We start from the raw sequence: 72,089 nt of genomic DNA, 5'->3' as shown, positions 1-72,089 counted from the left end.
TTTGATGATGACCATGGCAACGATGATGTTGATCTATACACTGTTGCTCTTGGTTTCCGGCTGCTAAGACAACATGGATATAATGTTTCATGTGGTAGGTGTAAACAAATTAACTTAATTAGTTAATTTGAGTTACTATTAAAACTTTCATAATTCTTTTGTCCCTATTTTCTGAAAATCATGCAGCCATATTCAACAATTTCAAAGATGAAAGTAGTAACTTCAAGGAAAGCTTGATTGATGACATGTCTGGTATGCTAAGCTTTTATGAAGCAACACATCTGAGGGTGCATGGAGAAGACATATTAGAAAAGGCTCTTGTATTCACCACCACTCACCTTGAGTCAGCAGCAACCCGTGTAAGCAATCCACAGGCTACACAAATTACTCAAGCCCTAGAGAGACCTCTGCGAAAAAGTCTAGAGAGATTATCTGCACGACGTTACATTTCGATCTACCAAGAAGAAGCTTCACATAATGAATCTCTTCTGAAACTTGCAAAGTTAGACTTCAATCTTGTCCAGCCTTTGCACAAAAAGGAGCTCCAAGAGATCACTAGGTAATTAAGCTGATCTTATTAGTTTGCAAGATGGCACCAAATATATATATATATATATATATATATATATATATATATATATATATACACACACACACACATACACACACACATAACTTTCGAATTCGAAGTAATTAATAGTTAAGTCATATGTTTAGGTGGTGGAGAGCACTAGACTTTGAAAGGAAGCTGCCATTTGCAAGAGATAGGATGGTAGAGTTGTACTTTTGGATCGTCGGAGTGTATTTTGAACCCCAGTACTCTGTTGGGAGAAAAATTATGACACAAGTGAGTGTCTTGCTGACAATATTGGATGATATCTACGACGCATTTGGTACATTTGAAGAGCTCGTAATCTTTACTGAAGCGATTGACAGGTTTGAGATATTTAAATAATAACTATTTGTTAAAAATAATTAAAAACTGCTACTTTATTCCAATGATTACGATGATAATTATGCTAGCGCTTCAGGTGGGATGTCAATTGCATTGATGAACTCCCGGAATATATGCAAACATTTTATCTTGCACTTTTAAATCTCTACAATGATATTGAGGCAGAGATGGCGAAGGAAGGAAGATCATACCGAGTTCCATATGCAATACAAGCTGTATGTAGTACATAAACATATGCAGAACTTTCCTTTTAAACTTTTTTTCTTCCTAGTAAATTAACATAGCCTTGGCTCGTCAGATGAAAGATCAAGCTCGATCCTATTTTAATGAGGCCCGATGGTTGCACGAGGGACGAGTTCCAAGCATGGAGGAGTATATGCGTGTTGCAACAGTTTCAATTAGTTACACCTTTCTTACAACCATATCTTTACTTGGCATGGGAGATGTTGTGACAAAGGAAGCATTTGAGTGGTTGTTCACTGACCCCAAAATTGTTAGAGCTGCAAATACCATTTTTAGGCTCATGGATGACATTGTTTCCACAGACGTACGTATAATTTATTAGCTTGTGATTATTTCAAAGCAGTAAGATCCTAAGACAAATTAATTTTGTATTTAATTTTTGCAGTTTGAGAAAGAGAGAGGGCATGCTGCTTCTAGTGTTGACTGCTACATGAAACAATATGGGGTGTCAGTGCAAGAGACGGTTGATGTTTTTCAGAAGCAAATTATGGATTTGTGGAAGGATATAAACGAGGAGTTCCTTAGACCAACTTTTGTGCCAATGTCTGTTCTTATGCGCGTTCTCAATTTAACAAGAGTAACTGATCTTCTTTACAAAGGGGAAGATGGATTCACACGTGTGGGAAAGGTGACGAGAGATAGTATTACTTCAATCTGTATCGATCCAGTGCCATTATGAGTTGGTTTGGTTGTTGTTAGAATATTGATATTTTATAATGTCCTGTTGAATAAGATGACCTATGTACTTTTTTATTTTGAACGAAAGATCAACTCTTAAAGCCTAAGACGGGCACAACAAGAATAAGGCCAATAAAAGCCCAAATAAAAAGCATAAATTGTTGGTGTGAGTCAGTAGTTTGATTACGAATATTATTATTATTATTATATTCCCTAAATTTATTAGAGTCACTAACTACTACTTGTACTACAAGAGATGTGAGTATATATATTACCTCCAAGATGGAGAAGAATATATAGAAGATTATTGGAACCCTAGAATTACTTCAACGTGTCTCTAAACCCTAACCCTTGTTGCCGACTTTGAGTTCTTATTGGCTGGAAAAACAGCAACCTGCAGTAAAACCAAAGGTGATCTCGAAACAAGAGAATCACCTTGAACCTAAATCCTAGGAACCTAACCGCATCAGTAAAACCGAAGATGATCTCGAAACAAGAGGATCATCCTGAACCTAATCCTAGAAACGTAACCGCATCAGTAAAACCGAAGATGATCTCGAAACAAGAGGATCATCCTGAACCTAATCCTAGAAACGTAACCGCATAACTACACCACCGTTTCCTTTTTCAATGGAGAAAGCCATGCAACAATTTCTGCCGTGGGGTCAACCATTGGGCTTGCTGTGCTGACATACAGCGTGGGCTGTTTTGGGCTTGCGGAGCCTGGAGCCCACACTCCAAGCAAACTGAAGGCTGGTGCGATGGTGCCAATATTGTCAGCAGACTGGGCATGGGCCCGCTGGGTTCTTCAGCCATTATTGATGGCGTTGGTAGAAGACTGGGCATGGGTCCGCTTAGTCCACCAGCAATACTCAATGATGATATACAATCGGACCGAGAAAATCTAGGTCCGCAGCTTTCATTGAATTTGATTTCGTCCAAGAACAACGGCTTACTTGTTCCGTCACTCTCTAGTCATTTGTTATTTGTGGGACATGTCATTGAGCAATTAGACTCTGTTGTATTTCCGTCTTACTGTTTACTTCAAAATATCCGAACTGAGGCAATCATTTAGGCATGGTACTAAGCAAAGGATGTTGTACTATGTTGATGATGTTGTATAAGGAAGTGTACATCAAGTTCAAGGTTGTAACACTAAAAGGTTTAAGACCGTTTAGTTGTGGCATCGTCGGTTAGCTCATGCCTCTTTTGGTTATTTACGAAAATTACTTTTAGTAATATTTCAAATTCTTCATTGAAGTGTAATGTTTGCACATTAGCTAAAGGTCATCAAGCTTCTTATTCTCCAAGTTTAAATCAAAGAACAATTTCGTTTGAGTTAATTCATTATGATGTGTGGGGGCCATCTCTGGTTACTACTTAGCATGATCTGCGTTGGTTTCTAACATTTGTTGACAATTGCAATAGAATAACATGGTTGTAACTCGTGAAAAATAAAAGCGATGTGGTTGACATCTTTAAAAAATTATATCACATGGTCAATACTCAATATTCAATCCTTGTTAAAGTGCTTTGGTTAGACAACGGTGGTGAGTATCTTAAACAAGATTTTTCTTAGTTTTTTTTTTACAGAAAAGGGCATTCTTCAAGAAACTACGTGTCCTCAAACCCCACAGCAAAATGGAGTTGCCAAACGAAAAAATAGGCATATTTGAGATTACCCTTGCTCTTCCTATTGGTAGCTATGTGCTTAAGACATATTGGGCTGATGCAGTCACCTATGTTATTGACAGAGCCGGTTTTTAAAGGGTGTGACAGGTTCCATTGCACAGGGCCCCAAAAATAGTTTTTTATTTAATATAATACTACATAAAATAATACTATATGAAAATAATATATAAAAATATTAATCAAATAAAAAAATATATATATAAAAATCCGATGGGGCCAACAACCATCAGACACCTGCCCTAAAAATAATTTTTTATAAAATAATATTGTATGAAAATAATATATAAAAATACTAATCAAATCAATATATATATATATATATATATCTGATGGTTTATTCCAATCAGTGCTGCTGATTCCCATCACTGTCGTTGCTTCCTACTTTTCCTCTCTCACACTAAATCCCATCGCTGCTCCTCTTTTTTATTCTTTCACACCACAGTTCCAGATGTCAGAATCCCCCGTCGCCAATATCTAGTCTACTTTACTTCTCTCTTCCCATTGTTCTTTTTCCCACAAATTATTAAACCCTAATTTATAAGTTCATGAAATTGAAGAGAAACTTCCAAATCATGAAGACAATTCAACTGATCAGAATGATGTAGACTTCAATTAAAGTAAGATATTTACTAATTTAAGTATATTGACTTGGAGTTTGAAGGTTTGGGTATTTCTCATTTATAATAAAAAAAATTTCTTTTGTACTTTTCAGGGTAAAATCAAGAGGAGAGCAGTCACAAAAAATCACTAGATGCACATGTATTGCGGACTATTAGGTTTCATTGTTCATACTTACTATAATTTTATTATGATCTTGTTTGAGATATAAAAAATGGCACCTACTAGAAAATATTCATCTGGCTTGAAGCGTCAAAGAAAAAGAAAAGTTGAACAATTGGCTCAGAGCTATTGATAGGTTCTTTCTGTACATTTAATAATATTTAGAATAGATGGTTAGTGAGTTTTAAAGTTTATTTCGATATTGTTTTTTAGCATCAATACATTGTTTAATTTTTTTTAAAATGTCTTATAAGAAGGGTCTCTTTTATGAATTTTGCACAGGGCCCCCGAAATCTCAGAAATGGCCTTAGCTATTGATCTCATTAATCGAAGCCATCGCATGTTCTCTCTTTTAGAACACCCTTGGTCGTGTTGTCTGATCATGCTTTCCTCCCCTCCACTCTCCATCTTGAACCTTGGGTTTTTGGTTGTGCGGCATATGTCCATCTTCACAAAACTCAAAGAAGCAAGCTTGATCCATGTGCGGTGAGGTGTGTGTTCCTTGGCTTTAGTCCTCAACAGAAAGGATATTGATGTTATCATCCATCCACTTAACATATGTATGTCATCATGTATATTACCTTCTCTGAAGATGAATTATTTTTTCTTCCTGCCATACTCCTTAAGGAGAGACAAACTTAATTAAAGATTATGGCAGATTTGGTATGATGGAGATAGTACCACATGCTGACTCCGATCCACCTACAAAACGTGCTAACCCAAGTGGCTTGACTAATCAAATGGAAAAAGGTGGGCTGACTGACCAAACTGGCCTAAGTGAGCTGACTAACCATTGAGACAACGTAGAAGACAACACAAGTGATGATGCATGTGCTGGAAAAAATGGGTCGCAAGACAGCTTAAGTGGGTGAAATGGATTCTCTTTTAATTATGAACAAGCCAGCATCAAAAGCTTATCTGGGCGTGATGATTATGCTGCACATGGCAGCGTTTAAAGCCCATTTAGCTGTAATGATGATGCTACACATGGCAATGGTGAAGGTGCACCTGGGCGTGAAGATGGCTTAATTAAGACCACGACAAGTAGGACGTTTGATGTTGCCAGCCCACGTGGGCCTTTCCCTAGTCATGTTGGAATTGAGACAACAAAATGCGGTGGGCCTCCTGATGATGATGACCTCATTGAACCCACAACAAGTAGGTTGGTTGATACAGTCAGCCTACTTGGATTTCTCCCTGCTTGACACGCCCCAATCCCCATCGGGATGGCCACGTGCTGGCCGACAACGCAAGCTATTTAATGAATGCATATGCTAAGAACATGTAAACATGCATAAACATTTTGCGTGTAACTACGCAAAGTAATATTCAAATATAAGTCTTACAAAATACAATAATAATATTCAACTGCCAACAATGAGTATAATGATAATGCATGACATGTTCAGAGTATACAACTAATCCAGAGTACAAGTGGAAGGTAAAGTAGAAAGGTGCTATTAAAATGAATGTCAAGCAGAGATAAAGGCAAGATATCACTAGTAGGGGAATGCCTCGTAGCTCAGATTGTAAGCCTCGTTCCTATGTCCTGAGGGAGCGCAAAACAAACATGAGTGGATCAAGTTGATATATATATATATATATATATATATATATATATATATATATATAATATTGAAATAGTTAATCAACATACTAACCCCCAAAGTTTATGAAAGCTCAATAGTATAATATGTAATAGGTTTTCCGAAAATGCTAGCATGCCATAAAACCTTTCATGAAACATATATCGTATAGTGTGCTAGCTAATGGTATCATATATAAGTATCTTTCGGCCGTAGCCATCTACCAATGCCCAACCAAAGCCAATATAAGTATCATTGCCCGTAGGTAGAATAATGACCACTAGATACGCACAAAACATTGAATATACTCTTTCCAAACATAAGTACATATATCTCAAAATCATCTTCATAGCCAGTGGCGGAGCCAGGATTTCGGATTAGGAGGGGCCTCTCACAAATATTAAAAAAAATTAAATCGATAGTAGTTACAAAACTGTTAACCAAAACATCATAGTATGTATATGAAAAGTAACCAAAATTCAAAATAACATAGCATTGATAATATTACATATTCCCAATAATTAAAATAATTGTCCTCGACGAGTTTTCATATTTTGAAACCGTTGCATGATAGCCTCGTCCTCTATACTATTAAAAATATCCTTTTCAATATAAGCAACCAAACAATCGTTCATCCACAAATCACCCATTCGATTGCGTAGGGTGTTCTTAACAATATTCATAGCAGAAAAGACTCGCTCTACACTTGCTGTTGCAACCGGTAAGATGAGTGCCAGTGTCAAAAGCAAGTACACTAACGGATAAGTATGATCTTTCTTGGTTCCAACCATCTTTTGTGCAAGATCACTAATTCCTTTCAAATCTGCAAACTCACTATTAGAGGTCATGTCCCAAATATAATTCTCAAGCTGTTCTTTGAGTAACTCAAGATCGTGCTCTGAAAAATCACTTGGATAAAATTGGGCAAGACGCATCAATTTTTCTTTGTCAAAGGCAGAGAAAGAATTACTTGGACTTAAACATGCCACACAAAGAAGTAGTTCAGTATTCTTCTCAGTAAATCGATCATTTAACTCAGTGAGTTGTTTATCTATGACATCGGTGAATAAATCAACCCGATAATGGTGCACGTTTGTGATGGGATGAGCTTTTCGGTTTGGTCGCTCTCCACTCGTAAAAATATCATCCATGCTAGGAATTTTAATACAATTCTTGTCACAAAAGGATGAAACTTCATCAAATAAGGATTCCCAACCACTTTCTCGCATCCTTTGCAATCTTCCTTTGCATATATTGACCAAGTTCATTGCATTCACAATATCTTGATCCTTCTTTTGCAATGCCTGCGATAAATCGTTTGTGATCCCCAAAACCTTTTTCATCAAGTGTAGACCAAAAATAAAGTTGAAAGATTGAATAAAAGTCAATAGAACCTTTGCTTCAAATTTTTGTTCAGAACTTGTTCCATCTTTTCTTACAATCTCAAGCACTTCTATCGTTGATGAGAACATGTGAGCCAAGCTGATTAAACAATTATAGTGAGAGCTCCATCGCGTGTCACTAGCCCGCTTAAGAGTAGTTTCTTGATTCAAACCTTGTCCACTTGAAAGCTCGTTATTTTCTAGTGCTTCCAAAACTACATGAGCATGTTTCTCTCTAAGAATATCACGACGCTTAGAAGATGCCACCACAATATTCACCACAGAAGAAACCATAGTAAAGAGATCTCCAATTTCAGAATTTTTTTTTGCCACTGCTACTAGAGCTAATTGAAGTTGATGAGCAAAACAATGAACATAAAAGGCAGACTCATTCTCATTTAAAATTAGTGCTTTAAGGCCATTGAACTCACCTTGCATATTACTTGCCCCATCATAGCCTTGCCCACGCAATTTTGATATGCTCAATCCATGTCTAGAAAAGAAATCATCAATGGCTAACTTGAGTGAGGAAGCTTTAGTATCTGCAACATGCTCAATACCTACAAAGCGCTCTATCACATGACCTTTATCCACAAAGCGCAATACAATGGCCATTTTCTCCTTTGAAGACTTGTCTCGTGATTCATCAACAAGAATGGAAAATAAAGAATCATTAATATCACTAGTGATTGCACTGATGATTTCATATGAAATAGCACTTGAGATGTCCTTCTGAATATCAGGTGATGTCAATTTCAAATTTTCAGGAGCATTTTCTAGCGTGACAGCCTTTATACCCTCATTATAATGACGTAGCCACCGTAGAATTTCAAGAAAGTTTCCTTGGTTGAGTGAATTTTCAGATTCATCATGCCCACGAAATGGAAGACCTTGTTGTAAGAGAATTCTACTAACACCAACTGATGCACCTAATCGAGTTCGATAATCAATTCGATCTTGGTCAGTTTGTTTTGAGATAACTGTTTCAATATGTTGTTTTTGGTTTAATAAGGCTTCACAGTTTCTCCAAGCATTATTATGAGAACTATTAGGTCCTCCAACATGAATTTCTAGTTTCTTCTTGCACTTCCAATTCTTGAATCCGACTCCAACAAAAGTATCCCCACCAGATTGATCTCCAATATCAGGTTTGAAGAGATAACAACATAAACAATAGGCAGCATCCTGTGATGTGCTATACTCCAACCAATTAGGAAATTGAGTAAATCAAGCAGGATTGAACCTTCTAGGCTTTGTCCCAAAATTTGTGTAGGGAAATGCATGGGTTTTTGGTTGACAAGGTTTATTTTGGAGATAGGCTCTTCGAACTTGGTCTCGAACATTAGGATGATAACTCAAAATCGGTCTACGCAATCCAGGATCATACTGGAGAGTTTCCGAGTTAATTTCCATAGAATCCACACAAGTTTGTTTTGAACTACTTTCATTGTTCTTTGGACTCTTTGGAGACGGTTCTAATATCTCAGGTTGTGTTTTTCTTTTGAAATATCTTTCCATAACTGAAAAGTAAAAAAACATAGATTTACTAACTTTAAATTAAAAGAAATATGAACATATATGCTAATTTTACAAACTCAAACAAATTAGGCAATAGTTAAGAGAAATTGCAAGACATCAATTTAATCATAATTTATAAACAAAAAATTGTAACAGGAATTGAGAGTAAAATACATACTTTGGGTTGTTGACCAATTAACTAAACTTCAATGTCTTTTTTATGGAATGATGGAATAATTGAATTCTTTAATCTGCAAAAAAAATATTATTTGTTAAATTAATTTACAATTGTAGATGACAACATATATGAATTAGCAAATTATAAAAAAAAAATTAAAAATGACAACTATGAAGATTCGAAGTTCATACTCTTGAGGATCATGGAAATTGAAGACTGATAGATTGATAGACTGGTTGAAGACTGTGACATGCTAGATGAGAGAAGCAGTGTTAAGAAGGAGAGAGCTACGGGAGGGAGAAACGAAGAAGAAGAAGAGAGAGATCAGAAAACATAAAAAAAAATAAACAAGGTGGGCCCCACGGGCTCACCAATTAAGGCTTTAAAACAATTTTAAAATATAAAAGAGGGTAGGGGTGTTTCAAGTGTTCTGACTATTTTTTCAAACTAGCAGCAGAGCAACAGTCGGCTAGAATTAGAGAATAATAAAATACTAATTTTTAGTATTGGGAAAATGAATGGAAGATGAAGTGTTGGAAGTTGGAATAGGTTATAGGTAGGCTTTAGGGTTATTTAAAGAGGGCCGGATATTCTTAAAATATTTAAAGAGGGCCGGATAGTTTGTCTAGGAAATATGAATGATTTAACTGAAAATAATAAAATAATAAGTAGTACTAATTTTTAGTTATAAACAAAAGTAGGATGGGCCTAGGACTACTGTGGTCCTATGGTCCCTCCGCCCCTGTTCATAGCATATAGTCATCCATCATATATACTATAAAGAAGTGTAAAGAAAACATGTTCATAAATAATATATAGTCATCCATCATATATACTACAAAGAACATAATTTCGATAAAATATGATATTCCAAAATATTCTCAGTAAGCATGATAATCATATAATGTAAATCCAATTTACTTATAAAACGTTTCATAAAACGTAACCATTAAATCATGATTTTCATGTATGCATTTCTACTATTAAAACATGCATTTTAGAAGGGGTCTACTCACATATACTGAAGGAAATCTTTGTGAAAACTAGTTCATTTAAGCAACATCTATGCATGCAATTAACAATTAAAAGGCAGAATCATGCTTATATGCACCCAAAAACAAAATTTTACCCATAAAATTCAAGGCCTAATACTTGTCGTGAACCAAGACTCAACTCAAATATTAAGGGAAAGAGTTGAGAAACTTTTATACCTTTGAAGCACCTATTTGCCTAGCAAAGGATATTCACCCATGTGAGGGCCTTCTTTCCTTAGTCTTCTTGCTCCTTGACTCCATGGATGTGGATAGAGAAACATTGCTTCTTGGCTCCATGACTTCTTGGATGGATGAAGGAATCGATTCTCCAAGTTCCCAAAATAGGGAACCTCTAAGTCTCCACACCAAGGAGAGCATTGAGGAAGAGATGAGTGATCTAGAGGACGAATGATTGCTAGTTATTTTCCTCTAGGGTGGCCGGCCTCCTAAGAGAAGAGAGAGCTTTGTGTACTCATATTTTCTCTCTAGAAAACCTTTATGAACTTTTGGCTATAAATTCCTTTATATAGTCACTTCACTTAAGTGACAAAAAGAACCAAAACCCATTCATTTACAATATGGCCGGCCTTCTAAAGGCTTTGGGCTGTTTGGTCCCTTTTGAGTCCTTAGTCATTAAGTTGTTATACAACTTAAGTTAATGGGCTTGACGATTCTAAGCCCAATAGGCCTTGAGATCGAATAATTACTCAAAGCTAAAACGAACTTATTCATTTGATTAATTAACATATTAATTAATCATGGCCATAAATAATTAAACCTTTTAATTATCCTTACTCATCTCCATTGTTTCTTTAATATTTACCTTACACGGTGTACAATCCATTAGGTTCCTTTTAGCGAGGCAGTGGGCGATTAGAACTTTTCAAATTGATTGTGAATTGAAACATACTTTCAATTCTCCCTTTAGTGATTATACACCTTTAGGGATTCCACAAACCATGAGTGACACCTAACAGTATATCATGGCTACCCAAGCTAATCAGAAGAGGTGGAAAACCTATTCAGTTTAGGATTACAATGCAATACGGTTTTTCCCTAATACAATACTCTTGACCACATTGTTTGGTTTGATAGTTTATTCATGTCTACTATCCAATGTGATTCTTTTACTTGTATGATTACCTTGAATGTGATTTGGAACAACTTCCTAAATCATGAACCAGAACCAACAAACACCCACGCGCAAGCTCACGCACAACTAGGTTGCTGGGCTGGACCAGATTTGGGCTAAGGTTCTTGGGCTTGGATTCGGTGGCTTGGGCTTCACCACTGGGCTGGGTTTTAAGGCCCAAAGCCCTGGGTCAAATGGGTTTTAGGTCAAAGGGCCTAGGCTTGAAAGCTCGGCCCAAAGGTTATAGGGTTTAAGGTTTAACGGGCCAAAGCCCTTATGTTTTTAGACCAAGGGTTTAGCGGGCCAATAGCCTAAATTAGCATGGCCCCAAGGGTCTGTCTCTTTGGGTCTGGGCTTGAAGGTCATTTCTTTGCTGAGGAAAGAAAGTCGGAGTCTTCTGAGCTCCGGTCATCATTAACACTCACCCTTAGGCCATAAACTAGGTACCAAAATGAAGCTAGAGACAAAATTGAGTGATTAGGTACCTTTGATTCGTCATGGGGTGGCCGAAATTTGGACTTGAACACCACAGGTTCTTGGGTGTCCTTTGGGTGCCCTAGAGCTTAACAACGAAAAAGAAAAAAAGGGGGAGGGTTCTCACGAGGGTGACGGTGGTGGTGGTGAGGTCATTAGGGTGATGGTGCCTTGGTGTGCGTGTATGGGTAGATCGGGAAGGGAAAATGCGAGAGAAAGATCTGTGAGACAGAGAAAAATGTGTGAGCTGAGAAAGGGAGAGGGTTAACTCGTGGGAAGGAGAGAAAGATAAGGGATGGGTTAGAGGGCTGCCACGTGGCAACTAAAGAGAGTTAGATAATCTAGAAAGGAGATATGGATTGGGTAGGAAGTAAGGGGCAATTTCGTAATTTCATAAATTGTTAAACAAAAATAAAATTACAAATTATTTGGGGGTGGGGTTTCACACTGCTTCTGCAACCTACCCAAATGGGCTATTTCATACTTTTGCCACTTGACCAAATAGGTCCATTGCTGCTTCCCCGAGTAACATCTCAAATGACAAGTCCTATCACACTCTTCCAATACCAGTCGATGATTCAATGGATATCCTTGAGGTAAGTACTCAATCAGAAATTAGTAAACCACTCTATATGTTACCTCCTAGACAAAATCAAGGAAATTCGCCATAAAGGTACTCTCTAGAAGAGAAGGTACAATACTCTATTGCAAACTATGTCTCCACCCATCGACTCTAGCTAAAATACCGTGCGCTTGTTGAACAAATAGACACTATCAAAATACCTACCAGAGTGGAAGAAGCCTTGAATGATCCGAAATGGATAGAGGCAATAAGTACAAGGTGAGGATTGTACCTAAAGGGTACACACAAACCTTTGGTGTTGACTATTAGGAAATGTTAGCTCCAGTTTGATATGAAAAATGCACTTCTGCATGAGGATTTAGAGGAAAAAGTCTAAATGGATTTTCCACCAGGATATGGCATTGCAAACTCTAGTGGGAAAGTGGGCAAACTTCAAAAGGTGTTGTATGGTCTTAAGTAGTCACCTAGAGCATGGTTTGGGAGATTCACTTCAGCTATGAAAAAGTATGGATATTGATAGAGGAACTCAGATCATCCTTTAGTTATAAAGCGCAGGGATGGTAAAGTTACTTTGCTCATTATATGTGTGGATGATATAATTACAGGTGATGATATGAAGAAAATTGAACAACTACAGGGGTACTCGGCCTTCGACTTCGAGATGAAAGATCTAAGGGGACTTAAGTACTTCCTAGGTATTCAAGTTGTTAGGTCTCGAGAATGGATCTACTTGTCACAATGTAAGTATGTGGTAGACTAGTTATCTGAGACTGCTATGCTAGCATGTAAACAGACGGATACTCTAATTGTACAGAATCATCATCTTGCAATTTATCAAGATCAAGTCCCGACAAATGAAGAAAAGTATTAAAGGTTAGTGGGAAGATTGATTTACTTGTCGCTTACATGACCTAATATTGCCTATGCGGTAAATGTGGTATGTCAGTTCATGCATGCACCTAGTTAGGATCATATACTGACGGTAATGTGGATTCTCAATTACTTGAAAATGGCTCCTAGAAAAGGGTTAATGTATAGAAAGCATAGGCACATGAAGGTGAAAGGATATACCGATGCAGACTAAGCTAGAAATATTATTGATTGGCGATCTACATGAGGATACTTTATGTTTGTTGCTAGTAATCCTATGACCTGGAGAAGTGAAAAGCAAAATGTGGTGGTAAGGTCTTCGACCGAGGGTAAGTATAGAGGAATGACACATGGTATTTTTGAGCTCATATGGCTTCAGATTCTACTCACTGAGGTAGGGTTCAAACCAAAAAGGTCTATGCTATTGTACTATGAAAATCAAGCAGCATAAAAGATTGCTAACAATCTGATGCAGCATGATAAGACCAAACATGTTGAGGTGGATAGACATTTCATAAATGAAAAGCTAGATGTTAAGTTGGTTGACATTTTGTTTATGAAGATAGAAGAACAATTGGCAGATATTCTAACTCATGATATTTCTACGAGAAGATTTCAAGACTCACTTGACAAGTTAGGGTTAGGCGATATCTATGCACCAACTTGAGGGGGAATGTTGGTGTGAGTCCTAGTTTGGTTAGGAATATAATTACTATTATTGTATTTCCTAAATTGATTAGAAGTCATCAACTATTACTTGTACTACAAGAGATGTGAGTATATATATTACCTCTAAGATGGAGAAGAATATATAGAAGAATATTGGAGCTCTAGAATTAATTTTGACTTAAAGTACAATGGACAGTGATGACGATACAAACTAGGAAACATGAAAGTCTACCTAGAACCAGATAAAAGCTATTAGTCTACCTAGAACCAGATAAAAGCTATTAACACTCTAAATGGTGACCAAAAGAAGGGGAGGCTAATAGAACTTAGCTATTTGATCGCATGAAAATAATTACTCGATATTAGAATAATTAGGCTTGGCATGAGAGCTTGAGGTGCAAAATGGTGTGCCTTAGGTGGTAGTCGGGAAGTGGGGAGGGCCAACATTTAGGGGCCTATGTGAGATCCTAAGAGTATTTTTTATTTTTATTTAATTATATATATATATATATATATATATATATATATATATTATAAGTTATAAGTATATGTGTAAAATTTAGAACTCTTTTTGTTGATTTTGTATCATATTTTATGCCTATAACTTTTGTTGGACCTTTTATTCTCATTAAATAAATGAAAGGTTGGGTCTTATATTCCTAGTTTTAATAGAATTTCCACCTGCTTAAAATAAAAGGCCCTAACCAAAGCTTGTTAAAGCTGCTAAGCTAATGTCGTCGTCAGCCATCTCGGTAATTACAGAGCCATAACTTCTCTTCTACAACTCTCTCGTCTTGTAGACTATCGACCACTCCTCTTCGATTACATCTAGAGGGCGATGATGGAATCAGCGAGACGCAGACTTCTTTCTTTGTGAGTCGTGAGTTGTGAGTCTCGTGATAGATTGTTTTTTCCCAAGTTGCCGCGGCCGCCCAATGTCCACCTTACACCGCATATTACCCTTGTTGATTTCATAAACGATATCAGGTTAATCACGATGAAGCACCACCCCCTAGAGCCTAGGCGGCTGCGTAGACCACTTTTCAGAACACTAGTCAAGATAGAGATTTCCAGCTGAGAGAAAAATGTTTTTCTCCTTGGTTTCCATTCCAGCATTGCTCTGCACTTAACTCACTTTCATAGAGGGATAAAGCTTTCTATTATTTCCAATAGTCAAAAAGTGAGATGATAGATATTATTGTTTCCATTAGACCAAAATTTTTTTTGTTGTTCCAAGAAGTTCATACAGGTTGTGGTTTGTTGTAATAAGGCTAAATAGCCAAAATGGTCATTGAGATTTGCATAACTCTTCGCTTTGGTTCCTAACATTTCAAATCGATAAAAGTGGTCCCTGAGATTGTCCACCATCCATCATTTTGGTCCTTCCGTTAAAAACTCCGTTAAGTGTCCCGGAGGTCTTGACCGGAAGTTTGGACAATTTTCACAGCTTCGTAACTCAATCGTTTCTTAACCAAATTCGACCCATAATATATCAAAATGAAGATAGGAAAGTGTAGAATAAGATTATACCATTTGGAAGCCCAATGGCTGCCGAAGATGGCGAGAAAATAGCCTCAAAGTTGACTGATCCGAGAGAAAACTGGAAAACTAGCCGGAAATTGGGTAAACTTTAAACTTTCATAACTTCTTCAATAATCAACAAAATCAAGTGATTCAAAAACAAAAATCATACTTCTTGATGAGACGAACAGAATGGTACCTTTTTCGATAGCTAACATGCTGTAATTTGGCCGGAAAATGGCTCGAAAGTGGCTATCTTGGTCTCGAGTTAGCCACTTTCGAGCAATGTTCCGGCTAAACCACGACTATTTATACGTCTAAAAATGTACCATTCTCTTCATCTCATCGAGAATTATGATTTTAGTTTTTGAATCACTTGATTTCGTTGAGTATTGAAGAAGTTATGAACATTTAAAGTTTACCCAATTTGTGGCGAGTTTTCCAGTTTTCCCTCGAACCAGTCAACTTTGAGGCCGGCTATCTGTGGCAGTCATTGGGCTTCCAAATAGGTATACTCTTATTCTACACTTTCCTATCTTCATTTTGATATATTATGGGTAGAATTTGGTTAAGAAACGATTGAGTTACGAAGCTTTGAAAATTGCTCCAACTTCTGGCCAAGAGCTCCGGGACACTTAACAGAGCTTTTAAAGGAATGACCAAAATGATGGATGGTGGACAATCTCAGGGACCACTTTTATTGATTTGAAATGTTAGGGACCAAAGTGATGAGTTATGCAAATCTCAGGGACCATTTTGGCTATTTAGTCGTTGTAATAACCTATGGATAAATGGGTGCATCAGAAATAGCTTATTTCCAACTGATAAAACAAGGATTGGAATTTTCTTATGCCTTATAAGTAAACAAGGATGCTTGATTAGCCTCACTGGGAAACATGTTTTGATGTAGGAATAAATTCACTGGAAGATGTGTCTTGGTGCAGGAATAGAGGTCCACGGTAGACATGTCTTGATGAACTTCTAGACTATATACAGACATTTTATCATGCACTTATGAATCTTTCAATTTATGAGCAGAGGACTAAACATCTTCTTCTCGAAAGATAATGGCAATGAATCATAACCAACACCAAAACTCGCAAAGTCATTCACGTTTGTTGGATGTTTTGCTATGTGAGGAGGAGAAATGGGAGGTGGATGACGATGATCAAGGAGAAGTAGTGGAACAAGAAGTGTGGTGAGAGATACAACATTGGTGCCAGTGGGAAAAATCCAAAATGTCCAAAAGTGGGCGGAAAATGATCAATTTTGCCGATAAAGCCGGCGGGTGCCTAAAGCTTCCCAGCGTCAATTTGCAACCTAGGGTGGTCCAACGGGGTCAAGTCTAGTCGGGATTTACTCCTGGGATGATGGGCTTCAAGTTCCAAGTGGAGGAATCGACCATCGCTTTGCCGATTCATCGAAAAAATAATAAGGGTGGCCGGAGAACGATGGTTAATCAAGGTGGTTCTTGGGTGGGTTTTGTAGAGGGAGGTGAGATCTTCAAGATGGTGGTGGTGGCATTGAAAAATGAAACTAGAGTTGGCCAGAATCGGCATCGGAATGTCATGGGTTGCGGTGGGTCACTTGGGTTGGGTTTCTGGGCTTTTGGGTACAGTTTCCCGAAATGGAAACCTCCAAGAATCTAGGTATCCACTTGTGGAAATTTATGGTAAGGTCTAAATAACCAAAATATCCCCCACTTTAAACGTTTCTAACTTCTTCGTTATAATTTGAAATTGAGATCCGTTTGCGCCTATGCGCTCGTGGAATTGAACTCTACCTAACTAACTTAAGAGTTGACCGAAAAGGTTGAGAAAATTTGAAATAACTAAAGTACCCCTCACTTTGCTTTTCTCAAATCGGAGAATTAACGAACTAACTTCAATTAAATCTCCAATATACGTTTAAAAAGAAATAAAATACTAATTTTGGGGACGGGATATCACAAGTTGGGTGAGGATTGGGCCCCACGCCTGCCACGTCATCACTTAATAGCGAAATTGATAGAAAATTTAACGGAGGTTTGACATTGCAATGAATTTATAAGTTAAGGTATGACACTGCAATGTTTAAAACATTAGGTATGAGATTGTGGTTCAACCCATAGTTGAGGTAGTTTTGTGTAATTTACCCCTTTTTTTCTATAAGAAAGCAGGCCACATGATAAGAGTTGCCCAAAATACAAAACTTGGCTTGCCAAGCAAGAAACAAAGAAAGGTAACAAAGTTTTTGTGTGTTTTGAGTCTAATTCAGTTGACATACCTAGTAATGCATGGTGGCTTGACTTTGGCTCTTCTATTCATGTCAATGAATTCATTGCAGGGCTTCACAATAAAGAGAATACCAAATAAAGATGAAGTGAAAGTCTCGATGGGTAATGGAAGAAAGGTTGAAGTCAAAGCTTTCGGGACTGTTAGACTTAAGTTAGACTTTGGTTTTTTATTTGGATTTAGAAAATGTTTCTTATGTACCTTTCATGAAAAAGGAGGTTAGTTTTAGTTTCAAAACTTGTTTTGTTAGGGTATTATTTTACTTTAAATAATATTGGCTTCAACATTTTTTTTTTTTATAATTCTTCTCATATTGGCGCTGGTTTTATGAGTAATGGTATGTTTTTAATTTAAACTATATGTCGATAATGTAGTCTTTAATGTTGAAAAGAATCCCTCAAAACCCCTTTAATTATCTCACCTTTGGCACAAAAGGCTCGGCCATATTTCTAAAACATGGATGGATCTTTTAATCAAAAATGACATTTTACCACCCTTAAACTTCAATGATTTCCAAATTTGCATAGAATGCATTAAGGGAAAAATGACTAATTCAAGAAAGGAAGGATCAACCAAAAGCAAACAACTTCTAGAGATCATTCATACATACATTTGTGGTCCATTTCCTACAAAAACAATTGATGGGAACAAGTATTTTATAACCTTTATAGACGATTTTTCTCGTTTTGTTTTATATACTTGATCTCTAAGAAGTCAGAAGCTTTTGAAGTTTTTAAATTTTTTAAAATTGAAGTTGAAAGCCAATTGGAAAGAAAGATCAAAGTTGTTAGGTGTGATAGAGAAGGTGAGTATTATGGCAAACAAAGTGAAACTGGCAGACAACCAGAACCATTTGCATTGTATCTTCAAAGTCATGGCATCGTAGCACAGTACAAGACCCTTGGGACACCTAAGTAAAATAGGGTCTTAGAAAGAAGAAATAGGACGATGATGGACATGGTTAGAAGTATGATGTGCAAGGTTGATTTACCATTATTTATGTGAGGAAAGGCAATCAAAACTACCAACTATATTGTTAATCAAGTACCTAAAAACCCTTTTCGAACTTTGGACATACATGTAAAAAACCTAGTCTAAATCGCTTACATGTTTGGGGATGAAAAGCCGAAGCCAAGATTTATAACCCTAATGGCAAGAAACTTGATCCCAAGACACTCTCTTGTTACTTCATGGGATATATTGAGAGATCTAACGGGTTTCGATTCTATTGCCTTAATCACAACATGAAGATTGTTGAAACTAGAAAGGCAGTATTCTTGGAGTTACGGATGGATATTGATTCAAGTATTAGAACTGATGATTTTGTTTTTGAAGAAGAGGGAGAAATAGGGAATGGAGAAGAAAATGAAATGGATCATCATCAGCCTACAACAGCAGTGGTTGAGATCACTGATCTAAGCAAAGAATGTGACACTGATGATGATCGAGCCATGAACTTAGGAAATGAAATTGAATCATCAACCCATGGAGAGTAACTAGGGGTGGAAAAAAATCCCGAAAATCCCGAACCGAACCGAAAAAAATCCCGATCCCAAACCAAAAATTTCTCAAACCGAAATTCTCAAAAATTTCAGGATGCTATCCCGAACCGATCTTGAAATTTCGGTACAGGATTCGGGATTGGCTTCTCGATATTTCGGAAATCCCATACCAAACCGAAAATATATAATATTAATTATTATATATATATATATATTTATACATATACATTATATATATTATTCTTTTATAATTGATGCTAGTGGTTTCTAATTCATGCTCCGCAACCTGGAATGCCCTACACCTTGCATATTTTTCATGTTCTGTTTGATATCCATTTGGATTTTATTATTGTTGCTGTCATGGCTGATGATTTTAGAAGGCTTGATTCTTTTGTCTCTCTACAGATTGCAAAAAGTGTTTAATTAATTTGAATTTTGACTCTGATAAAAACAGTCAGGCATGCCAGTTTTAGATTAAATGGTAGTGTGAATGAAATGTCATTCCTAGTTCATGAATGTGTTCTTGAATTATATATTTGAACAACAATTCATAATTCCATATTTCAATTTGGGATTCCCGATTTGTCCTGAAATCCTGAAAATATTTCGGGATTCCCGAAAATTTGGTTTGGGATTGGTCTTTAAATTCCCTTCCCAAAAAATTTCGGTTTGGAATTCGGGATACTAATTTCCCTAAGAGTAACAACCAAGAGTGGGTACAGCAAATATTGAACCAGCAGTCGTAGTCGAGAATGATCAGCAAGGAAAACAAGAAGCTGAAGCAATAAAGAATATTTCGTTCCCTGGAGAAAGTCAACTAGGGTAGAAAATCAGCACACTCAGGTGACTTCGTGTATATGGCAGAAATAGAATTAATATGTCAAAGTTCGATGATCCAGAGAACTAAAAAGAAGCTTTTCGAGTATAAAGGCAGACAAGTGGATTGAAGCTATGAAAAGTGAGCTTTCTTCATTGGAGTAAAATGAAGTATGAAGTCTTGTAGAGCCGAGAGAATGAGTCAAACCAATAGGTTGTAAGTGGGTATTTAAAACCAAAAGGAACTCAAGGGGTAATGTAGAAAGACACAAGGCAAGACTGGTGGCCAAGGGGTTTACTCAAAGAGAGGAAATTGATTATAAAGAAACATTTAGTCCTGTATCTGCTAAGGATGCTTTCAGAGTTGTAATGGCAATGGTGGCTCATTATAACTTGTTTTTACATCAAATGGATGTAAAGACAACTTCCTTGAATGGTGAATTGGAAGAGGATATCTACATGGTGCAACTTCAAAGAGGAAGGGAGAGAAAATAGGATTTGCAAGTTGAAGATATCCATTTATGGATTGAAACAGGCATCCAGGCATGGTACTTGAAGTTTCATTGTGTTGTCAAGGAACATGGCTTCACAGAAAATCCATTTGATGTTTGTATATATTTGAAAATCTATAGGAGCAACTTATGATACTTTATGTGGATGATATACTGCTAGCATCCAATTGCTCAAGTCTTTTGGATGATACCAAGTCTTTCTTGCAAAGTAACTTTGAAATGAAGGATCTAGGTGAAGCATCGTATTTTTTGGGGTTGAGCTCAAACGAGATAGAGAAAGGGGAATGTTGGGACTGTCTCAAAAGCGCTATATAGAAAAAGGTGTTAAAGACGTTCAATATGACCATGTGGGACCACTGAGATGCCAATATCAAAGGGTGACAAGTTAAACAAAAGCCAATGTCCCAAGAGTGCTATAGAGAAGGATAACATGAAAGAGATACCATATACTTCGTTAATGGGGAGTCTAATTTGTGCACAAGTTTGTACAAGGCCGAATCTTACATTCACAATTAGTGTCCATGGAAGTCTTCAATCCAATGCAGGTGAAGCACATTGGAATGTAGGAAAAAGAGTTTTAAGATACCTCCAAAGAACCAAAGACCACATGTTGGTTTATAAAACGGCTAATAGTTTGATTTTGGAGGTAGTGATGTTGATTTTGCTCGGTGTCCAGATGACCTAAAGTCAACATTGGGTTATGTTTTTACAATGGGAGGAGGAGTAGTATCATGGAGGAGTGTCAAGGAAGACATATTTGCAGCCTCAACAATGGTAGCTGAATACCTGTTATGCTGTGAGACAGTTAATCAAGCTATATGGTTAAAGAATTTTATCATAGGACTTATAGTGGTGGATTTGATTGAAAGGCCTATTCAGATATTTTGTGATAACAATGCAGCAATATTTTTCTTCAAGAACAGCAAGGGGTCTACTGCAACAAGTAAGTTGGAGATCAAATATCTTATTGCTCAAGAGAAGGTGATGGCAGGGTTAGTTAAATTTAACTATTTGGAAACTGGTTTGATGGTTGCAGATCCCCGGAAGAAACCAATTCCATTTGTAGTCTTCAAGAAGCATGTTGCAAAAATGGGTTATGTTACCAGACTTTGATGCTGTGGAATTGTGGGAGCTATAATATTTTGCATGTTATGTCCTCTTCTAGACAGCTTTGTTTTATGTATTGAGATACTGTTATTGAATTTTCTTAACTACTGTTGGTTGATTAAGTTTTCCCTAAAGGTTTACAATAATAGTTATGATGATATACATTGTATATATCAGGATGACAATTTAACTTCTTGTTTTAAGAATGCAACGAAAGGGCTTAGAAATGAAGCAAGAAGAAAGACTTGAACTCAGGATCTTGTTGAGCTCAGGATTCTTGTTAAATGTGTAATAGTACATGTTCATTCACATTTATGTATAGTTCATATCATAATGGGGTTTCATGGATGTGATTATGGGGATGGTATTCATAAGGATTGAATATAAATCCTTTTAGTTCTCTCTGAATAGTCAATAATGACAAAAACTTGAACTCAGGATCTTGTTGAGCTCAAACTTGTGGCCATTTAAGTATGATCACAAATATGGAGATAACGTGATAAACAAGTGTTAGCCCTAGTGGGAGAATGTAAGACTTAAGAAAGCTGCACACTTATTTCACGTGTGTTAGAAGCTTGTGATCATAGAGATTTGAGTATAACAGTGTTTGTAAGCTATTAGAGTGTGTGTACATTTAGGTTTCGTAGCTTCGACACTCCTGATAAACATATATATTGATATATGTACTTACTGATATAAACACTTGGGTAAAGTAGTGATAAGGTTGAGTTTGATAAGGATTGGTATTATGGGAAATCGTCTTACTGATCACCACTGCATGCAGTATAAATAAAAGGTCCCTGCACTCTCAGTTGATAAGCAATATAAGTGCCTCATGCCCCATAGAACTGAGTAGTTGCATTCAGAGATTGGCAAGTAGCAGAAGACTCTTAACTTCAACCCTAGCAAGCATGGTTTTTTCAGGTCAGTGATTAATTTTTTGGTTTAGTGATCAAGTTATGTGTTAAACTAATCTTACAGGTCGGGCTTAGGGCCACATGAAATTCATCCAAAATTCATTCAAATATCTTGTCAAGTACGCGTAAATGCATAAGTACAAAATTTTGAGGCTCAGACTTGTACCCTTGGAGGAACACTCCATTTCTTAAACGGCTCGTACCATTGTGAAAGCAGGTGCAAATTGGATTTGCCCAATAGTGTAATTATCCGCAACCAAATAACTGAACAAGAGAGAGAGCACAACCATTGTGAAAACAAACAGGTGATTACAGTGATGATCTCGTATCTGGATGTCGTCGCATAAGAAATAACAAATCCGCTTCCTTTGTCTGTCTTGGCAATCTGTGACTCCCAACGGTGAGTTGTCAAACCCCAAGTTTCTACTTTTTACTCTCTTTTGAAATTTCAGAATCAGTTGAGCTCAAATCTGAAAAAAAAAAATTGAGCCAAAATGCTCAAGTCTCTTTAGTTTAGTAGAGGCAGTAAAACTATAGATCCTTGAGTTGATTTTCATCTACCTGAACAGATATCAATGACTGGCATAGTGGCACAAATATGTGGCACGACAAGCACAGCAAAATTTGTTCCAGAAGAAACCAGGAGGAGGTATGAAAATTTCTTTTTCTTTCACATTGTTTTTGGAGAACGGATAAGATAATTACACTAAATTCATCTAAAATATGGAGAATGCGGAACACATTGTTCTCGAGCCAACTTGGTTAAACTTGGATCTGCTAGTAAAGATCATAGTTCATTACTAGCTAGTTAATTATGGTTCCCTCACTTTCTATTTCTGATGAATGAAACCACAAGGTCTTCCCAAATTATCTTATCCCTATGGGGTCTTTTCGGTTGTTGGTATATGGTCTTATCGTTATGATTATGAACCACAGAGATCTTTTCCTTCTGCTTCTAATCTTTTGCTTGAATCAAATCAGTAGTCAAGGAGCTCAAGAATAAATTTTTTATGGGTGGTCTTTGTTTTTCGTTTATGATCAGTGCTTATTTGTTCCATCTGTTATTAACAATTTCCCTTGCAGTTGACAGCAGTACACCTTTGCAGTCTGTCCTTGGTGGAACGACAATGGTTTCATGATGGAAAATTTGAACTCGGTTTCTTTAGTCTAGGTAGTTCTAAGAACCATTACTTACGCCTCACGCTAGTACAAAAGTAAGTAAACAACCTGATCTGCTCCTTTGCCCCTTGTTCGCATCTTGTTCTCCCGCATGAAAGCTTTGGAACAGCAGCTAGACTCTTACAAGCAGCAAGTAAGTAAACCACCTTCTCCTGTCTCCGAAACTTCTATGAACAGGGCTTTGAACTATAGCAAATAGCCCATTGGTTGAGCTTTGCTCTATGCTGGCTTAACTGTTCCTATGCCTGCGCGAACAGGAAAGCCTAACGAGCAAATAAACCAGTAGCCCAATCCACTTGTTGCCTGCCTCCTTTCGCACCTCGCTTACGTGTCTACTTAGTTAGCATCCCAAATCCGCGTACCCCTGCTTCCTTTAACAGAATTTGGTTCAAAAATGTCCCAGTTAGAAATATTGTTTGGGTTGCAAACAGATGCAAACCCAACAATGATTCTTAAACACCACAGGCAATCTTGTGCTCTTGTGTAAGAATAAGAGTGTTTTTTGGTCAACGATCTTAATTAATGAGGTCCAAAGTGCAACGGTGGAGCTCTTAGACTCTGAGAATTTGGTACTTAGAGATGCGAAAGATGGAAATTCAGAAACCTATTTGTGGCAAAGCTTTGACTATCCTGGACCCATCCCCAGGAGATTTTACTTATGGAATTGAAACGAAACTTCAAGCATATCCTGAGGCATATATCTGAATGGAAGTACAAAATTCTTTTGCACCAGCACATGCAATGGACAGACAATCTTTGGTCCACCCAAAGGTCCTAAACCTTGTTATAGTTTCAAATTTGTCTACAATGACGACAAAGTTTACATCGCATACAAACCTAAGATTGACTCTACAATCTTAAGAGTGAACCAAACAACCAGTTTAAAGGGTTTTTCATCAAGACCTACAGAATTGTGTGGTCATTATGGCTTCTGTAGAGCCAATGGAAATTGTACCTGTGAAGATCCGGTCTGCCAATGTATACAAGGATTCAGCCCCAAGTCTCAAGAAAATTGGAATTTGATGGCCTGGTCTCTAGGTTGCGTTAGCAATAAACCACTAAGCTGCCACGAATGAGATAATGATGAGTTTCTCAAATTTTTTGCTTGAAATTGCCAGATACTACAAATTTTTGGGTGGAAAAAGGTATGAATCTCAAGGAATGCAGAGCCAAATGCTGGAAAAACGGTTCCTGTACTGCTTATACAAGCTCATATATCAAGGGAGGAGGTAGTGGCTGTGCCATCTGGTTTGTTGATCTAATAGATATCTGTTGGAACCCCCATTTGTCCCACATCGGACAGCGGGAGAAGAGAAGAGTACTTTATATAGAATTACCCCACTGTAACTAACACCAAGATTTTTTGTGATACAACCCCACACTTGAGGATTGTGCAGGTGGTTAAGTGGGCACAGTATCGGTGTTGTTGGAGTGGACCCTCGACCCGTCGACCTGAAAAATTCCACAATATCAGATAGGTTCCTGTTGCTGGGAAGGAAACATATATCTGAATGTCAGCTGCTGAATTAGGTATTGACCTATACAAAATGAGCTTCTCGTTCATACTTTTATAATGTCACTTGTAGTCCAACTATTGCTTTTCAACATGTTTCAGTAAGAAGTTCGTTTTGTTTCTCGCAAAGCTGAACTGGCCCTGCTGTTTTTTTTTTTTTTTTTTTTTTTATTGCTTGCTTCATCTTAAAATTGTCTGCTTTATTTGATCTGTCAACAACAAAGGAAAAAACAACAGAAGAGTGAAGATAGCAATTATAAGTTGCTCTTGGCATAGCAATAGTATTTTCAGGAGTACTATTAGTTGGCTATTTCATTCGCCGAAGAAAGAGAAAAAAATAAAGGTATCACATCTTACCCTGACCATCATTCAAGTATTTGTCAATGTTTTTTGTGTTTGGATATGCATTTTTGAGACCATCATTCAAGTATTTGTCAATGTTTTTTGTGTTTGGATATGCATTTTTGAGAGAACGGGATTATAAGTTTTATCGAGTTTAATTGGGTGGAACTGTACATGTAATCTATCTGCACATATAAGTTTTAGTTTGGTTATTACATCTAGGCTCTAGCTACAGGAACCCCATCACGGAAATAAGGGAAAGAAATCAGGACAATGAAGGGACACCAAGAGGGGACATGGAGCTCCCACTCTTTGACCCGATGACAACAGCTAGCGCCACGTATAGCTTTTTCAAGAGATAAAAGCTTGGTTGGTTTAAAATAATTTCATGGAATCATATACAGGTCATTAAGTGATTTGGATTGAAATTAAAACTATGTGGAATTCCGCGGTCTCGTCTATCTCTATCAGGATTCAAAGCTAGGGATTATTCATAGAGATCTCAAAGCAAGTAATGCTGTAGAAATATATAATTAGAGAAGGAACACAATAAGTATAGAACAATAATATTGATGAAAGTCACTATATTCCATTGCTCAAAAACAGGTATAAATATACAAGAGCTAGAGAGTCCTCCAAGGACTGTATATCATCTAATACAAGTCCTATCATGATTACAAAACGTAAAGATAATCATGCAGTCTACAACTAAGTTGAAGTCGGAGAGGACTCTATGCTAACACCCCCCCCCACCCGCAAACTGGGCATCCCAGGATGAACAAGTTTGGACCGTAGCAAGATATGGCACGCTTTGAGCAACCCTTTCGTCAACAAGTCTGCAGGTTGATCAACAGAGGGGAGGAAGCGAACCTGGTGGCTACCGAGAGCAACCTTTTCACGTACAAAATGATAGTCAAGTTCGATGTGACGGGTGCGAGCATGGAAAACAGGGTTGGCAGCCATGTACGTCGTACTGAGATTATCACAGTGAAGGTAGATAGGGAACGGAGTGGTAACACCAAGCTCATGGAGCAAGTAGATGAGCCAGGTGGTCTCGGCACATGCATGAGATAAGGCCCGATATTAAGATTCGGCGCTGGAACGCAAGACAGTTGGTTGTTTCTTGGAACACCAAGACACCAAGTTTGCTCCATGATAGATCAGGTAACCGGTGGTGGAGCGGCGTGTATCAACACACCCAGCCCAGTCCGCGTCGGAAAATGCGGAGAGGCAAGAGGAGGTAGGTTGTGGGCGGAGTAATAAACCTTGATCAAGGGTGCCTTTGACGTAACGTAAAATGTGTTTGACGGCCAGCAAGTGAGTCGAAAGGGGGTTGCTCATGTATTGAGCAACATTATTGACAGCAAAGGAGATGTCCGGACGGGTTATGGTGAGGTATTGCAGGCAGCCCACTAACATTCGATACTCAGTGGGGGATGATAAGGGCACACCATCATGTGCAGATAAGGACAGTTTGGCAGCAACAGGAGTGGAACACGGCTTACACTCCAACATATTGGCTTTGTTTAATAAATCGTAAGCATATTTGGCCTGAGTGAGGTGCATGCCGAGGGCACTGGTGCTGACTTGAAGACCCAAGAAATAATGAAAAGGTCCGAGATCCTTTAATTCAAAGACATGGCCTAATGCTGTGATAAAATGTTGCAATAAAGAGGGGTTGTTACCAGTCAGGACAATGTCATCAACATATAATAATAACCACATACGAGAAGAACCAGTGTGATAAACGAAGAGGGAGCTGTCGGCTTTACTTTGAAGAAATCCATAGTGAAAAAGATAAGAGCTAAAGCGGTGGAACCAGGCTCGGGGAGCCTGCTTAAGACCATAAAGCGCCTTGGTGAGACGACAAACATGATTGGGCCGCTGGGGATCAACGAAGCCTGGGGGTTGAGACATATACACCTCCTCCTGTAAGTGACCATGCAAGAAGGCATTCTTGACGTCGAGTTGACGAACTGACCAACGGTTGGAAACAGCAAGACTAAGAATAGTGCGTATAGTTGCTGGTTTGACGACAAGGCTAAAAGTTTCAGCATAGTCAATGCCCGGTTGTTGATGAAAGCCCTTGGCCACCAAGCGGGTTTTGTATCGTTCGATGTTTCCATCAGTGTTGCGTTTGATGCGGTAAACCCATTTACAACCGACTTTGTTTTGGGTGGGAGAGGGTGGAACCAGAACCCAAGTGTTGTTCTTAAGAAGAGCATTAATTTCTTCGGTCATGGCAGCCCGCCATTCGGGTTTGCGAGTAGCCTGTGTAAAACAGGTAGGTTCATCAGCAAGAAGCGAAACGGAAAGAGCATGAGGGAGAGGATACCGAATGGAGCCATCATTCCAAGTATTGGGTTTCCGTGTGCCGGCTTTAGACCTGGTGATCATGGGATGGGAGAGAGGCACATGTGGTTGGGGCTGTGACGGGGCAGTAAGAGGCGGCGATGGAGACTGGGCTGCAGGCGGTGGAAGGCTGGGCCCAGTCTCGGGGAGTGTGGACGGACCTGCAGAAAGATGAGAGCCCACGGGGGTAATAGTGGCAGGAACGGGCAGGGGGCTACGTGGCGAGGGAGCAACAATGGGATGAATGTCAAGTTCCACATATGCAGGTGGTTGGTGGCCGAGAGGATTAGCAAAGGGGAAAGCCTCTTCGTTGAACACGACATGATGAGAAATATAGACGTGACCAGTGGCACGATCAAGGCACCTGTAACCTTTATGAGTAGCACTGTAACCCACAAAAACACACTCAATAGAACGAGGCATTAGTTTATCGTGAACATAGCCCAAGGTATGGAAAACATATACATCCAAAGGTACGTAAATGGGAGTAAATAGGTGGTCGACCAAAAAGAAGAGTGTAAGGAGTGGACCAATGAAGGGTAGATGTGGGAAGAAGATTGATGAGGTGGACAGAGGTGAGCGCAGCTTCAACCCACAAGGTGAGCGGGGCAAAAGCTGTGGCAAGCAGGGTGCGAGTCATATCAGCGATATGACGATGCTTGCGCTCAGCAAGTCCATTTTGTTGAGGTGTGTGTGGGCAAGAAAGACAGTGCTGGATACCTAACTGGCGAAGAAAAACAGAGAATGAGTGATTAACATACTCAATGCCGCCATCACTTTGGAAATATTTAATGGAAGCGTGAAAAAGGTTTTTAGCCATTGCAACAAATGTTTGAAAATGGGTGAAAACTTCAGACTTATGTTTCATGGGGTATATCCAAGAATAGCGAGAATAATCATCAGTGAACAAAACATAATAACAAAAACCAGAAGTGGAGGTAGTAGTGGACATCCAAACATCAGAATGTATAATAAAAAATGAAGAAGTAGCCCTTGTATTATTCAATTGAAAAGGAAGTTGTGTGGACTTGCCTAAAGCACAACTTGTACAAAAATGCTTAGAAGAAAATGACTGAGAGCCTAAACTAGAACTAAGACGAGATAAAACCGAGGACGAAGGATGACCGAGACGTTGGTGCCAGAGTATGGAGGATGACGCAGCAAGGGCTTGGGGTGAGGGAAGCGACAATGGATAAAGGCCATCTCTACATGGGCCCTGAAACAATAAGGAACCAGTGCGTAAATCATATATACGATAAAAAGAGGGAAAGAAACAAATAGCAATAGCAACATTGTTATCATGGGTAAAGCGAGCAACAGACAAAAGGTTTTTATGGAGAGACGGAACAAGAAAAACATGATGAAGAGTAAATGGAATAGAGTTGAAAGAAATAGGAATAGTACCAGTGGATGTAATATGAAGAGAATCACCATTACCCAATTGAACTGAATTAGGACCATGATGAGGTTGAGGGTGGAGAAGGGCGTTGGGATCGCCCGTCATGTGGTGGGTAGCGCCGATGTCGGGAAACCAAGTATTGGGATCCTGATAGTAAGCCACCTGAGAGCCTGCAAAAGGAGGAAAGGAATCTGGGCCTCCATAGCGATGAGGACAGTGGGTAGCGTTGTGCTGGGAGGTGGAGCAAGTGGGGCACCATGGCCCAGGACCCAATAAGCCTGAGGTGGGACGGCCGGAGAAACCACGCGGGTCGGGCCAATGAGGAGGAGCAGGCGGCCTAGTCCACGATTGTTGGGAATGAATATTAGATCCATTCCAAGGTTGGGAATTGCAGGAGTGCTGATTGCGGCTAGGACGCCAGCCGTGTTGCTGACCACCGGAGTTGCGTTGGGAACGATTGGACCAAGTACCACTGCGATTACCAGAAGGCTGAGAGGAAGCACGAGGCTGCTGGGTTGTGATGAGTGCAGTCGGGGTAGCGGCGGGAGTTGGGGAAGGGCGAGGGTTTTGAAGATCAAAGGCTTCAATTTTGGAGCTGAGCTCTTCAAAGGTAGGGAGAGGAGTGACATTGATGATGGCAGTTGTGAGAGTAAGATAGTCAGAACCAAGGCCACGAAGAACGGCAGTAATGAAGTCATCGAGGTCGACGGGACGACCGATGGCTGCAAGTTTTTCAGGAGGGATTTTGCATGTTGGAGGTATTCATTAACAGGCTTAGAACCTTTAGAGAGATCAAGAAGCTGGTAACGGAGGGCAGCGGAGTTGGTGACAGAGCCGTGAGCAAAACGTCTTTGGAGACATGCCCAGACAACTTGGGCTGAGTCATGGCCAACAGTGAGAGCAAGAACAGGCTCTGTCAAGGTGGCGGTGATGTAGCTGACAACCAGTTGATCTTGTTGGTACCATTGGGTGAAAGCAGGGTTGGGTTAAAGGGAAACAGTGACCGTCGAAGAGCTCTCAGAGTTAGAGGCAACAATGGTAGGGCTGGCAGGGACGGTGAGGGTGGTCGCTGGGGGTGGGTAAGAGCCATCAACAAACTTCCATAGATCGTGGCCAATAAGAAAGGGCTTGATTTGGCGAAGCCAGGTAAGATAGTTAGAATCATTGAGCTTGAGAAATTGCACCACAGCAGGGCCGAGAAGCAGGGAGGAAGAAGACATAAGGAAAAGCAGGATCGAAGAAGGTGGTTAAGCCAAAGAAAGGGATGATACCATGTAGAAATATATAATCAGAGAAGGAACACAATAAGTATAGAACAATAATATTGATGAAAGTCACTATATTCCATTGCTCAGAAACAGGTATAAATATACAAGAGCTGGAGAGTCCTACAAGGACTGTATATCATCTAATACAAGTCCTATCATGATTACAAAACATAAAGATAATCATGCAGTCTACAACTAAGTTGAAGTCGGAGAGGTATCTATGCTAACAAATGCTTTACTTGATAATGAAATAAATCCGAGAATTTGACTTTGGTTTAGCTAGATTATTGACTAAAGGAGATCAGACTACAACAAATACATACAAAGTAGTTGGCATGTAATAAGTTTGCCGTATAGTATTTCCCCCGACCAACTACTAGTCCTCGTCAATTGTTTATTTTGTTCTCACTCCTCTATGATGTCACTACTTTCTACAACAGCAACATTACCCCCCCCCCAGGGAATATGTTATTTTGGGGGGGGGGGGGAATTTTCTATGAAATCCGATGTCTTTAGCTTTGGTATTTTGGTAATGGAGATCATTACTGGAATGAAAAATAAAGGATTCTCCAATCCAAGCAACAACGGTAACCTTTTTGAACACGTAAGTATCATGAATTTTTCGCTCTTATTGGAACAGTAATTGACGAAGGATTTTGATTTGTTTCGGGTATGGAGATTGTGGAATGAAGGGAATTCTTTAGAACTGATTGATGCATGCTTAGGAAGCTCGGGCACACTATCCGGAAGTGTTGCGTTGCATCCACATTGGTCTCTTATGTGCGCAACATCATCCTGACGATAGGCCAAGCACGGCGTCTGTGGTTATAAAGTTGGGAAGTGAGACTGCTTTGGCTCAGCCGAAACAACCCGGTTTCTTCATGGAAAAGGAATCACATTGAGCAGGTCCTAATTCAGGTTAACAGTCAGCTTCAACCAATGAATTATCGATCCTGCTTTTGGAGGCTCGATAGGGATCATTTTATTCATCTCAGACTACATCTATAAGCATTCGTATCAGACATTTGTTCAAAATAAATTTTGAGAACAAAGCAGACAAAGGTCTATGAAAGCATATATTTATGAATCATTTGGTGTAAAAATGCTTAATATTCCAACGTTTTGCAATAGGGCCTTCTGGGCTAATGCTTGTTGAACAAGTAAATGACACTTAAAACGGCCCAATCCATTGAGCAGTTGAAAACAATTGGTTTTATACTTTTACATACACAAACACTTAAAATGATCGGATTAGACAATAAATTAAAGGTTATTTAGTGAAACCTCAACTTTATCTTTTTCAATATATTCCACATCGAGAAAAGAATGGATCTTGCATATACTTATAAGTAATGGGCCATTCCCATATTCCCAATTAGTTTTATGGTGGAATCTCAACTTTGTTCGAAAAAGAGAGCACAACATTGTGGAAACATAGATTACTCATTGCGGAACAAAAATCAATTGCCACCAAGTTTACTAGTGAAACGTCAATTAATAAAGAGTAAATTGTAGCTATGGTCCCTGAACTTTACTCAAATTGGAGCAATGGTCCTTCAACTAAAAATCCATTACCATTGGTCCTTCAACTCATTAAAACATGCAGCTATGGTCCCTCAACTAAAAATCCATTACCTTTGGTCCCTTAACTTTAATTCAATTGGAGAAATGGTCCCTTAACTTTATCCCAATTGTAGCTATGGTCCTTCAAACATAACTCGTTTTGACAAAATTTTTTAAGTAGTTGACAAAAATGACCATAATTACACACTTTGATGAGTTGAGGGACCCTAATTAAATAAATGGTTATTCCAACATAACATATTTTGACAAAATTTTGAAGAAATTAATGAAAATGACTATAGCTACATATTTTGATAAGTTGAGGGACCAATGGTAATGGATTTTTAGTTGAGGGACTATTGCTCCAATTTGAGTAAAGTTCAGGGACCATTGCTACAATTTACTCATTAATAAATGCACCACATGGATCCCATTTTATACATTCTATTTTCAATAACATCTATGCAATAGGCAGCAGCAAACCAAATATTATAAGGTTGTACTATCTACATGCCTATTTTTATCGATTTTTATAACTCAAAGCTTCTTCCATCACTTGAAACTAATGTGGTTCCATCAACGATAGATTGCGAGGGTGTAACGTTGTGTACAAAATAAACATCAACCTGGTACAGTGTTAAGGATAAGATTAAAAATGATTCTTGTGTTTGATACAAGTCAAAGATAAGACCCGTGGAAGTTTTGTTCCCGACCTACCACCAGTTTCATACAAGTCAAAGATAAGATTAAAAAGGATTCTTGTGGTTGATCATTTGAGAGAAGGCCAAATACCAAACAACTGCGACAAATTGACACACAGTTAATAAGACCCTTGTGTTTTCTCTCTTTAGTCTTCTGGAAGGCCAAAAGTCCGCACGGCTACCCTCTGTTGACTGGTATGCACGTCATCTTTATGAAAACCAGGGCAAGTGTTGATCTTTCCGGTTTCTGCTATGTTCTTGTGGTTGATCATTTGAGAGAAGGCCAAATACCAACAACTGCGAAAAATTGACACACACAGTTAATAAGACCCTTGTGTTTTCTCTCTTTAGTCTTCTGGAAGGCCAAAAGTCCGCACGGCTACCCTCTGTTGTCTGGTATGCACGTCATCTTTATGAAAACCAGGGCAAGTGTTGATCTTTCCGGTTTCTGCTATGTTGACGAAGAATAAGCAATTGAGCATTATCTGTCGTATGCATTTGGATGGAAAATGACCGAATCACAACAGTCTTTTTTTTTTCTGATTATATCTTTAACTTGAAGAATACGATTACCATTAGGCATTGAGCTCAAAGACCAAAGTAATTCAATGGGCGGTTTTGGTTTTCTGCTCATCTGTACTAATTTGCTCCTTCTGCTGCCCACAATTTCCTTTGCAGTTGACAGCATTGGTCCATCGCAGTCTATTCGTGATGGCACGACCTTGGTTGCAAAAGGTGGAAGCTTTGAGCTTGGTTTCTTCAGTCCGGGTAGCTCCAAGAATCGTTACTTGGGAATTTGGTATAAGAACATCCCGGTCCAAACTGTTGTTTGGGTGGCAAACAGATGCAACCCCATTAATGATTCTTCCGGCATGTTGATGATAAACGGAAAAGGGGATCTTGTGCTGCTGGGTCAGAATAAGAGTGTAGTTTGGTCAACGAGCTTAGTTGAACAGCCCAAAAGTGCAACGGTAGAGCTCTTAGATTCCGGGAATTTGGTACTAAGAGATGCAGGGGCAGGAATCTATTTATGGCAAAGCTTTGACTATCCATCTGATACGTTGTTACCAGGAATGAAGTTGGGATGGGACTCGAGGACGGATCTAAATCGTAATTTATCAGCATGGAAAAACTCAGAAGACCCATGTCCGGGAGATTTCATTTGGAAAAACTCAGGACAGCTCGAAATGGAACGTCATATATACCCCGAGGCATATTTTCTTAAAGGCACTGTAAAATACTATCGTTCTGGCCCATGGAATGGCCTAAGATTTAGTGGTGCACCAGAATTAATGCCTAATCCACTTTATAGTTTCAACTTTGTGTATAATGACGATGAAGTGTATTACATGTACACCCTTCTAGATAAGTCTGTAATCTCAAGATTGGTTATGAACCAAACCACGAGTACGCGTGATCGCTTGAGATGGATTGAAGCGGAAAAAACTTGGAGGGCATATTCAACGGTACCCAGGGACATGTGTGATCATTATGGCCTCTGTGGAGCCAACGGAAATTGTCTCATTGGTGAGAATCCAGTCTGCCAATGTCTAAAAGGATTCAAGCCTAAGTCTCAAGAAAGATGGAACTTGACGGACTGGTCTCTAGGATGTGAGCACAAGAAGCCCCTGAGTTGCCAGGAAAAGCATAAGGATGGGTTTATCAAATTTTCCGGCTTGAAATTGCCAGAAACTACACATTCGTGGGTGAACAAAAGTATAAATCTGAAGGAATGCAGAGCGAAATGCTTGAACAACTGTTCCTGTATGGCTTATACAAGCTCGGATATAAGAGGAGGTACTGGCTGCGCCATCTGGTATGGTGATCTAATAGATATCAGGCAGTTTCCAGCTTCTGGACAGGATCTATATGTTCGAATGCCAGCTTCAGAGTTAGGTAAGAAACTTCGTAACATGAGTTACTTTTATCTTCTTTTTTTCTTTAAATAATTCATTGGCTGCAATTTTAATTTATCTTTATTGCATCTCACAATCATGATGAAGAAAATGATGATAAAGCGAAGAAAGCAATTATAGTTGGAGTTCTCGCAGGAGTAGTGTTTGCTGGAATGCTGTTACTTGGATATTATTATTACCTTCACCGAAGAAAGACAGAATTAAAAGGTACCTTGACACTCTTTGCAAATCATTTGTGAACGCTGTTTGATTTTACTTGAATGAGTATTTGAAAGAAGGGAAGTTAGATTTCTATGGTGTTTCATTTGCGTAGAAGGGATATGGTTAAACTAGTAAATATTTCATCTTCATAGTGCCTATATGAGCTTCAGTTTGCTTACTCTTACATGTAAGCGGATATCTAAATATTCACGGATGTTCGATTGTTATTGGATGAGTTTAATTTGGTTAGAAGAGATATGGTTAAACTAGTACATATTCCATCGGCATATGTAAGTTTTAGTTTGATAAGACATACTTATATGCTATAGCTAGCTAAAATTGATCCCATTTCAACTAAATCAGGGAAAACTGAAACAAGAGAAAGGGATCGGAACAATGAAGGGGAACCAGAGGGGGAACTGGAGCTTCCGGTCTTTGACCTGACCACAATAGCGAGTGCCACCAATAACTTTTCAAGTGATAACAAGCTCGGAGAAGGTGGCTTTGGACCTGTTTACAAGGTAAATTTTTTATTTTGTTCATAGTAAGGGCCAAATGAAAAAAGAATTACTTCATCCCAAGTTTCTCAATTTCGAAATTCGGTGAATTTCCAGGGGACGCTAGCAGATGGACAGGAAATTGCTGTGAAGAGGCTTTCGACAAGTTCTGGCCAAGGATTGAGTGAGTTCATGAATGAAGTCGTACTGATTGCCAAGCTCCAGCACCGAAATCTTGTAAAGCTTCTTGGATGCTGTGTTCAAGGAGAAGAGAAAATGCTGATTTATGAATACATGCCCAACAGAGGCCTTGATTCCTTTATTTTTGGTTTGTATCTTCGAAACCTTATAAGTTTATTATTTTTAATAGCTCTAGCCTCTATAATAATTTCATAAATAGGTTTTGGAGCATTTTTTTATATAGAAATAAAGTTCGATTTTTGTTAAACTGCCAGATAAAACCAGAGAAGAACAAGTCCTAGATTGGCCTACACGCTTCAACATTATATGCGGAATTGCTCGCGGTCTGCTCTACCTCCATCAAGATTCCAGGCTAAGGATTATTCATAGAGATCTCAAAGCAAGTAACGTTTTACTTGATAGTGAAATGAATCCAAAAATTTCAGACTTTGGCTTGGCTAAAACCTTGGTTGGAGGAGATCAGGCTGGTGGAAATACAAAGAAAGTTGTTGGAACATAGTAAGTTTGTATTACCCTATTTCTATGATCAACTTTCACCAATGGTTTATTTTGTTCTTACTTCTATACGATGTTTGTACTTTCCACAGCGGTTACATGGCACCTGAATATGCGGTCGATGGACTATTTTCTGTGAAATCGGATGTCTTTAGCTTTGGTATATTGATGCTAGAGATCATTAGCGGAAGGAAAAACAAGGGATTCTACAATAAAAACAGCCAGAACCTTATTGGGCATGCAAGTATCAGGCTTAAAATTTCTTTCTCTTACATATTAGACCCTATTAAATGTATAATTGATGAAGGAGCTTTGATGTTTTTCAGGCATGGCAATTATGGAACGAAGGCAGGCCTCTGGAAGTGATTGATACAGGTTTAGGAAATTCGTGTTCTCTATCGGAAGTGTTACGTTGCATCCATGTTAGTCTCTTATGTGTTCAACATGAACCTGAGGATAGGCCAAGCATGGCATCTGTAGTTATAATGTTGGGAAGTGCTGGTGCATTGGCTCAGCCTAAACAACCTGGTTTCTTTATCGAAAAGAAAGCATATGAAGCAGGTCTGTCTTCAGATAATCAAACATCTTCTACCAACGAATTATCAATCACGCTTTTGGAGGCTCGTTAAAGATTGTTTTATTCGTTGTAAAATTGGTTCATACTGCTTATTTAGCTATTCACCTCAGACTACATCTATATATATGCTTTGCTATCAACTACCGTTCAAAATAAGCTTTGTCTACAAAGCAGCACAGGTATGTGAAAATATAAATATATGTAGTAGCTAATAGGCTCCATAAAGTCTTTTTTTTTCTTAGATTACTATCTCTCGTCGATTCTTGTTGGAAGGCGATCCAGTGATTTAATTCCATTCAGGGAATCTGGACTGTCATCTTTCATGAGGAAATGAAATGAACTAGCTAGAAATCAAGTTTGATATTTAATTACAAGAAGTTTTACGTTGTGACTAAAGTGTTGCTTAGCGTCCTGTATGACCATATTTACAAGTGCTAGTTTTATGCAAGTTAAAGACAAGATTAGAAAGGATTCTTTTTGTTGATAATCGGGCTAGAAGACCATAAAAGGACAACTGCTAAGACTGGTTACATAATTGAGAAGCCCCTTGTGGTTTCTCTCCCGGAGGCGGGCACGGCTAACCTCTGTTGACTAGTATGCAAGTCATCTCTAATAAAACAGTGCAGTGGTTGATCATACCGATCAAGGTCTAAAATATCAATATTATCTCAATATTTCCATCGAAATTTCCGTGTTTTTGGACTACCGATATTTCCAATATCATCGATATTTTAGACCTTGATAGGAACTCTATGTGGTACTAAGTCACTCATTATCGTACCATGCAATGTATAAAGTGTAAAATATTGTACTAATTCATTATATATAAATGATTATGGTGTGTTTAAACTTCTTTCATTAATTACTACATATTTTTTACACTCACAATGTTTCCCAGCTCGCTATATAATCAACTTAAATCAGTTACATCTATCATGCAATGCATTTCCTTCCAATTTTTTGTGATAAACTAATAGATAATTAATTAAATAAACATCATGCAAAGTTTCAATAAAAATTTCCAAGTTTTTCTTACAATTTCTGTGGTTTTTATTCAATTTTTATCAATATCGATAATATCTCGATATTTTCGATATCATCGATATTTTAGATCTTGATACCGATGTTGCTGTATTTGCGACGAATATGCATAATATCCACAAACTAGGCAAGACCCGATCTTTGCTCAGCACTACTGCTACATCCATCCTCGTTCAAGAGTCAAATCAACGTGGAAATTGTGGACGATGATTGATTTGTCAACCCAAAGGGCAAGTGAAGTGCTTGTTACATTCTGCTACTTGTTCAAAAAATAGGGTAAATTACATTTTACTCTCTCAGATTTAAGTCAAATTGTAACCTCATACAATGTTTTTAAAACATTTCAATTTCATACATTTACTATTATTTCATTTCAATTTCATACATCCCTCAAATTGTAACCTCATACAATGTTTTTAAAACATTTCAGTTTCATACATTTACTATTATTTCATTTCAATTTCATACATCCGTTAATCAATCTGTTAGTTTGACCATTAAATGATGATGTGTCAATTGTAGGTCTCACATTCTTGTTGATGTGGCAGTCAAATATGTCCACATAGACTAAAAATTAAATTACAAAACAGACTAGGATCATCTCCAGATCCCAGCCTATAGAGCAACCTGAGCAAAACATCTCATCCTTCCATTTTCATCTTGCCTTGTTTGCGTGAGAATTTTTCAATATTGATTAATTTCTGGCCGCAGGATCAAAAATGGAAGGATGAAATGTTTTGCTCAGTTTCCTCCGGAGTCTGAGATCCGGAGGTGATCCCAGTCCTTGTAAACCACCCCCTTCAAACTTGGTACCTAGTTATCCAGCTGGTTCTCGCCGGAAAACGCAAACCATGGCTGCTACCGTGACCATGACATCAAGCTCAATCTCCGATGACCTAAATCTCGCGGTTCTTCCTCCCTGCTACCTCACCAACATTAAACTTCTTCCCTACCATGACCACCATGTGGGTGTCGAAGACAGAGAGGTAACTCCGCCCCACCTCACCCCACATTCCTTTATTTTTTTTGCAACCACCAACACTGTAACAACCAATAATTCATTGTTCAGCCAATAGTTGTGAATCATTGCAAACCCACAACCTAAGCCTCTTAATTTCCCATAAATTAATCTCTTACTTTTATTCATTTCTAATTCTAGCTCATCAAAGGTTCGTGGTTTGATGCCTTGAAGGATATATTGTAATCTCCATTGCATGCCTTGGACGCACATCTCGATTGAGGAGATCTTTGAAAGCCTATCCTTGCAGTCGAGGCTTAAAGTGCACCATTGATTGATATAGTCAACAACTGGCTCATCTTTCCATTGCTTCGTACTTGTCAGCTCAGCATGCTTACAGTGCGGCGGGTGCTGTAGAAGCGGTTAAGGACTTCCCTTTCCAATTGCTCTCAACTATTGATGGACTCAGGCTCTAGGTTCGTATACCACTCAAAGGCGTTTCCTTTCAGCGAGTGCACAAACTGTTTAGCAAGGTAGTCTCCTTTCGTCCCTTCGTTGTTGCAAGTTTCAACGAAATGGGCGACATGCTGCTTAGGGTTTCCCTTTCCATCAAACTGTATGAACTTTGGTGGTTGATAACCCCTTAGCATCTTTAAGGCGTCAATCTTCTTGGAGTAGGGCTTTGAATACAACACAAAGGTACGTGAGCTCCCTTCGTACAGCGCCTTGATAGTGTTTGTGATCATCTCCTGCATCTGCTGGATAGAAATAGACCACATGAGTGCTGCTGCTAGGTCTGGCTCCGGCTTCACATCGACTTTCTCCACTGGAGGCTCCTCTTCTTCGCTGGCTCCTCTCTTTAGTAGATTAACCTTTGGGTCAAGTTTCTCATCATCATGTGCTTCTAGTTGATTGACGAGTGCAACAATTTGCAAGTCTTTTTCTTTCATAGTCCGTGTTAGCCTTGTGATCGCTTCATTCATTTGACCCAGTTGTTCTTCAATTGAGGTAACACCAATGGCCATGACTTTCGTAACCAATAGACGTGACTTTCCTTCAAACATCCAGGATGCTGAAAAAGAATGCCATTGGCCGCTTTGGGATGTCATCTTGTACGCCTCATTACCATGCTTCGGTGCCCCCAGCAAGGTCAGGTTGATGATGGACTCGTGCCTTTGATGCTCCCCTTGCTCCCTTAGTGGCACCAACTTTGAAGTGGCATGTTGAGGAGTGGTTGTGGCGCCAATGGATTCTCCGTTTACGGTGAAGGTGCTCAGTATCCTTCCCTTAGTGGTTGTGAGAATGGCTTATCCCTTGCTTGATGCCATTGATTTTGAGGTGTGCTTGGATTCCTTAAACGGAGAAAAAGATGAAAGGTAGAGATTGTCTCATTGGGCATGCCAAATTTGTAAAAATGGAAATTCTTGCGATGCAACGAGACAAGAACACGTGTACAAAATAATATTTTGTATTAATGATTTTGGGGTTACAATCTCTCTCAAATTTGATCATCTGATTCGATCTTCGTAATGTGTTGATTTATGGATATTTTGTTGATCCAAGGGCCATCGAGGCTTAATCTTGGATAAACGGTCAGAAGTTTCTTCAAGAGCCTTCAGGCTTGATCTTGAAAGTTGATGGAAGTTTCTTTAAGGGCTTTTGGGCTTGATCTTTAAGAACGGTGATGAACAGATCTTCAAGGGCTTATGGGCTTGATCTTGAAGAATGGTTGTGCGGATTTGTTGATGTTGTTGATCCAAATGGCCGTTGGGGCTTGATCTTAGGATGAACGGATGATGAACGATGAACACTTTCTTCAAAGGCCATCGGGGCTTGATCTTGAATTGGTGGAAGTTCTTCAAGGGCCATTGGGGCTTGATCTTAAAGGAGGAAGTTCTTCAAGGGCCGTTGAGGCTTGATCTTGAAGGAGGATTTGACGAAGAACGAAGAGAGCTTTCTTAATCCTTCGGGATTTGCTTAGGAGCTTTAGAGTTTCAAAGCTTCAAGGTTATGGTGTGATGTGAATTGGTTAATCAAAATGAATGACTTGGCTTCCTATTTATAGAATTCCAAAACTTGATTTTTGGATATAAATAATCAGATGAAATAAACCATTTCTCCCTGGTGTTAACACGTGTCATATTTGATGACTTGTCCGATAATTTTCGATTTTTTTGTTATGTCACATGCTACGTGTAAAATTTATGTGACACGTGAACGCTGAAATTTTAATTATTGGTCAACATTTATTTCACCGAAATTTTGATGTCTACAAATGCCCCCACTTCAAGGCGCATCATATACATGTGTTTGTCACGTGTAGAAGATGCGTTTTGAAGTCCATTAATGTAATGTTGATCCAAAGGCCATCGATGCTTGATCTTGAATTGGGTTGGTAATTTCTTCAAAGGTCATCGGGGCTTGATCTTGAATTGGGATAAAAGTTTTCTTCAAGTATCGTTGAGGCTTGTTCTTGAATTTTGTTGAAATTTCTTTAAGGGCTGTCGAGGCTTGATCTTGAATGAAATTGGACCACAAGGAGCTTCACGTGGTAGATGATCTTTGGCTTTGGTAGTGGATGAATCAGCATGTATTATGTTGCGCTTGTTGACTTTCCACAGCTTTGGTCTTGAACTGGGTTGGAGGATTTTCTGGTTTCCTCCAATTGTTAACTTTTCCACAAGCTTATTCTTAAACTGGGCTGGAGATCTGAGCAAGGAAGAGTAGAGTTCCTAGGTGGTGGTGGCGATTTGATGGTGTTGCACGGCGAGGCTTTGCTCTTCAACGACGGTGCCATTGAAAGGTCTTTGAAACTTCTCGAGCTCTTTGATTAGAGCAATAATGCTGAGCTTGGATTTGACTCAGACTCCTCCATCTGGGTTATGCGGTTATGCAGGGAAGGGTGTCTTACTATAGTTATCTGTTACAGCTCACCATGTTGCATTCTTCTCTACTTGTTTCTTTTGCATGGCAGAAGTGGTGTGCAAACTTTTGCCTTTAAATGGTCATTCAGAGCATCACTTCTTAGCAACTCATCCATGCTTGGCAACTTCAATGTAAAGAGCCAACATCATATCAACTGTTCTGAAGTATTCGTTGAGGAAACTCGAGACTTATTAACAGTTGAAGATGATCACTCAAGAGCAATGCTAGGTAAGCAACCATGCAAAAGTTCTGGGCAATCAGTTCCAGATCAGAAGTTTGATTTCAGGTTCTGACTGATTTCTTTCTTTCTCTTTGTCTTGCAGGTAAGAGCAAAGGTAAAGGAAAAGATAGGGAAAAAACATGCCATAAGATATCTTTGCTTTCAACCCTGATGATATGAGATACTTTTGCTTTTGAAGAAGTAGCTTTCCACAGGTTTAATCTTGAACTGGGCTGGAGGGTTTTCTGGTTTCCTCTAAAGGTCTGAACTTACTCCTTTGATCTGGAATTCAAGGGTGGTGGAAGCTTCATTTTGAATCGGACTTGTGATTTCTTCAAGGGTCGTTGGAGCTTGATTTTGAATTTAAATAGGACCACGAGCGGTTTCAAGATTCGGACACATGGCAAGCAGGCACGAGGTGAAGGTGATGGTATGTTTCTTTCTTCAATCTTTCCAATTCATACCTGAGCAGTTTGGTTAACAGTATGATTTTCAAGGGTGGTGGACACTTGATTTTGAATCGAACTTGTGATTTCTTTAAGGGCCTTCGGAGCTTGATCTTGAATTTGACTGGAATGGGACCACGAACATCTTCAGGTGGCAAGTGATCTTCGGTCTTATCGGGATGAATCGGCATGTGTTTTTTTCACCATGCCTTAGCGAGCCGATTCAAGAATTTAAGGGTCAAAACAAGTCCATCAAATCTAGAGTACATTCGTCCCTAATGATATGAGATACTTTTGCTTATGAAGAAGTAGCGGATAAACTGGCACGTTTCATTGCGCTTGTCTCCACATGCTTCGATGTATCATTTTCATTCGTCTTTTTTGTTCTCCAGGCAGACATGGTATCTTCTCTAGAAGTACATCAATAGTTGAAGATGAGTACTCGAGAGCAAGGCTAGGTAAGCAATCAGGGAAGGGGTTCTAGGCAGTCGGTTCCAGATCGGAAGGTTGATTCCAAGTGCCAGCTGATTGCTCTTTTTTTCCTTGTTCTGCAAGGAAGAACAAGGACAAAGAAAAGGACAGGGAGAAAGCATGATATAAGATACTCTTGTTTTCGACCCTGATGATATGAGATACTATTGCTCTGGTATGACTTGTTTGCAAAGGTATTCTTGGGGAGGAAGAAAACCTAAGTCTTTCGAAAGGCTTGTTTGGGAGTGCACTCTCAGAGGTGAGGAAGGGTTGGGCATTTTTGCAGATCTGCCTTGTTATGGAGGACAAATGTCAACATATATAGGAATTTCCCAATAGTGAGTAGTGGTATTGTTCCTTTACTCTTGTTGCTAACCTTTGGGTAATTGAAATAGTAATATTCACGCGCTTTCTTCTTTGTCAGAAATCTGTGACAAAATTGTTCGTGATATCTGAAAAGTTGAGATTGTGTTTGAAATGTGCCGACATGTTTTATCCCAGAAAATCCGGCTTTTGAATTTCAGAGAAAGGTGCCTATTCTATCTTTAAACAAGCGACACAGCTTTTGAAATTCGGAGAAATGAGCCTCTTTGATTTCTGAACAAGCGGCCTGACTTTTGAAATTTAGGGAGAGGTGCCTCTTTGATTTCTGAACGGCCATGTTGCCTCCTCGATTTTTGAACAAGCCCTGTTGGTTCTTCTTTTTATAGAGGCATTAATCGTGTTCAAAAACACGCTTAGAGAGTTGCCACATGTAGGAATTTCCCTCTTTTTGTATTTCTCAGAATTCGATTTACCCGACCTTTTCTTTTTTCGTCATTTTTTTTGCAAATGGCTTGCCCATCCGATCGTCATCTTGATTTGAATGTTGGGGAAAATGTCGATATGTCTTCTTCAGACAACATATGACACTCATCATTCTTATCCTCTAACGGTCCTCTTACAGTTAGGGACTCTGTGATGAAAAATGACTTAACTGCTACGGTGGTATCTAGAAATCTTCAAACCCCCAAAGACAACAGGATCCTTTCCAAGCGGTCTGATGAGTTGGTTGTTCAAGACTCTCTGGCTTTCAGTGTTCAGTGTACAGGCTCCGTATCAAATATGGGCCAACACCTTCTTACTCGAACTCGTCAAGTCGAGTCATTGATGGCTAAGGTGGCGAGTCTTAAGCAAGATATTAGAGGGCTTAAGCGTGAAAACAGAGAGTTGCACATGCTTGCCAATAGTTACTCAACGAGCATGAAGAGAAAGCTTGACCAGCTGCAGGAATCCGAAAGTCGGATTCAGAGTGACCATAAGATGTTTGTGGCTTTACTCCAAAGGCACATATTGTCTTCATCCTTTGGAGTTTTACCAAGTGTTGAGGCTCCAAACAATCAACCTCCGGCGCCTCTTCTTCCTGGAGTTCCACCGAGTGATGAGGCACCACCTGATCAACCTTTGTGAAGGCTCATTCCTGTTTGCTGCTCCCTTTTTTTTTTGTCTCATGTAAAATGTACATTTATGTAAATTTTTAGAGAAATCAATAAATGAGGCTTTTTTCATTCAGTATATGTGTGTGTGTGTATATATATATTTTTTTTCACATGGTGCTGATCCACCATTCATTTATATATATATATATATATATATATATATATATATATATATATATATATATATATATATATATATATTCTTTTCTTTTCTTTTCTTTTCTTTTCTTGCACATGGTGCCAGATGCACCTTCCATTTTTTAATATATTTTTTTCTTTTCTTTTCTTTTTTTGCATATGGTGCCAGATGCACCATCCATTTTTTCATATTTTTTTTTTCATTTTTTCACATGGTGCCAAGGCAAGGCTGTGTTTGTGGGTGAAAACCCAAGCCGAATGCATCGAGCACAACCATCGAGCATAGGTACTGACCACAGCCATTGCACACCCGTTGCACTGCCTGCCATTGCGGAGGAAGGGATCACCGGCTACCACTGCCACGTCATCGGCACCTTCAACTTCTCTGCAATCTTTCGCCAAAGTTTACCACGCACGTAACGTCCACACTGGCCAGAGCGTCGCTGTAAAAGTCATCAACAAGAAGAAGTTCACCGGCACCAACCTCATGCCCAACATCAATGAGCTCTACGAGGTCCTCGCCTCTAAGGCACAGCAACTGCACAAGCATTGCACAGCCACTGCACACCCGTTGCACTACTAGGCTTCACGGAGGAATGGATCATATTTGCAACCTGGGCGTTTCCTACCAGACCACCAAGCGCTGCCACAAGACCCTTAAAGTCCACCTCCATGAAGGGAATTTCTCCATTGATCAAGTTGTTGTAAAGATCTAGTGTTTGAAGCTTTTGCAGCCTCCCGAGCTCGGCGCACTGCAAGATAGTCAGAAGTGCATGCTCAAAGGGCTCAAATGTCTCATTCTTCACCGCCGTCACGAGCCTCAAAATCCTTCTGACTATGCCTTTATGCACAACCAAATCCATCACCAAAGACAAAGACTAAAAGTTCTTATTGAGAAGCCACAACAACTGGTGACAGGCGGAGATCGTGAGTTCAGCGAGTGCAGCAACAGTACAACCTACACCTGCAGCCACAGATGTAAGTTAGAAGGGCATGGCTTAGGCCTGGATTTGGGCTGCTCTTTTCTGTTGACTTCAACTTGTGTTTCTTTCATTTGGCATAGGTCTTAAGTGTAGGAAGACCCACATTAACATGTGTACATTTTTTTAATACAAAGAATATTGTTTTTTTATTTGTAATAAAATTGTCTCTCAATAGTCAAACATTTAATAAAACCTTATTTTTTATTTTGACATGACTGTATTCGAAGTTGAACGTTCGAGTTGCCTACGTAACCTTCCAAAGAAGAGATCAAGTCATAAGGTAGTTCAAATACATATTTTTTTTCTGGAATATTTTTTTTTTGTGCCATACGCAGTTTATGCTCTTGCGGGCCAGGAGCATTTTTTTGGTGCCGTGTTGCAGTTTCAGCTCGTGCAGGCAAGGAACGTTTGGTGTCGCTTTTTATGCTCGTGTGGACAAGGAGCTTTAGTTGTCACCTTTTATGCTCGTCCGGATAAGGAGCTTTGGTGTCGCCTTTTAGGCTCGTGCAAACGAGGAGCATGTGAATTTGTCAAACGATCTTAGAGAGGCATTCCTTGCAATCTTCATAGCAAGCAGTCTTGAATGAGTGATTGAAGAAGTCTTCGGGGAAGAAATTGCGCATCGTGATGGCAACAGGCGATCTTTATGTCGCAATTTCATCATCCTCAACACTTTCATGTAGCTTTGGAGGTTGACGAGAGCTGTTTTGCCCCATTTCCGATTGGTGAACTTGTGGGGGAGACATATGCTTCTTGTGCAGTTTATTTGGAGTGATATGGGTCTATCATTCAACTTTAATTGACTTGATTGACATGGTTTTGGAGCATGCCCTAGCGGTTGAGGTGAAGATTTTGAATCGAAAGAGTCGAAAGTAACAGTGGTATAGTTTGACTTCACCACATCGTCAAGATTTAGCTTGATGATTCCTTTCTGAGCCAGCTTCATGATACGATCTTTTAGCACAAAGCACTTTTCCATCAGATGACTGATGAAGCGGTGGAATTTACAATACCTTGGACTGTCAGTACGATCTCTTCCGGCCGTCTGCACTTAGGTAGGTCGATCACCTTTTTGTCAAGCAAGTCTTTCAACATGGCAACCACATCAGAGTCGATGAATAGATAAGTCTTCTCCTCAAGCTCTTTCAAAATACGTCTACGCATCTCTTGATCACGAAAAGCTTAGGCTTGAATCGTCTTGCCTCATGTAGAGATTTTGACGGGAGCTGTGTTGATCATCATTGCTTCCTTGGTGGGTTTCCATGCAGCCTTATCCACCTTTGGCCCAAAAAAAATTTCGTTCTTGTAGTCGATGATCGGTTATTTTTGCCTATGATGGGCGATGCTCAACTCCATGTCATGGGTGCGGGTGGCTAGCTCTTCAAAGGTTCGTGGTTTGATGCCATGAAGGATATATTGTAATCCCCATTGGATGCCTTGGACGCACATCTCGATTGAGGAGTTCTCCGAAAGCCTGTCCTTACAGTCGAGGCTTAAAATGCACCATCGATTGATATAGTCAACAACTGGCTCATCTTTCCATTGCTTCGTACTTGTCAGCTCTAACATACTTACAATGCGGCGGGTGCTGTAGAAGCGGTTAAGGACTTCCTTTTCCAATTGCTCCCAACTACTGATAGACTCAGGCTCTAGGTCTATATACTACTCAAAGGCGTTTCCTTTCAACGAGTGCACAAACTGCTTGGCGAGGTAGTCTCCTTTCGTCCCCGCATTGTTGCAAGTTTCAACGAAATGGGCGATGTGTTGCTTAGAGTTTCCCTTTCCATCAAACTGCATGAACTTTGGTGGTTGATAACCCCTTGCCATCTTCAAGGTGTCAATCTTTTTGGAGTAGGGCTTTGAGTACAACACGGAGGTATATGAGCTCCCTTCGTACTGTGCCTTGATGGTGTTAATGATCATCTCCTGCAGCTGCTAAATAGAAAGAAATCCCATGAGTGCTGCTGCTTAGTCTGGCTCCGGCTTCACATCGACTTTCTCCACCAGAGGTTCCTCTTCTTCGTCGGCTCCTCTCTTTAGTGGATTAACCTTTGGGTCGGGTTTCTCGTCGTCCTGTGCTTCCAGTTGATTGACGAGTGTAACAATTTGCAAGTCTTTTTCTTCCACAGTCCGTGTTAGCCTTGCGATCGCTTCATTCATTTGAGCCAGTTGTTCTTTAATGGAGGTAACACCTATGGTCATGACTAGCGCAACCAATAAACGTGACTTTCCTTCAAACATCCAAGATGCTGACGAAGAACGCCATTGGCCGCTTTGGGATGTCATCTTGTGCGCCTCAGCACCATGCTTTGGTGCCCTCAGCCAGGTCAGGTTGATGATGGACTCGTGCCTTTGATGCTCCCCTTGCTCCCTTAGCTGCACCAACTTTGAAATGGCATGTTGAGGAGCGGTTGTGGCACCAATGGATTGTCCATTTGCGGTAAAAATGCTTAGGATCCTTCCTTTGGTGGTTGTGAGAATAGCTTGTCCCTTGCTTGATGCCATTGATTTTAAGGTATGTTTGGATTCCTTGAACGGAGAAAGAGATGAGAGGTAAAGATTGTCGCACTGGGCGTGCCAAATTTGTAAACATGGAAATTCCTGCGATGAAACAAGATAAGAACACGTGTACAAAATAATATTTTGTATTAATGATTTTGGGGTTACAATCTCTCCCAAATTTGATCCTTTGATTTGATCTCCGTAAGGTGTTGATTTGTGGATGTTTTGTTGATCCAAGGGTCGTCGAGGCTTGATCTTGGATGAACGGTTGGAAGTTTCTTCAAGAGCCTTCGATCTTGATCTTGAAAGTTTATGAAAGTTTCTTCAAGGGCTTTTGGGCTTGATCTTGAAGAATGATTGTGCGGATTTGTTGATATTGTTGATCCAAAAGGTCGTTAGGGCTTGATCTTAGGATGAAAAGATGATGGACGTTGATGAACGATAAACACTTTCTTCAAGAGCCGTCGGGGGCTTGATCTTGAATGGGTGGAAGTTCTTCAAGGGTCATTGGGACTTGATCTTGAAAGAGGAAGTTCTTCAAGGGCCATTAGGGCTTGTCTTGAAGGAGGATTTGACGAAGAACGAAGAGAGCTTTCTTGATCCTTCGGGATTTGCTTCGGAGCTTTAGAGTTTCAAAGCTTCAAGATTGTGGTGTAAAGTGAATTGGTTAATCAAAATGAATGTCTTGGCTTCTTATTTATAGAATTTCAAAACTTGATTTTTGGATTTAAATAATCAGATGAAATAAATAATTTCTGTCAGGTGTTGACACGTTTTATATTTGATGACTTGTTCGATGATTTTCAATTTTTTTTGTTGAGTCACATACTACGCGTAAAATTTATGTAACATGTGAACATTGAAATTTTAATTATTGATTAATATTTATTTCACTGAAATTTCAATGTCTACATTTTTATTCATTTCTAATTCTAAAGAGAGAAGCTGAAGCTTTGAATTAAGAAAAATGGGGATTTGAGATTTCGTCTCCAGGACAACCATTTCGTTGAATGGGGATTTTTTTGGGGTTTTCTCTATGCAACCCAAGTTTTATTTGCTTCAGAAAGCCATGGAATTTTTCAATCAACGGCGGTTGTGATTTCACTAATTTGTGAGAGCAGTGATTATGGTAGCTAGCAGGGCGAAGGCGAGGGTTTAGGTTAGTTGGGAGAAAAGTAATTTTAGCTGTTTGATTTCTAACGAGGATGGGTGGCTCGACGAAGCTGGCGGCGTGGATCTGGAAGAATGGTGGCCGGCGGGAGTTGGTGTAATCGGGTAATTCCAATTGCGGCCTGATTCGGCGAGAGTTTGAACCTAAAACGTCTTGAATCGGGCATCGCAGCGGGACATCCAATCCCCACCCACCCCTTCCACCTACCATCATCTATACCTTCCCCTTTCCCTCTGTTCCCACTGATCTCGACGAGCTCCGCCGTCAAACGGCTATGCAGCTGAATGCGCCATAGGTCACATCGCCGGAGCCTCCGTGGCGAGGCCGTGGAATTTGAGGATGAGGAGGGCGGGTTGCAAGGCTCCAATCGGCGACGGCGGTGGTGCTAAGGGGGTTAGAATCGAGGAGAAAAAGGCGAATTACTCGCCGTTGAGGAGTGATGGTAACAATGGTGTGAAGTCGCCGAGGCTCCAATCGGCGATGGCAGTGCTGGATGAACGATGACAACAAAAACAAATTCCTGGGTGGAGGTTTGTTTTTAAATATTCAATTACTTTTATTTGACATGTCATCAAAAAGTGGGTCATATATTTATCATGTCATCATTAACGATCGATTTAACAGGTTAAATAACAGCGGTATGAAATTGAAATGAAATAGTAGTAAATATATGGAATTGAAATGTTTTAAAGATGTTGTATGAAATCGCAATTGATTTGAGAAATAAATTATAATTTACGCATAATACTGTTAATCCCTGACACCAGTTTGCTACTGGTAGGGTCTCACGAGTTGATGTATCCATTAATTAACATTAATATATATGAAGCAGAAAGCGACATAAAAATTAAAAATTAAAAAAATCTAGTTATGACTTGTCAGGGGCCACTTTCTGAATTTTGCACAATTATTTAAAACGACTGAACCACAATGATCTCTTCTTGACCATATCTTTAACTTGAACGACACCATTACCATTAAGGGAGAGAGCTCAAGAACAAAAAGAATTCAATGGGGGGTTTCGGTTTTCTGCTCATCGGTACTAATTTGCTCTTTCTGCTGTCCACAATTTCCTTTGCAGTTGACAGCATTGGTCCGTCGCAGTCTATCCGTAATGGAACGACCTTAGTTTCAAACGATGGAAGCTTTGAGCTTGGTTTCTTCAGTCCAGGTAGTTCCAAGAATAGTTACTTGGGAATTTGGATCAAGAATGTCCCGGTAAGAGCTGTTGTTTGGGTTGCAAACAGATGCAAACCAATCAATGACTCGTCCGGCACATTAATGTTAGACATAACCGGCAATCTTGTGTTGTTTGGTCAGAATAAGAGTGTTGTTTGGTCGACAAACATAGTTAAACACGCCCAAAGTGCAACGGTACAGCTATTAGATTCTGGAAATTTGGTGGTAAGAGATGTGAAAGATGGAAATTCAGGAACCTATTTGTGGCAAAGCTTCGATTATCCTTCCGATACACTGTTACCGGGAATGAAGTTGGGATGGGACTTGAGGACAGGTCTAAAAAGGCGTTTATCAGCATGGAAGAATGCAGAAGATCCGTGTCCAGGTAACATCACATATGGGATTGAAATGGAACTTGAAGCATACCCTCAAGCATTTATTCGGAATGGAACTGCAAAGTTCTACCGTAGTAGCCTATGGAATAACCTGACATTCTGTGGTGCGCCAGAAAAGCCTAGTTCCCGTTTTGCTTTCAACTTTGTGTACACTGACGATGAAGTGTACTACACATACAAACATAAAGTTCAGATAATCTCAAGAATAGTTTTGAACCAAACCATAGGTAAATGTGCTCGCTATTATTGGGATGCCATAGATCCACATTGGGGGCAGTTTTCGTCAAGGCCTAGGGAGCAGTGTGATCAGTATCACCTCTGTGGAGCCAATGGAAAATGTACTTTTGACAATAATCAGGTCTGCCAATGTCTGAAAGGATTTAGGCCTAAGTCTCAAGAAAAAGGGAACTTGACCGACTGGTCTCTTGGATGTGTGCGCAACAAACCTTTAAGCTGCCAAGAAAAGGATAAGGATGGTTTTCTTAATTTCACTAGCCTAAAGTTGCCCGATACTACACACTCTTGGGTGAACCGAAGTATGAATCTCAACGAATGCAGAGCAAAATGCTTGGGCAACTGTTCTTGTACGGCTTATACGAGCTCAGATATGAGAGGAGGTACTGGCTGTGCCATTTGGTTTGGTGATCTACTAGATATCAGGGAGCTTGTGACTGCTGGGCCGGATCTATATGTTCGACTGTCAGCGTCAGAATTAGCTTTAGGTAAGAAGTAACAATAGCTGCTTGTTAAATGCATTTATCTGCCATGTAGTTCAAATACTTTTCCATTGTGTTTAGGGAAGATTTACAATTGCTTCTACAAAGTTAAATGGTAGTTCACCTTCCTTCTCAGGTACTTCATCCGGCAGCCATGAAGAAGGAAATGATGGTAAATGGAAGATACCATTGATGGTTGTAGTTGCAATCACAGTAATGTTTTCAGGAATTCTGTTAGTTGGATACATTCGGCGAAGGAGGAAAAACCTAAGAGGTTAGTAAACTAATCCGACCATCCTTGCTAAACACTTTCTGGTTTTAGTTTATTGTATACTCGATATGAGCATCTGAGAGAAAGGGATGAAAAATTTGTTCCAGTTTAAATTGATTGAACTAATATTTATTGCATCTTCGTATATAAGTTTCATTTTGCTTACATGAAGTATATTACAACAGAAAAAACAGAATTGGGAGAAAGAGATCAGAGCAATGAAGGGGAAGGAAAAGAGAACCTAGAGTTGCCACTCTTCGACTGGAATGAAATAGCTAGTGTGACAGAAAACTTTTCAACCGAAAACAAGCTAGGAGAAGGTGGCTTTGGACCTGTTTACAGGGTAAATTTGTAACTTTCTTTACAGCAAGGCTCAGGATAACAAAGAATCACTATAGTGAATTTTGCAATATTTGATGCAGTGTTAATTTTCAGGGGACACTAGCAGATGGACAAGAAATTGCTGTGAAGAGGCTTTCTAGAAGTTCTGGTCAAGGATTGGACGAGTTCATGAATGAAGTTGTACTGATTGCCAAACTTCAGCACCGAAATCTGGTAAAGCTTCTTGGTGGTTGTATTCATGGAGAGGAGAAAATGCTGATATATGAATACATGCCCAATGGAAGCCTAGACTCCTCGATTTTCGGTTTGGATCCTTGGAACCCTATAAATTTAGGCAAAACTAACTGCGTTCATATAGGGAACTGAAGTTGGATTATTTATTTATTTTTTTTTTTAAACTTGACAGATAGAACCAGAGAAGAACAACTCATAGATTGGCCTAAACGTTTCCACATTATTTGCGGAATTGCTCGCGGTCTCCTATACCTTCATCAAGATTCCAGGCTAAGGATTATTCATCGAGATCTAAAAGCAAGTAATGTATTGCTTGATGATGAGATGAATCCGAAAATTTCAGACTTTGGCTTGGCTAGAATATTAGTTGGAGGAGATCAGGCTGGTGGAAATACAAACAGAGTGGTTGGAACATAGTAAGTTTGTATTACCCTCATGGACTCACCAAGGTTTATTTTGTTCTCACTTCTAATGATGTTTCTACTTTCTACAGCGGTTACATGGCACCTGAATATGCCGTTGATGGACAATTTTCTGTGAAATCCGATGTCTTTAGCTACGGTATACTGGTGCTAGAGATCATTAGCGGAACAAAAAACAAGGGATTCTACAATAAAAACAGCCATAACCTTATTGGACATGCAAGTATCAGGCTTAAAATTTCTTTTTCTTACATATTGGACCCCATTAAATGTGTACTTAATGATGGAGCTTTGACGTTTTTCAGGCATGGCGATTATGGAACGAAGGAAGGCCTTTGGAAGTGATTGATACAGGTTTAGGAAATTCGTTTTCTCTATCGGAAGTGTTACGTTGCATCCATGTTAGTCTCTTATGCGTGCAACATGAACCTGAGGATAGGCCAAGCATGGCATCTGTAGTTATAATGTTGGGAAGTGATGGTGCATTGGCTCAGCCTAAACAGCCTGGTTTCTTTATCGAAAATGAATCATATGAAGCAGGTCTGTCTTCAAATAACCAAACATCTTCTACCAACGAAGTATCCATTACGCATTTGGAGGCTCGTTGAGGCTCTTTTTTTTGTTTTAAAATTGGTTTGTACTGCTTATTAAGCTATTCATCTCAGATTACATCTTCGCTGTCAAGTTATCAACTATTGTTCAAAATACACTGTAACATTATAAATTTGTGACTTAGATCCTCTCCACAATCATAACGAGTAAATTTTACAATTTTAATGTAAATGAACCTGTAAATTACGGCATCCCTTAAGAACTTCATACCCCATCCGGACCATGCCTGCTGGCCCGTCCTGCTAAATATGGTGTCCTGCAATCAACAACGTGACATGCCACCTTCTTTCTTCAACGCATTTTCCAATCACATTGTCATTGTCCATCTCTTTTGGCACAAGTCTTCCATTTTGTATGAAGGATGTCCCTATGTATCTGCCTAATACCACTGCATCTTCCAATGCCTTGCAACCTCCTTGTCCTAAATCAGGTGTCATGGGTTGCATGGCGTCTCCAGCCACCCTGATGTTTTGCTTGCCTAGATTCCCCAATACTACATGCCACGGGTACCTGAACATTAATGGAGCCCATGTCAATGTTGAAAGATCTGAGTGCTGCACAACGTCTAGATATATAGGAGGAAAGCCCTTGGCATAATTCTGAATCACTTCCCTTCTTATAACTTCGGGCTTCTCCGCCAGATTTTCCATTAGAAATAGGCGCGGTGTTTTGATAAGTGCTCAATTGGTTGTTGTTAGAATTCATATCAGAACTTGTAATTTCACAGGAAAATAAGCAATCACAGAGAGGAACAATCTCAGAGAAAGCTAGATTTCTAGAGAGAGAGGGAAATGGAGTTTTCAGAGAGAGAAGTTCGTTGCTGCACAAATCATGGTGGTGCATATTAACTACATTGCAAAAGATGGAGAATTGGTACAGAGGAAGGGAAAGAATTGGTAGAGAGAAACAAGAAAGATTGTATTAATTGAATAGAGAAAATGTATACAATGGAACTTTTGAAAATAATAGCTATACAATCCCTTATATAGCCATATAACCCAATTACAATAATACCCCTCTAACTATATTTCTGTTATATCAGTTATTACTCCCCCCTCAAACTAAACTTGGAGTGTCCAAGTGAAGTTTGAACTATCCAAGTATTTGAGACTGATCTGAAACTATCCTGGCATTCTCCGACAGACATTGGAAGCCGCAAGGAACCCTGAACTCATGCGTGAGATGAGGCGAAACACTAACAGAGCAATGCGTGAGATGAAAATGTTTCAGGAACCATTTTGAATGCTACAACCAATCTCCACAGAAATTGCAGCTTTGGTGATGCTTTCTGATTAAAAGAAAATTCTTGTTGCCCAGTTTCTTCACACAACGATATGACATAGAGTAAGTACCCACAAAGCCTATCATCTGATTTAACCCCTTTTTCAACTGCAACGCCATATCACCAAATCTTCCCAAAGAGTTTCAGCCACTCAAAAAAAAATGTACATTACCAACTGGTGTAAAACAGAACCCTGTATCATCCTTTCAACCACACGTTATGTAGATAGTATTACATCCGGAGCAGGACCGAATTCTCACTGTATGTGAATCTGCAAGGCTTTCCTGATTATGAATGAGCTTAACAATACAATTAAATCTGGTCTTGATCTGAACATACCCAACAAGTTTTCGACTGTGAACTGAGAAGCCATAGTTGATACTGCCAAGAAACTAAATCTACCAAGGAGAATGACACTCCAAGAAACTAAGTTAACTAAGGAGACTAAATCAACTAAGGAGAATGACACTCCAAGAAACTAAATCAACTAAGGAGAATGACACTCCAAGATTCACAGAAAATACTTCTACGTAGGAGAATGACACTCCAAGATCTATAGAAAACGCTTCGAATCAGGAGAATGACACTCCAAGATTCACAGAAAACACTTCGACTCAAGAGAATGACACTCCAAAAATCCACAGAAAGACTGCTACTTTCTTCTTCAAACCCACAAACTATAAATCCCAACATATTCACAAATTTTAGAGAATTATACTCCAAGAAAAGATACAGAAAGAATGATCCTTTCAGACATCACCATATCACAATTCTATCCAGAAATCAAGAACCCCCAAATCTTTGCTTCAAACAAACCAGGAAATTAAGAACAAACACATACCACGACTTCAGAGAATAAGCAGCATATAGATTCGAGATTCGAGAAATAGAAACAAATTCACCTGAATCACCACACAAGCATCACCAGATCGTCAAATAGCACTGAACTCCAGACGTCCAATCGACAAGCAACCCAGATACCCAATCTTCGAGCAACCCAGATTTGCAATTCTGAGCTGGGCAATTCGTCAAGCACTTGGGCTGCACATAGGTCTAAACGTTATTCCATACCAAGGAACAGAGCAGGGATCAAAATCGCAGAAAATAGTATTCAGAAATCCAAGATCTCAATCAACAGTGCAAAGAATTAGTCCTGCAATGACCTATTTCCCAGAAATCCAAACAACCTATCTCTCCAAGAAACCAGAGGATTCCCCCGTTACCAAATCACAACATGAAAGAGATGCCGCCGCACATTCACCACCTCCGCTGGCACGGCTCGCTCACGTTCTGGTCCTTCGTCTTCCTCGGCATGATCTTGATCTTCTTCTTCCGCTCGCTGTCCCTCCAATTCTCTATCATTTTGGATGGTGCATGCTTAGACGCCAAAAAATCAACCCACAAACAATCGCAGAAGCACGAAAAATCTAATGGAAATTGAAGAGAAACTGAACAAAAAAAAAATGTATACTACGAAGAGAAACCACCAGAATCCATGGCATGAGCCTGGTGGCTCTGATACCATATTAACTACATTGCAAAAGATGGAGAATTGGTACAGAGGAAGGGAAAGAATTGGTAGAGAGAAACAAGAAAGATTGTATTAATTGAATAGAGAAAATTTATACAATGGAACTTTTGAAAATAATAGTTATACAATCCCTTACATAGCCATATAATCCAATTACAATGATACCCCTCTAACTATATTTCTGTTATATCAGTTATTAGTGCACACATTCTCATACATTCCAAACAAAAATATTCCCTTTTACATGTATTTGGATGGCATCACAGCCTTACATTTATATGCAGTGGGTCCATCACCGGAAGGTGAAGCTGCACGACTTTGGGTTACGCCAGAGAAGAAACATATACATATAACATATCACACCGACAGTCGGGCTAATGAAGCTGGGCTCGGGACACAACAAGGCCAGATGCCCAATCACTTATCCTCCTCTTGCTACTAGAAAAGGAAGAAAAAGCAAGAAAAATAAGGTATAATTTTGATATTTTTTGTTGATTTTTCATTTATTAAGTGAATTTTTTATTTGTGAAGTGTAGTATCTGTGAGTGCTAATGTTTTATGTGTTCATTACTTAGGCCTCAACATCTAAGGCACCACAACCCTCTCAGGCATCACAGTCATGCACTTAAGAAGCTCCACAACCTTCATCTCAGCCAACTCAAGTCTCTCAAACCACTTCAAAGTCTACTGCAAGAGGTCAGAAAATGAGGAGGAATGTTCCATGATATTGCTTTAATGTTTTAGGTTGTTTAAGGGTTCATTTTGTTATAGATGAATATGCCCTTAGTTTTTTTTTGAAACAACTTTAGAATAGATCTTTAGTGTTTTGGACAGATCTATGGTGTTTTTGGTACTCTTATTTTGGTTTAATTGTGTACTTATATTTTGGAAGAACACCTTGGCCCATTAGTTGTTAAAGTTGTGGTCTTTTGATACTTTCCTGTGAATTGTAGGGTGTACAACTTGGAATATTGATCTTTGTTGTGAATTGAAAGTTCTTGACAATTGAACTTTGTTGTGAATCCTTGAAACTTTGTTGTGAACTTTGTTGGTAGTTGGTAGTTTAAAGGATGAATTTGCAGATTTAGAATTAAAGGTTTGTTTGGAATTGAATATGGAGATTTGGAATAGAAAATTGTTTTTTCCCTATTTAATTTGATTTTTTTTTTCAAAAAATTGTGGCGGGAAAAAAAAGGCCATACACAATTATGGGTTAAAATTTTGGGAGGGAATTTTTTTTTTTTGAATTTTAAATTTCCACGTGGACCCTTTCTAAAAAATAAAAAAATATTCCACATAGACCCCTTAATGACATGTAGTGCCCAGTCACTGTCCACATAAGTGCCACGTCATCAGTTAACGGGAGACTTAACAACCAAACTAACAAATTTATGAGACTGTTCCAAAATTAACACTATAGGTATGACTTTGGGACGAAAAAAATTTCATGTACCAAATGTTGAAAACCACGAAACTTAAGGGTAGTAAACTAAAATTTACCCTTTATTTTATATTTGAGCATAAGAGATAGTTTGTAAGAAAAATATTCCTATAGGGATGAGTTAAGATCCAATTTGTAAATGTTTTAGATGGTAGAAATCATCGGATCCTTTTCCTGGGCATGCAGGGGATTCTGTGATCGTGACCGTTCATCGTATATCGTGCTGTCAGTTTTCGTTAGATACTATTTATATTTAATTTAAAATAATTTATGACTATACGATGTACGATAAACAGTTAAGATCACGATATCCTCCGGATTTCTTGGAAAAGAATTCGGCGAAGATCTTTTTCCGGTGGAAAGAACTCTGAGTATGAAAGAAAGATGCCGTTTGCAAGAGACAGGATAGTTGAATTGTACTTTTGGACAACTGGAGTACTTTTTTGAACACCATTACTCTACCGCCGGAAAAGTTACTGCCAAAGTCATTGCTTTGGTTTCCACAAAAAAAAAAAAAAAAAGTCGCTGCTTTGGGGACAGTAATGGATGATATCTACAACGCATTTGGTACATTCAGGTATCGTTTGGTACGTAGGATGGGATAAAATAAAATGGGACAAGATGTTCCGTTTCATGTTTGATGCACCTAAAACGGGTGGAACGCGTTGTTCCACGGGACGAATTTTGGGTGAATTTTTATTCCGCCTCACTCCCTGGAACGACTCGTTCCACATCTGTGGAACACAAAATTATAATCTCTCTATCTCCTTCTTCCTCCTTGTTTCCATCTTAGGGCATCTTTACTCCCTCTCCGTTCTGTCCCGTCCCATTCTGTTCCGTCCCGTCCCGTCTGCATACCAACGATATCTCAAGGAACTTGACATCTTTACAGAAGCAATTAGAAGGTTTGATTTAAACAAAGTATTGCTTTATATAAAGATTACGTTTTTCCTGAAGCCAACAATTTATATGCTTAGGATGATTCCCCAGAACGACAATTCTCTGCCAATTGTCCCGACGAGATCCGGAGGAATGGTGCGACCTCCTCTCGTGATCCAACCTTCAATTGATCATCTCGCTCTTCTTTTTTTCTGCCAACAAATTTCGTAATACAGGCTACGCTTTGGTTCTCCTTGGAGCAGCAATTGCCCATGCTGATTACAAGAAAGTTTGTACATCTCTTGAGGCCGTCTTGGCACGGTGATATGAGAGCCGTTACAAGGTTATTTTTCCTTTCTTTCTTTCCTTTTTGTCGGCACGTGTTGTTATGGTTATTTTTCTTTGTAACTTTTGTTCATCAGGCTATTGCATGGACAGAGATGGCCTTATAGTTGAATATCAGAGTGCGCAACGAACAATACTAACAAAATAATAAGAATATTATTAAACTAACTGAGAATGCCGAAACGGCTACAAAACCCTAAGAGACTGCATTGTGAATGACTTATTCTCAAATGAATAACAAGCACACTATTTATAATAAACTAACCATAATCCTAAAAGGTAAGAAATCAAAACCTTAATGCTAACGGGCTAAGCCCAGAAAACCAAACATTCAAATAAACCAAAATATACTAATATTTTACAACACCCCCCGTCAAACTCATGGCGATATACGACATGGGTTTGCAAACAAGCAGATGCGGACTGGCTCTGTTAGGCGGACTGGCATGCATGCAAACTTGACTTGACTTGACTTGACTGACAAACTTGACTTGATTCTTGACTTGACTGGCAAACTTGCAAACTTGACTTGATTCTTGATTCTTACTGGTAAACTGATTCTGGTTCCGACTGGCTAGAGTTGAGAGTATAGAAAGAACAAGTCACTAAACAAACGAGATTTTCATATCTCAATTGTAGCAACAAACAAACAATACAAATACTATCACTCGAGTGGTCACAATCCAAGCACTCAAATAACGATCACAAAACAATTCCAAACATACCAACAACTCGTGTGGACCTAAAAACAAACTTAACCATTTTTTGCTTTTGCCCGTGTGGGCCTAAAGCAACAGCAAACAATTTTTTTCTTTCCTTTCTCTTTTTGCCTTTTTTATTTCCTATCATTTCCTTACTCCTTATTTTCTGTTCGTTTACTTATGGTCCCAAACTAATCAAACAAAAAAAGGGCTTGTTTGATAACCCATAAACTGAAAACTAAATTTTGAAAACTCAAAAACAGCTTTCGATTTTTCATTTTTTTTACTAAACCCTAAACTCTGAACCTAAACCTAAACTAAACAAGTATTGCAATTTTTTTTAAAAAGGTGAAAAATAAAAACGAAATAGTTATAACGCCAAAGCTACTAAAAAAGTAAAAGTTAATCAAACTAGTAAAGCATGCATGTGTTAAATACAACTTCTTTTGCATAACGAACTCGGTATGACTTTCCTTCTATTACCATCTCTTCCTCAATTTCATTGAAAGGATTAACAAGTGCATGATAAAATGTCTGCATACAAGGGGTCGAGAGCTAGATTTGAGAGAGAATAAAGAGACTGAGAGCGAGTTGAGAGAGAGAGAAGGCTGAGAGTAGAGAGATTGAATTGCAAAGAGAGAGAGAGAGAGAGAGAGAAACAACGCTTACCCAACAAAAATTTGAAAACAATGCTTACCTGACAAAAATTTGAAATATTTGTCAGAGTTCAATAAAAAATTAAAAATTAAAAGCTTCTTTTTGAGTTTTCAAAATTTAGTTTTTAGTTTTCATTTTATGGGTATTAAAAGAGCTTCGGTTTTTATCTTCTCAAACTATTGAACTTTACGTTTTTTTAAGGCTAGTTTAACTAACGAAGTTTAAGTTTTCACACATGTCATTGTCAAATACAGCGGAAAGCTACTGCCCAAGCTTACTTTGATGAGCCTAGATGGTTATGCAAACGATTCATTCCAATCATGGAGTATATACACGTTGCAACGGCTTCTGTTGGTAACACCTTACTTTCAACTGTATGTGTGGTTGACATGGAAGATAATGTAACGAATGAGGTATTTCAGTGCTTGTCCAATAGGCAATAAACCCCAAAATTCTCGAGCTTCCAATATCATTTTTAGGCTCATGGATGACATTGGGGGCATAAGGTACAATTCTCATTACATTGAATAATATAAGCTGTATTAAAGTTACTAAATTTCTCTTTAAATCATCTTCAACTTTTGGGTTAAAACCTAAATTTTGTAACCCAGAAATAGTTTTTTTTTGCTCCAATAGTTTTAGGTTAAAAATTTAGCTTGAGATTAATAAAAAATGAATTTACACTAAAAAAAATTCGGTAACTTTTTTCAAAATAAAATTTATGTTGATTTTCATAATTTATTTTTATGCACATTTTGACCTATAAATATTTGGATTCCAAGAAAAATTAAAAATTCACTAAACCGACTCTATGAAACATGTATTTATAGAGTTTTTATGTGAATTTATTTAAACATTTTTTTAATTGTTTTAGCAGTTGGATTTAATTTTGGAAAGTTAGATTTATTTATTTTATTTTATTTATTTATTTTTTTACTGGTAGTTTTGATCATGTTCGATCTCAGCCTTTGGATTTAATGAATTTTAAATTTTAAATTGCTCAAAGTTTAGGTTATTACCCAAAACTTATTTTAGAAAGAAGGAGGTATGTACTTTCTAGTATTGATTGCTATATGGAGCAATATAAGGTGTCTGAGCAAGAGACGCTTGATGTATTTAACAAACAAGTAATGGATATGAGGAAGGATATAAACGAGGAGTTCTTAGACCAATTGCCGTGCAAGGGTTTGTCATCGTGCGTGTTCCTAATTTCACCAGGATTTTGGTCCTTGTGGACCTGCTTTACAAAAAGGAGACGGCTCCACATATATTGGCAATGCCAGGGCTGGTTTGGTATTGCTGTGCTTTGAAAAAAAAATTGCTGTGAAAATAAGCGGTTGTGTTGTGAGAATAAGCGGCTGTGAAATAAATCAGCAAAGTGTTTGGTAAACTTTTTTGTAAAAATGCTTTTGGAAAAAAAAGCAGTCTGATAGTGGGTCTTTTCATTAAAGGAGCACTGTAGCTCCGTGTGCTTTGAAAAAAAACCAGTTTTCCAAAGCTGCAAATAGCAGCTTCAGCTTTTTCCTTTGATTTTAGCTTATTCTCACAGCAGCTTCCAAAATAAGCCATTTTTTTTCAGTTTACCAAACACCTAAAATCCTCATAGCTTTTTTTCATACTTGCTTTTTTTTTTAAGCATCTCATTCCCATACCACCCAGGTCTAGTGCTAAAAGCGAAAACGTCATAGAATCTCATATGTTTCGTGTGGTTCTGGATTTGTATCTATTTACTGTAGTACCAAATTAGTTATTTTAAGGGGACAAACCCCTATTTGGTCTTCATTTTACACACGTTGATAAGGCAAATCTTACGCAGTGACAGTGTTACAGATCCGGGGTCCTAGATATCTTGCTTTTATGACACTCTGCTCAGATGTTTCTATCAGCTGGCAAGATGTAAAATAAAAAATAGAAAGGCAGCAAATATTTTTATCCATTTACATGTTGTCCACATCCGACTAATACTTGTATCAAATAACCAAGTATAATCATCAACATTTACTTTTAGGATAGTGTTATTCACATTTTTTTTTATGCTTTTACACATTTTTATTAATTTTTGTTTATTAATCTTCTTTAATTTATTTGATCCATAGCCGAAAATTGAGAGGTATATGATAAGTAAACATTGGTGTAGGACCTATTATAATTATGAAATTAAATTTGCAACAAAAAACAACCGTAATATCCATACAAATTGGGTTTTACCTGTCTGTGATCCTTCTCCCTCACATATCAATATTGCATTGTGGAATGCCTAGCCATATGGAGAAACTGCTAGAGCAGCAGCGGAATCGTGTGTAATATCAAACATGACATCTACAAAATTTTAATTTCAATTATTCTAATTAGCTAGAAAATCATTGGTCGTCCAATAGGGGTTTGAAAGCCATTCATCGACCACTATTTTCGAGGCAACGAAACTATTCATTGCGCAATATAATTCTTTTTCGCACAAAATTGAGCATCAAATTCTCAATTTACCGCTAATTTTTTTGAGTCTTTAACGACGAACAAAAACTGTCATTGAGTCAATCATCCTTGCCCAAAAAACTTTCTTGTCACGCAAAGGTTTTGGTTTTTTTTTTTTTTTTTTGGATAGACATCTTGCACAACGGCATACATATTTTTTGTCACGCAAAGTGTACTTGAACACAAAATTTACTTCTTCACCTAAAGTTTTGTGATGCAAGTAGTTTTTCTACTAGTCCAATAATTGTGGATCTACTTTACAAAAGAGGAGACGACTTCACCCATGTGGGGAAATTTATGAAAGATATTGCATTTTGCTTCGCTTTCGACCCTATGCCGCTTTGAGTTGGTTTCCTTTTGTTTGTCTAGTAGTACTCAATTTTTGCTTTGATTGAATATGGTGCCGGATAATGCGGAGTCTATAATCTATTGAATTTCCAAATGAAAACGAGCACGTCATATAATATGATATGTTTTGTGTGGGTCTAATGCTGCACTACCAAATTAGGTTATTTTAAGGAGGTAGGTAATGCTGTACCACCAAATTAGGTTATTTTAAGGAGGTATGTAATGCTGTACCACCAAATTAGGTTATTTTAAGGGGATAAACCCCAACTGGGTCTTCATTTTACACATGTTGATAAGGGAAATCTTATGGGATGACTGTGTTACAGATCCGGGTCCTAGATATCCCGCTTTTCTGATTCTGTCGGGTGTAGTTGTTGTCTTTTTAAATCTGGTTGCATATTTTTTAAATAAAAAATTCAAAACCAAAAGATGAATAATTAACCCCCCCCCCTCCCCACGATGTGTGCTTGAATATTGATTTAAAACATGTAAAATTACCATTTTGTTCCTATTTTGTTTGAGTTGTTGTTGATTATTCTCTTCTATCAAAATGAAAGCTTCACCAGATTTGTTACCGAAAAAAAAAAACATCACCAGATGGGCTAACTTTCTAGCTGTGTTTCTGCCTATTTCAACTCATTAAAAGTATACATTCTTTAATAGATAATGTTAAGAAAATTAAATTTGTAGATAAACTTTTGCAAACTAAATGATATGAAAATTGATGATTAGATTATGATTTAAGTCATAAAAGTTCTCATTCTCATTGTTGGTACATTATTTAGTTTGTAAATTTTATCTATAAATTTAATCTTTCTAACATTATGTTTTTTTGAATAGTTTAACATACATTTCCCCTTCAAGCTCATTTCGACAACTCTACCACTAACTTTGAATTTATGGAAGACGAATAATAGCTATATCTAGTCTAGCCTCTTATCATGCACATACGTGCGCGGTATTTTGATTTTTTATATTAAATTATGTTTTTAGGATTGTTTTTGTTAAAAAAAATGAAGCAAAGCCATGACACCGCAAATGTGGTTTTCTTTTTTTCGAATTATTTATTTTGTTTAAGATTTTAATATCATTCAAATTGTTCTAAATTTACTATTGTGTCCCTCACTAATTAAATGGTAGTATTTTAAATCTCTAATTATTGGTTGGAGGGTATTTTATAGTATTTTGAAAACTTCACTTTCTCCTCATTTTATATGTAGAGATGTTTCTACTAGCTGACAAGAAGTAAAATAAAAAATAAAAAGGCAGCAAATATTTATCCATGAATTACCTTTGTCATAAGCTAGGCGACGTCGTCCCTACTAGTAACAGTGAGAATGATGTTGGCTCCCATCAGGGAAAAGGATCCGGCTTCTCTGCCTTAGAGCAATTCCACCCCAGTGGACATTGCCCAGCACCTAGTCCAAAAAACTGCCCAGCTCCTTGTCAATTTGCTCCAGCCTGCCAAAGAGCCTGGCACACAGCCCAAGCCGGGCAACAGGCCAGCCCATTTCGGACAGACCCAGAGGCCGGCCAGTTTAGCAGGCGTGTGCAGCACAAGCGCGCTTGTGCGCGAGTAGCAGACCGGGTTGTAGGCAGGGGGCCCGCTTGTCAGCCCACTTGTGTTCACCAGGAATAGGGCTACGTGGCCCTCCTCAGTGCCGTTGGATTTCCAACGGCTATTTTTTGTAGACCGTTGGATTTCCAACAGTAAAAAAAATTTAAATTTGACTTTTAAAATGGACCGTCCGATCATAGATCAACGGTCCACGTTTTTTTCACAAAAAGTAAATAAATAAAAAAAAAAACAGCCCAACGGTCATAAATATGACCGTTGGCCACGTGGCAAGTCCCTAGCTCTTGGATTTGAATATTTTTCAAATCCAACGGTCCAGATTAATTAACTATATTAAAATTCATTAAAAATTATTAAAAAATACAGAAAAATTATTAAAAAATACAGAAAATTTTAAAAAAAATTCAGAAAATTTTGAAAAATGTTAATTTTTTTCCTATAAATACCTAACCCTCATCTTCTACCTTTACACCACATTTCAATATTTTCTACACTTTAAGAGAAAAAAATGTCTTCGTGGAAGCTTATTGAAGATGTTATGTTGTGTGAATGTTGGGTTCACACTACTCATGACCCGATTGGTTCTGGACAATGTCACTTGGCACTACGTGATTGGTTGAAAATCTTATCGAAATCTTGGCTAAATTATTGTAAACCGGAAGTGACACGTGGCGTGTCGGGATTGGTCGAAAATATTATCGGAAATCTATCCACAAAATAGTACGTTCAGATAATGACACGTGACATGACGTGATTGGTTGAAAATCTTATCGAAATCTTGGCTAAATTATTGTAAAACGGAAGTGACACGTGGCGTGTCGGGATTGGTTGAAAATCTTAGCGGAAATCTATTCACAAAATAGTACGTTCAAATAATGACATGTGGCGTGACGAGATTGGTTAAAAATCCTATCCGAAATTAAAACTATTTTATTTTTTTATTCTTTTAGACAAAATTTAAAAATATTTTAAATGGGCTGGGTGCCAGCGCATTTTGTAGGGATGGAGATCGTTTGTGCCAGCGCATTTTTTCACTAGGTGCCAGCGCATTTTTTTAGGGGTGGAGATGCCTTGGCCTATTATTGTTCATTGGAGTCTGTTACTGTTCATTTGAGTGGATAAATGCGCTGGGTGCTGGCGTAAAGTCCTTAGGGGTGGAATTGCTCTTATAGTTTCCATACACTCTTATCCCCATTCTATTTTGTGCGGTCATGGTTAAGTCACGTTAATATTTTATAATTATTTTTTATAGAGATAATAAGACAAAAAGCAATAGTGATATAAAATGTTGACTTGACGTAATCGTGACCGCACAAACAGGAGGGGATGAGAATGTATGAGAACTGGGAGGGCAAAGAAGCCAGGTCCCGGGGAAAATACTTGTGTGGTCAACTTCTGTCTCATGAATAATATATAGGATTTTAGACCCCATAAATATAGGATTTAAATCTCATCAATCTGTGCTTAAGGATCCCTTAAGTAATGATAATGAAGAAAATTATACGGGGATTAATTGTAATTTAAATAGTTATCATGTAGTAGATATCATGTGTATGAACTACTCCACACACAATTTGCTTGTCTCATAAAACCATAATACTTTGGGAAATTTTGAGTAGGAAAAAGGGTAAACTGCCATTTGGCCTCTTGAATATTTTGAAATTATGCAATTGACCCCTTGTCAGTAGATTCCATCCCCCATTTGGTCAAATTCAATGAAAAATTAGTCTGTCATTCATCAATTCTTACTTATCAACTATAACCACTAATGAACTTATGACATTGTGTAATGACAATGTGAGATAGTCTGTTATGTAAAATTTTGGTTCTTTTATGTTTTCTTGTTATGCTATATGTTTTTGAATTATTTTGTGTCAATGTGTCAAAATTTTATTGATGGTTATAACTGACAAATAACAATTGATGAGGAAATGATTAATTTGGCTTTGAATCTAACGGAATTGATTCCACAATCTAACGGCAATGGTTAATTGATTGATTTTAAATAGTTCAGTGGGCTAATTTATCAAAATAATAGTTTAGATGGTTAATTTCAACTAAGTAATAGTTTAAGAGGTCAAACCGCAATTTATTCTAGGAAAAACTAGATGTCTTGGTATTCTTGAATATAGGACTTCAATGAAATAAAAAAGATAAAAGTCTCAGCCTATGTAAGTGTACAAACGCATCTTATTTTCTCTTATTCGAAACAAAAATTAAAGAATACATAATCATATTGTTAATGCTCCAGATCCATGATGATTTGTATGATGATAATTCCAGGATTAATGGCGAATGTTAGAAACATCAAACTCCAATTGAGATGACGCGTCAAATGTTGAAATAAATTTGTCTGTCCCCTCCCACTTGATATGGCAATTTATTACACAATTCGTTAACACAACACGTAAACGATACGAAAATACGAGTTTCGAGTCAACACAATAACTAATCGGATCATTATTGTGTCACATGATAATAACCCGTTAATAATAGGGTCTTAACGGGTTTACACAAGAGTGACACGTTAGTAACCCATTTTGACACGTTAAGGAAAAAGTTATTTTGATGATTTAAATTTTTTTAACTACTAAAAATGAGACACCCCGACCCAGCATGTCCATGTAGACACCAAAATCGCGATGTGATGGCCGACCCCCAAAAGCATAGTGATGTGAAAAAATGTGAAAAAATTAAAACCTAAAAGTAACTAATTTAGAGTGCGCATGTAAGCGGGATTGAATCTATATTACACAAGTGATGTCAAAGTATAGATAAATTGCAGTAAAAGAATAGTAAGGACATTTATACTGAAAGGAAGAGTCTCCTACATAACAGCTTTTACCAACAATCATCATCGTCATGAAACCTTTGCCACTAAAATCCTGGAGGGGCGAAAAAATAAGGATGAGTGGGCCTGAAAATAAAGTTTGTAAAACCTTTTCGAAAAGTGTAACATCTCGCTGTAAAACAAGTATATGATTTTTCAAAAATATTATAATACTAGTATGTAATACGGTACCCTGCAGCAGAAGTGAGTGAAAAGATGTAGGGTACACCGATAAGGTATCTCAACATTAAATCTCAAAATGTTAACACAAGAAATCAATGCTTATTAATTTACGTTGGCACACAAGTCCATTGTAGATATATTCAAACAATGGAACAAGCTGGGTGTAGGTTTTACATTCTGGTACTACATCACGTGAGCTGCGCTAGTCGCATCACATACGAGTCCAAAACATCACACAAAAGGACGGTTGGCACCTAACTCTGGATCCAAAGTGTATGTAAATGGTGCATGTGAACTATACGTGAAGCTGGTCATTGGCCCAAAACAGTACAAATAACTAAGAAACATTGTGCAAACATGTAATAATGAGCAGATAAAACGCAAGGATATCATACCACAAGTTTATACTCACAAATAATATTAAAAATATAAAGTGTACAAAAAGTCTATCTGTAAAACTAAACATGGCATGTCACATTTTAGTAATAAAAGCAATTGTTAAGAAAAATCACATATACATATATATACGTAAAAAACGAAAAGACCCACTCACAAATACATGTAGGTCGTACCCGTCCAACTATTCTGCATGCGGTACTCCTCCTGATGGTCTACTCCTAAATGGAAAAATTACTCCATTATTCACAAAACTGATAATACTTCTAATTTCTCCCAGTTTGCACAAGAACAGGATTTTCGTCGTAATTTTAGGAAGAAATTCAAATGCCCCATTCGGAGCCGTTACACAACCAAATTTAACTCATAATATATCAAAACGAAGCTTAGGATGAGAGGAATAAGATTATACCCATTTTAGAGCTGCTCAAAAAATGGCCTAAAAGCTACTGCCCGACTTGGAACCTTCTGAACAGAGGGGATTCGAACATGCAAGCTCAAATCCCTGGCCTAGAGATTAAAGTTGTCCTACACCTTTAAACTCAACCAAATCAACAGGGTTTGGCCAGGTTTGGCATGAAAAATCCTACAACTTGCCGGAAAACATGGTGGGTTAGATATTTGTCCTTTAAACATATAGAAATCCCAAGCTTACCATGGTCCGAGAAGTTTCAATTCACCAAAGTTCATCGAACACCAAAACGGGAACCTTGTTTCATCCTAGTGTGGCACCACCAAGGAGTTGCATACGGTCCTAGATAATTTTTGGGAGAATTTGGGAGGTGTCGATGGAGCTTTGGATTGGTGGTGGTGATGTTCACCTAAAGGGGGAGAGTAAGGTTGAGTGGGTAGAGAGAGAGAATCGCCTGAAATGAGGAAAAATAGGGGAAAACGGAATCGTGAGGGAAAAATGACGGGATATGGCGTGTATGTGTGTAAGAGAGAGGGAAAAGGAGAGAAAGAAAATGTATTTAAAAAAAAAAAAGAAAAAAAAATGATGTCTGATGGATGATGCCATAGAGGTGTGGGTTTCAAAACCCATAAAAATGCAAATGGCCCTCTACCATGGTGGTGAAGAGGAATGACACCCTTGCATGATGGTGTGGGTTCGAACCCCGTCAGTAGCAAAATAATTTCTAACTTAATGACAATATCACTCAACTCAAAAAAAAAAAAAAAAAAAAAAAAACCCATAAAAATATTTGTGTAAGCACTTGCATGGCCATCCCTCATCATTTTAAGGCTGATTTTTTTTCCTAGGCCGAACAAAGCAGTGATGCACACTGCACGAGGTCAGTTTTTTAAATTTGAATTTATCTCAGGCAGTGTTCTAAAAATCGGCCTTGGCAGCACCTAGGTGTTACAAGGTGGCCAACCGCTCCGATTAGCCCATAATCGGGAGAAAAATCAACAAAAGGATTAGGCGGGCGCGGAGGTAGCTTAGGTGGACAACTCGATGGCCTAGGCGGTCTGGGCGTTTTAAACTTTTTGTCGTTGCAGAGAGCTGCGTTGCTCTGTTTCTACCTTTCTGCGTTTCAAGAAGAAGAAAGGAAGAAGAAGAAGATAGAAATGTGTTTCTCTCTCTTCCCACTCCCCCATGTGACAGACGTCCACTCCACTTTATGTTTTATTTTATTTTTTAAAGTAATTACCTTCTAATCAATTGTCAAACATACATTGAATATTGGTGTGGTGTGCCCCACACCCCTTTTTGGTGCAGCACGCCCCACCTTCCTTTTTACAGACTACAAACCACAATGTTTACACCTTTACTTTTTTTTAAGTTCACTATATAATAAATAATATTTAAAAAATATTTATTAAGTAATACGTACTTATTATCATATGAACTTTCATCTTATACAATCTAGTTCATTAAAAAATAAAAAAATCCTATCTATTGGAGAGACATTGTTGGATACTCTTTTTGCATTTTATCATTATTTTATTATCTTATCCATGAATTTCATACAAGTATAATTTTTTGTAAGTGTCAATATGCACTTATTTACAAGATATACAATAAATTTATCTAAATCTGCCTAGGCGCCTGCCTAGACCCCGCCTAGTCGCCTAGGCGCTAGGCGCTAGCCCGCCGCCTGACTAGTGCCTAGCGCTTTTTAGAACCTTGATCTTTGGTAAATTTACACTGTTTCAAACATAACTTCTTCATTATAACTCCAAATTGAGTTTCGTCTACGGCCACGTGCTTGTAAAAATGAGTGCTATTTGGAAATAGTAAAATAAGACTGGAAAAGTGAAATGGAAATTGAGGTCCACGTGGAAGGTCAACGTGGCATCTCAAATGTATTTTGATAATTTCACTACTACTAAGAATAAAATACAATAAATCTCATGGCGGGATGTCACCAAAATTTTTTTATTATAAAATACAATACTTTATAATTTATGTATATATTGTATATTAAATATGTATTATTGTATAATTATTTCATTTAAACTTTTTTGAGTTTTATTTATTTATTATTTATTATAATATACTATAGGCAAAGAATGAGATAAAAAAAATTATAAGGCACGTTAAAAATAAAAATATCAAGTAATTTAAAAATACCAAACACATTAAAAAAATTAATTTACAAGAGCGAAAAATGTGAAAAAAATATGCAAACGCTCGTGATTGCATCATTTATGCTTTGAGGATGGGTACATCGTCGTTTGAATTTTTAAAATCATACAAACCCTCATGAATAGTATTTTAAGGGAGTTCAAAATAAATAAAGTTCATAATTATTAATGTACAAGTCTAAAAATGTGAAAGTATATATAAATGCTTGTGGTTGGGTCCTCTACACTTAGACGATGATTACATGGTTGTTTAGTTTTTTAAAACTGACACACCCTGACCAAAAATCAAGGTGTGCTGGTCGTCACGTGAGGGTGACGTAGCCATGTGCACAGTACGGAAGCGATAAGGATAAGAAATATACAAATAAATAAAAACCGAAAGCTACTAATGTGCACTTATAAGCGGAAAGTATTAGGAATGAGATACAAGTGTAAATACTCCTAATCAGAGCATAGAAAGTCTAGGTGCAGTCCAGTAAGACAAGTACTAGTTATACAGTACCAGAAGAGGTCCTACGAATATTATATTTTGTCATAACCGCTGAATCCTCAAATGCCACCAACAGTAAGTCTACCTAAAACCTGGAGGGGTGCAAAAACATAAAACGTGAGTGGGCAAAAACAAAGGTTTTGAGAACACATTTAACTTTCAAATGCTCTAATCCCTCACCGTAAAACATGTATACTTTTCCCAGAAATAGAATATAAATATATACATATATCTATATATATATGAATTCAAATCATGCTACACATATTCATAATCATAAGTATGCCAAGCCAAGATAAGTAACTCATGTGAAAATAAATTCATGGAAGACAACACATTAGCCGGAACCCCTGCAGAAGTCTGTACGGCTGAATTCTTAGCTCATTAGTCAATCTAGCCGGAGTCACTACAAATGACCTATACGGCACTACACTGCACACAAGTCAGAACCACTGAAAAGGTCTATATGACAAGACTGGGTGTAATATAGTTATGCTCAATGCTACGCACTCATGATAGCTATGCGATAAATCGTTAGTCACCTACGAGTTGGAACCATTTATGATGGTCTATATGACAAGATTGCACCTAAATTGGATCCAATATGAGCATAGGGTGCGGGAGGTGACATTATAAACAGGACTGTGCCATATCTCTGGCTAAATCATTAACACCGGGGTGCAGGTTTATGAGCTCAAAGTTTCTCAATTAATCACAACCGTTAATCATATTCACAATTCATAAACTCACCTAGGACTTACCTGAGCGTCCTCAGCACCACAATTATATATATATATATATATATATATATATATATATATATATATATATATATATATGCAAACATCATATGCATATTCTAAATATAAAACGTTTGGCATGGCAATTCAAATCATAACTTATTTAAATGCATTTTCTGGGAAAATATCAAGTATATAAGTATATACTGAAAACCAAAAGCCCACTCACTGGTATGTCGAAGGGTCATAGCCCCCGAGTCGCCCTTGATTGCACTCATCCTCGGGATAAGTCCCCCCTATATTCGAAACAGCTATAAAAAAACATTAATTTAAAGCACATAACCAATACTAGCTAATAACTTCTCATACATTGCTCAAATGGGGTGTTTAAATATACCAACGTGATCTACACAACCTCACGAACACCCCCATATTTTTAGAAAAAATTTTTGATGCCCCATGCGTCGTCACGCGCCGGCTAAGGCATGGCCACACGTGC

General features: G+C 38.3%; 5 protein-coding genes across 7 annotated transcripts in view; 3 read left to right on the top strand and 2 right to left on the bottom strand.

Annotated features, from left to right (window-relative positions):
- Nucleotides 1–1,877, top strand: part of PIN/CAM ((-)-alpha-pinene synthase-like) — a 2,345-nt gene extending 468 nt beyond the window's left edge. The window contains 6 exon segments of the mRNA NM_001294132.1: nucleotides 1–94; nucleotides 187–559; nucleotides 718–936; nucleotides 1,032–1,170; nucleotides 1,254–1,502; nucleotides 1,584–1,877. The exon segment at nucleotides 1–94 is cut by the window's left edge and continues 183 nt beyond it. Coding sequence (NP_001281061.1) covers nucleotides 1–94; nucleotides 187–559; nucleotides 718–936; nucleotides 1,032–1,170; nucleotides 1,254–1,502; nucleotides 1,584–1,877 — 1,368 coding nt within the window.
- Nucleotides 1,878–6,455: 4,578 nt separating this feature from the next.
- Nucleotides 6,456–7,931, bottom strand: LOC103437577 (uncharacterized). Its single transcript, XM_070808504.1, has one exon. The coding sequence runs from the start codon at nucleotides 7,929–7,931 to the stop codon at nucleotides 6,456–6,458; it is 1,476 nt and encodes a 491-aa protein (XP_070664605.1).
- A 24,868-nt stretch (nucleotides 7,932–32,799) lies between these two features.
- On the top strand, nucleotides 32,800–37,022 carry LOC103448572 (G-type lectin S-receptor-like serine/threonine-protein kinase At4g27290). The gene is made up of 7 exons (XM_008387839.4): nucleotides 32,800–34,635; nucleotides 34,743–34,862; nucleotides 35,220–35,377; nucleotides 35,471–35,681; nucleotides 35,809–36,052; nucleotides 36,142–36,289; nucleotides 36,376–37,022. Exons 1-7 carry the CDS (start codon nucleotides 33,348–33,350, stop codon nucleotides 36,676–36,678), a joined length of 2,472 nt encoding a protein of 823 aa, XP_008386061.1. The 5' UTR covers nucleotides 32,800–33,347; the 3' UTR covers nucleotides 36,679–37,022.
- Nucleotides 37,023–48,643: 11,621 nt separating this feature from the next.
- On the top strand, nucleotides 48,644–53,267 carry LOC103448571 (G-type lectin S-receptor-like serine/threonine-protein kinase At4g27290). 3 transcript variants are annotated; one of them, XM_008387838.4, is made up of 9 exons: nucleotides 48,692–49,489; nucleotides 50,041–50,130; nucleotides 50,280–51,255; nucleotides 51,386–51,523; nucleotides 51,706–51,863; nucleotides 51,956–52,166; nucleotides 52,269–52,512; nucleotides 52,590–52,737; nucleotides 52,824–53,267. In XM_008387838.4, the coding sequence occupies exons 2-9, from the start codon at nucleotides 50,098–50,100 to the stop codon at nucleotides 53,124–53,126; spliced, it is 2,211 nt and encodes a 736-aa protein (XP_008386060.1). In that variant the 5' UTR covers nucleotides 48,692–49,489; nucleotides 50,041–50,097; the 3' UTR covers nucleotides 53,127–53,267. The 3 variants fall into 3 exon arrangements, with proteins under 3 accessions (XP_008386059.1, XP_008386060.1, XP_008386058.1); XM_008387837.4 differs by having other exon boundaries at nucleotides 48,644–49,489; nucleotides 50,041–51,255; XM_008387836.4 differs by lacking the exon at nucleotides 48,692–49,489 and having other exon boundaries at nucleotides 49,543–51,255.
- Nucleotides 53,268–53,372: 105 nt separating this feature from the next.
- On the bottom strand, nucleotides 53,373–53,780 carry LOC103448594 (monooxygenase 3-like). Its single transcript, XM_008387857.1, has one exon. It carries the CDS (start codon nucleotides 53,778–53,780, stop codon nucleotides 53,373–53,375), a length of 408 nt encoding a protein of 135 aa, XP_008386079.1.
- Nucleotides 53,781–72,089: the final 18,309 nt, after the last annotated feature.

This window comes from Malus domestica, chromosome 11 (genome assembly GCF_042453785.1).
Source record: "Malus domestica chromosome 11, GDT2T_hap1".
Taxonomy (NCBI): Eukaryota; Viridiplantae; Streptophyta; class Magnoliopsida; order Rosales; family Rosaceae; genus Malus; species Malus domestica.
The sequence above is the reverse complement of the archived record's forward strand: the minus strand, read 5'-3'. Positions and strand labels throughout refer to the sequence as shown.

Coding starts and splice junctions, on each gene's coding strand:
- LOC103437577 (XM_070808504.1), bottom strand. CDS start 7,931: ATGGCCATTGTATTGCGCTTTGTGGATAAAGGTCATGTGATAGAGCGC.
- LOC103448572 (XM_008387839.4), top strand. CDS start 33,348: ATGGGCGGTTTTGGTTTTCTGCTCATCTGTACTAATTTGCTCCTTCTG. Junction 35,378..35,470: donor GCTTTGGACCTGTTTACAAG/GTAAATTTTTTA, acceptor GTGAATTTCCAG/GGGACGCTAGCAGATGGACA. Junction 35,682..35,808: donor CCTTGATTCCTTTATTTTTG/GTTTGTATCTTC, acceptor TTAAACTGCCAG/ATAAAACCAGAGAAGAACAA.
- LOC103448571 (XM_008387836.4), top strand. CDS start 49,971: ATGGGGGGTTTCGGTTTTCTGCTCATCGGTACTAATTTGCTCTTTCTG. Junction 51,864..51,955: donor GCTTTGGACCTGTTTACAGG/GTAAATTTGTAA, acceptor GTTAATTTTCAG/GGGACACTAGCAGATGGACA. Junction 52,513..52,589: donor AACAGAGTGGTTGGAACATA/GTAAGTTTGTAT, acceptor TACTTTCTACAG/CGGTTACATGGCACCTGAAT.
- LOC103448594 (XM_008387857.1), bottom strand. CDS start 53,780: ATGGAAAATCTGGCGGAGAAGCCCGAAGTTATAAGAAGGGAAGTGATT.